The sequence below is a fragment of the Lolium perenne genome, chromosome 6, assembly GCF_019359855.2.
Source record: "Lolium perenne isolate Kyuss_39 chromosome 6, Kyuss_2.0, whole genome shotgun sequence".
NCBI lineage: Eukaryota > Viridiplantae > Streptophyta > Magnoliopsida > Poales > Poaceae > Lolium > Lolium perenne.
The window spans coordinates 234904219-234976307 of record NC_067249.2 but is presented as its reverse complement, the minus strand read 5'-3'; the positions used below and the strand labels follow the sequence as shown (position 1 = coordinate 234976307).

General features: G+C 48.2%; 1 protein-coding gene and 1 pseudogene across 1 annotated transcript; both read left to right on the top strand.

Moving 5' to 3' along the window:
* The first annotated feature begins 42893 nt into the window (after positions 1–42893).
* Positions 42894–66451, top strand: LOC127310018 (uncharacterized; annotated as a pseudogene).
* Positions 62690–63869, top strand: LOC139832918 (uncharacterized). Its single transcript, XM_071822921.1, has 4 exons — positions 62690–63142; positions 63229–63327; positions 63428–63553; positions 63632–63869. Exons 1-4 carry the CDS (start codon positions 62702–62704, stop codon positions 63803–63805), a joined length of 840 nt encoding a protein of 279 aa, XP_071679022.1. The 5' UTR covers positions 62690–62701; the 3' UTR covers positions 63806–63869.
* Positions 66452–72089: the final 5638 nt, after the last annotated feature.

The window sequence follows — 72089 nt, the reverse complement described above, 5'->3', positions numbered from 1 at the left end:
CATGAGATTATTGTATTGAAGTACATAGGAGAGAGATGAACCACATAGCTACCGGTACAGCCCTTAGCCTCGATGGAGAACTACTCCCTCCTCATGGGAGACAGCAGCGTTGATGTAGATGGCGGTGGTGTCGATGGAGGAGCCTTCCGGGGGCACTTCCCCGTCCCGGCGGCGTGCCGGAACAGAGACTCCTGTCCCCCAGATCTTGGCTTCGCGATGGCGGCGGCTCTGGATGGTTTCTCGTACCGTGGCTTTTCCGTATCTAGGTTTTAGGTCGAGGGGCTTCTTATACGCGAAGAGGCGGCGTCAGAAGGGGTCTGGGGCCACCAGACAATAGGGCGGCGCGGCCAGGGCCTGGGACGCGCCAGCCCCCCTGTGTGGGCCCCCTGTGGGTCCTCTCTGGCGACTCTCGGGTGTTCTGGAAGCTCCCGAGGATTCTAAGATGCTGGGCGTTGATTTCGTCCGATTCCGAGAATATTTCCTTACTAGGATTTCTGAAACCAAAAACAGAAAAACAAAGAATCGGCCCTTTGGCATCTCGTCAATAGGTTAGTTCCGGAAAACGCTTAATAATGACATAAAGTATGCATAAAACATGTAGATATCATCAATAATGTGGCATGGAACATAAGAAATTATCGATACGTCGGAGACGTATCAGATACTCATACCACTTTTGTGCCATATGTCTCGATGCAAAGAACGCATGAACATAGGGGGAGTCGGTTTAAATTTATTGAGCTATCCCTCCCCCCATGATGCACAAAGAAACCCAAAGCATATGCCATTCGTCAATCAAGTGACTATGAGCTTCATGTTGAGTTGTAGTCGTGAGTCCTAGGTCTCTACGCGACCTCACACTACCAAACTCTTACACGGTGGCTTCGACCACCAAACCTCCTCCTCGAGGAGTTTGTGTTCCTTTTTGTTTTCTTTTCCTTTCTCTTCGTGTTTTTGTTTTTCGGCTCTTCTTTTCTCTTTGTTTCTTCTCGGGAGATTCACCCAAGCTTGGCTTTTCTTGATTTGACTCTTGCAAGCTTGGTTGAGTAGTACCTTAACAGTTCTGTCATCTAATCCTAAGCCATCATCTATCTCTTGAGCCAACTCAGTCTTAAAGCACAAGTCTACACCAAAATCTGAGAGTCTTTGAGTTCGGAAGCCAGTACTACCGCTTCTCAGGCCGGTACTACCGCTCTGGCGCAGTTATCTGACGAAACTGAAAATTATCCCCAGACCGGTACTACCGCCCTAAGTACCGGTATGTACTGGTAAGCGGTACTACCGCTTTTACGAGCGGTACTACCGCTTGCATCTTTTGACTAGAGTTACCGGGCAGGTTGTTTTTCCAAAAACCACCACAAACCCCCTGCCCACCTCGAAGCAAAGGAGCTCCCAACCTCAAGACCTCGAGGAGACCGGCCCCGATCTCCTCCTCCAGCCGCCGCCGGCCAAATCTCCTCCGTGGAGAAGCTTCCCCACCTCCTTCTCCGCCATGTCCTCCGGTATGAACCCTAATCTCTCTCTCTAGGGTGTGTTGGACTCCCTAGATGCATAGGCTAGGGTTTGATGGAGATTTATGGTGGAGAAGCCTTCTTGGAAGCTCTACATGTGCAGGGATACTAGCTAGCAACAATGTGTGACACTAGATCGATTTTGCCATGGAACTCGATCTCGATCTGGATGTGCTGAGCTTAAGCGGTAGTACCGCTCATCCTCGAGCGGTCCTACCGGTCAAAGCGGCACTACCGGATCAGAATTGCGGTACTACCGCTCTGTCTAGAGTCACCAATGTTGCTTGTTAGTGTCCTCTTTGATCCTTAATTTCACGGCTTGTGCACTTATCCCCTATTCCCTCCCAAACCTTTGCTATTCACAGGAGCACCTAAGACCCGTGGTGGCAAGGTCAAGCCATCCTCTCGTCGTCATTGAGATGAAGACGAGCAAGAGGAGATCATACCGACAAAGACCACCAAGCGACAGAGGGAAGCTACAGCGGGGGCAAGGGCCCCTCAAAGATCAATGCTTGATATCAAAAAAGGCCAGTTCATGGAAGTGCGAGGGGCTAATCCTTATTTGCTGCCAAGAAATGCTCGTCAATGCCCCAATAACTATTTTCATCATGTCAATCAAGAGAGGATCTACAATGAGGTCTATGGGGCCAAAGAGTTCAAGTGTTGCCCCCAATACTCCATCAGCATGGACAAGCTCAACTCCGACCTTGACTACTTTGGAGAAGCACTAGAGATATGTGATGAACAAGGACTTATACCTCTGATGACCTTCTCTCATGATTTCTCCAAGGAGGTAATTTGCCAATTCTATGCCACGGTTGTCTTTCTTGAGGATGAAGGAGGCTATCGCACCTTAAAGTGGATGACAAGGGAGCATGTGATGGAGGCCTCATGGCAAGACTTTGCTAGAAGCATTGGTTACGAGGTCCCCGAAGACGACTCAAACACCTTCCGGATTCATCTCCAAGCCAAGCCAATGGCCAAGGAGAAAATGGCCGATCTCTACATTCGAGGGAGGATGTTGTGTGGAAGCACCAAAGGCCTTCTACCTATCTACGACATCATGAACCGCATCTACCGCAGCACCATCAAACCCAAGCATACCAACCATGATGAGGTGCATGGGTTCCTTGTGAATCTCCTTGTGCGCACTCATGAGTTGAGGGGCCGCGGCAAGCAGCTGGACGTCATGGATTACATTTGGTATGAGATGCGTGATTGTGCCTTCCTTCGCAAGCTTCCTCAGTACGCTCCTTACCTCATGAGGCTCCTTTGTCTGAAGTGGGATCAAGAGGGCCGTGGAGATCTTCTTCAACAATGCCGCCCCAACGTCACTATCCACAAGGAGAAGAGCCCTCTTGTTAAGGACCATGACCTTCCAAGGTTTGGCAAGGGAGCTCCCAAGGACAAGGATGAAGACGAGGCCGATAGCGAAGACTCCGACTATGTGCCCAACTCCGTCAAGACCAAGGGCCTCTTCGCCAAGCTCACCGCTCGCCTCAAGAAGTCCTTTTGCTTCAAAAGGGATCTTGAAGATAGGATGTATCAAGCTCATCACGACAACAAGAAGATCCGCCAATGCCAAAAGGCGATGATGAGGCACATGCAACTTCCGATCTCCGAGGGCTCCGAGGACAACATCACTCCTCCCGGTGAGTGGAAGTCAAAGCTCGTTTGGTCAAGCTCCGAGGAATCCATCCCCGAGCCACCTCATGGCAAGGGCCTTGCCCAAGAAGAAGATGATGATGAAGGCGAGTATGATGAAGAGGAGGACGTCGAGGATGGGGGTGATGAGAACGAGGATGATGATAACGAGGATGATGATGACGAGTGATTCCCTTGGGGCGTTAGTATGCTCCTTCTCCCTTTTTGGTGTCTCGATGCCAAAGGGGGAGAAGTTGATCTATTAGGACGGGAATTTGCATGGGGATGCCAAGGGCTTGGTGGCTTCATTTTGGTTCTCTCGGCCTTGGCATCAAACCTTCCCCTAGTTATTCGGAACTTTGTTCGTATGTGTGTTTGCTACTCTATTTGTGGATCTCCCGATCCCCCCCGTTTGTATTAAGACTTAATCGTTCATAGCTTAATGGTCTCCATTATTTATCCTTTGATTGGCCACATCATTCATATGGAGGCTCTTATTATTATGAGTTTGGGTTTTCTCAAGGCAAAGGTATGAAAAGGTTCACCCAAAATCCCCTATATGCAAATATACTTGCCTCCATAGTGTACTTGTGCTACATGATCTTGACATATATTCTTCTTAGCACTTGTGCTTGGTTTGTAGAATCTAGGGGGAGTTTCTCTCTAGGATGTGTGTATTTGTATACCAATACATATTCTAAATATGCACACATCTAGGGGGAGCTTGATCTACCTTTGCAAACCAAATACCGTATCATAATATCCTATGAATTATTGCAAATTCGTGTGTTGTCATCAAACACCAAAAAGGGGGAGATTGTAAGAGCAAGATCCATATCCCGTGTTTTGTGTGTTTGATAACAACACTCGAACAATTCTAACCGTGCACAAAGTTTGTCATTGATAGGTTTGCAAGATGCACGGTACCCTCGCCGAACACATTATGATCAGAAGACTGAAGCGTAGTTCTTAGGCTTTCTGGTTTTGTGTGTGTGTCGCGAGGTAACATGGTAGGAGAGGAAAAGAGGAAAAAGCTGTTTTAGCCATAGCGGTACTACCGGTACCAGGAGCGGTAGTACCGCTACCCCTACTGGTACCGCCCGAGATACCGCTCTGAGGATTACACGCGAAAATGTCCCACAAAACAGGTTACGGTACCTTTACGGTACCTTGAGCGGTAGTACCGCCCGCGGTACCGCTCAAGTACCGTAACGCATTACGGTCGTACCGCTGTGGTACCGCTTCAGTACCGCTTCAAGTCCAGTAAGGTTTGGACCCTGTTGCGGTACCTCGAGCGGTACCGCAAGCGGTAGTACTGCAATGTGTCCACGTGGACAAGTTCTGTGGGGATTCGAACTCAGAGCGGTAGTACCACTTCCCAGAAGAGGTAGTACCGCTTAGGCAAAAACAACATCTAATGGTTGGATTTGGAGGGACCTATATAAAGGCCCCTTCTTCTCCAGCTATTCTCTCTCTCTCTCTCCTCCATTGTTGCTGAGCTCAAAATTGAGGGGATCTCCTCATCCACCCAACCAATCTTGCCCAAACTTTGAGAGGTGGTGGAGGAGACCCCGATCTATCATTCTACCGAGAGAAAGTTCACCAATTCGTGGTACTCCTTAGTGGATCTTGGTGGTAGGGTTCCTTTGGTGGAGCATTGGAAGAGTTCCTTTGGTGGAGCATTGGAAGGGTTCCTTTGGTGGAGCATTGGAAGGGTTCCTTTGGTGGAGCATTGGAAGGGTTCCTTTGGTGGAGCATTGGAGAAGGGTTCCTATGGTGGAGCATTGGAGATGTGCAGCTATGGAAGCTAGCTTGGTGATGTACTAGCTCCATAGGGTGTTGGGAGCATCCTTGTGTGTGGAGCTCGCCCCAACCTTGTGAAGGAATCACCGCCTCGACCGGTGCCTTAGTGGAAGAGGGAGAGCACCTCCGTGGAGCTCTCTCGAGGAAGAAGGTGAGGCCTTCCTTCGTGGTGTGGCCGTCTAGTCTCTTGTGTGGGACTAGCACCTCCTCAACACAGACGTACTTCCTATTGTGGAAGGAACTGCGGTAAACAAACCTCGCCTTGCCTCCGCGCCCTCCGGTTGTCCCGCTCCTTACTCTTACTATCTTGTTGATTCCTTTACTTGTTGCACTTGTCCTAGTACCATTGTGGAAGGAACTGCGGGAAACAAACCTCGACTCGCCTCGCGCCCCCGGTTGTCTCGCTCCTTACTCTCGTTATCTTGTTGATTCCTTTATGGCAAGTTTTAGTCTTTTTCAATTGAAAAAGGTTAAAACTTGTCGTAGCGCCATTCACCCCCCTCTTGTTCGCTACGATCCATTCACATGTACATGCGCAGGTGAAGGACTGCCAGGGAATGTGGCAACCGGCAAGTGACCATGAGAATGTGTCCCAGCTGACGGACAAGACCGGGCGGGAGAGGCTCCATTATTTCGTGTGAGCAAAAGATCCAAGGCCGATTCTTCCGCAGAATCCTGCTCGGGAACTGTGCGATCTTCAGACACTGTTTTGTCGCTGCTGGAAGCAGTATTTGATTTGCAGTTTTCAACATGTTGCTCAGAATTTTGTGTAGTTTCTTGGTTGGGACTAGTGGTTGCCTCATCAGTTGTAGCCTGCGTAGAATCAACACAAGGAAATATTTGCAAATAATGATCATTAGTATGCACACCCCTATAATTAGGCACTAGCGATGGTGTATCTGAAGGAAACAAAAGTATTTCTTTGCGGAGACGACGACCAGCATTTGGATGGAGAGCAGCAAAGGGAATTTTTTTTTCATCGAACACCACATCGCGAGAAATATAGACACGACCAGTAGACACATCAGGACATTTGACGCATTTATGAAGGGGACTGTAACCAAGAAACACACACCGTTTGGAGCGAAAAGAGAGTTTGTTTTTGTTGTAGGGGCGTAGATTAGGCCAACAGGCACAACCAAACACACGAAGAGGCTCATAATTAGGTGTAACTTGAAGAAGTTTTTGTGTCGGAGTGTCAAAATTTAGAACTTTGGTGGGAAGCAAATTTATCAAAAAAGTGGCTGTGAGGAAGGCATCATCCCAAAACTTTAAAGGCATAGATGCAATGGCAAGTAAGGAAAGGCCAACTTCAATAATATGACGGTGTTTTCGTTCAGCGGATCCATTTTGTTGATGAGCATGTGGACATGAGACATGGTGAGTAATGCCCACTTTTTGAAAGAAGTCACTGAGTTTTTCATATTCACCACCCCAATCAGTTTGCATGGTAATAATTTTTCTACCAAACTTGCGTTCAACAAACTGTTGAAAATTAAGAAACACTTGATACACTTCAGAACATTTCTTAAGCAAATAGATCCAAGTAAACTTACTAAAATCATCAATGAAGCTTACATAATATGAATGTTTGCCTACAGAAAGAGGCACTGGACCCCATACATCAGAAAAGATTTGTTCCAATGGAACAGTAGACACACTAGTAGAGATGGGATAGGGTAGCTGATGACTCTTAGCCTGTTGGCATGGATCACATATATGAGCATTTATGTCTGGAGAATTTGACAAATTATTTTTCCTAAGAATTTGCTGAACAATAAAAGAAGACGGATGCCCAAGACGACGATGCCATGTGGAGGAGGTGGGCTTGACGGTGACTAGATCATGCTTGGATGATGGCGTGGACACATGAACGAGAGGGTACAAGCCACCTTTACACGGACCTCTAAACATGATGTGCTTCGTTGCCTGATCATTAATCAAGAAAAAGAAGGGGTGAATTTCAACAAAGGCATTGTTGTCTAGAGTGATTTTATGGGCAGAAAGTAAGTTCATAGAAGCACTAAGCACATGTAAGATGTCTTTAAGATGTATAGAACTATAAGGGGTATGCAAAACTGAATGACCAACATGAGAAATGTCCATACCTTGTCCACTAGCATTGAGAACTTGATCACGCCCCTGATAGGTGTCATGAACAGTGAGCTTGTTTAGCTGTCCAGTGACATGATTTGTTGCCCCTGTGTCCACATACCAATTTGTATCGACACCATAAGCACCTTTTTGTCAGCAGGAGCGTCATCATCATCATCACCATAGCGCCACCAACACTCGTTGGTAGAGAGACCTTCCTTTTTGCAAATTTGACACATGACACCCTCCTGCCATTGAGTGGCACCTCGGTCCTTCTTACCACGCCCCCCTTTAGGACGGCGACCCGGCCCACGTGGTTGCTGGTTAGGTTGCTGTGGCGGGTGGTACAGGGGTTGTTGGTGAAGAGGTGGTGGCAGGGGCGGGCGATACTGCTGCTGTGGAGGCTGGTAGGGGTGTGATGGAGGCATGTAGGGAGATTGAGACACCATAAATTGTTGTGGTTGTGGCATGTAATGCTGAGGCATGGACATATACTGATGGGAATTATAGGATGGATGCATAGGCTGCGGAGTGTAGTGGTGCATGGGGGAGTATTGGGGAGGGGCGGGAGAAGAGGTGGCCTAGCAGGAACACTATGAGTGTCAAAAGACGGACGACGAGGGGCAGCATTCACTGATGATGTGAAGGAACCATGAGCTTCCCCTGTCGACTGCAGCATATTGTCACGGTGCTCACATGCAAGAACTTGCGAGCACATGTCGTTAAGAGTCGTGGAAGGAACAGCGTTGATTGCAGCAACAAGTGAATTGAAATTCCCGTCCAGACCATTAAGAATATAGTCCTTAAGTTCTTCATCATAGACCTTCTTCCCTGCAGCAGCAAGTTCAGAGGCGAAACCCTTCATCTTGGAGATATATTGCTGGGCTGTGAGGTCGAGTTTATTCGTGTTGGTCATGGCACCTCGTAGGCTGGACACACGAGACTTGGATTGAGAACCATACAGATCATTGAGTGCCTTCCAGACATCAGCAGCATGTTCAAGCCCAAATACATGTGCAAGAACGTCTTCAGATAGAGAATTCACAAGGAATCCCACCACTTGTTGGTCCTTGGCAATCCAGACATCAAAGGCGGGATTGGGAACAGTTGTTTTCTTCTTGTGCTCATCTTCTACCTCCAAAAATTTAGGGGGCGCAGCGTCGGAACCGTCCAGAAGTCCCATCACTCGGGCACCACGAAGAGAGGGAAGCACCTGGGTCTGCCAGTACAAGAAGTTTTCTCTGGTAAGTTTCATAGCGGGCGGCGCACCGATGGTGGCCTACCCAGATTGCGCCGAGGAGGACGCCATCAAGTTCGTGATGGAGGGACAGGGAGGGCTGTGTTGTCTAAGGTTTGTTGTCTAGGATTTTGGAGAGAAGGGATCGGGGATCAAAGGGAAGATGATGATCCAGCGATCGGGTTTTTGGTCTTGGCGACCTGAAGATCGAAGTTGTGGTCGTGGAGATTGGATCAACGCCGGCGGTGGCTAGAAGGAAAGAGGAGAGCTCTTGATACCATATTAAAGTTTGGGAGATCGGTTGCATGTTATTGACAGGGAACAACCCCCTGTGTGGTATGTACAAAGAGGTACGTATACCATCGGAGTACTACTCCGTATTGTATACGTACATGTATATTACAAATCTAACACGGAAGACTGAGACGATTAAGGGTGAGCCGATGAGCACAGAAGTGAGTAGAAGCAGCCAGAACTCAGAAGTTGGAAGGAGAGCGCGAGGATGCCAAGGTAGCGAGTTGCTGTTGCTGTTATTCCGGATCTTCTGTGGTCAAACTTATACTGGTTAGGTTTGAATAAGTATGGAAGATTCGACGTAGTTGTATCTCCTTGTAATTAGAGTGTAACACTTGCCCTTCACATCTATATATATATATTTTGAACGGTCTCATCGATATTTTAAAATTGTATATGATTTTTTTGTTGTGTAACAGTATAAGGTTTGCATTCAACATTGTATATGGTTTTTTGTTGTGTAACAGTATAAGGTTTGCATCCAACAAAACGATATTTTAAGGATCTTCTAATGGCATCTAGCGGCCTAACCTATTTTAGACAACACATTTATTTATTTTCATTTGTTTGGGTATGCACATGGACAGATTTAAGGTTGCATCCTCTCCCTTGTCTATTTGGATCAGAATAACTCACCGGGCTGACGCGTCTCTTTTACCACCATTATGTGCATGCAAAATGTCGGTTGCGCAGCAGCCCGCAATCGGCGCATGGGTGGATGTGAACCTCGAGGAAGTCGACAAGCTCAACGAATTCAATGAGGATGGTGACACGCCATATGTCACCGGCAAGCAGCACCACTGGCATCGTTCCATACCAACCAACGTGAAGCGGCCGCCCGCCAGCTCACGGATGCCGAGCCCTGGTGGAAAAGAGGGCAGCCAGATGCAGTGCGCGGAACTAAAATGGCCTTCATCCATATTTTCTCATTCATGTACCACAAATGGATCCACAGTCGTGTGGAGCTTGCACTGTGGCCCATACGGTGCCAATCCCTCTGGTCACATCGAGGATGAGGACGGCGTCCAGTAGGGCGCGCGACTGTGAGTAGCCCTGGCAACAGTAGGGTTGTGCGATGTTGAGTAATTACAACCTTCAATTTTTAGATTAACCCCCTCCATAAAGATGGTTCAATTTGACCAATTTTTTTTTGAAAACTCCCTAACTACTTTATGAATCAATGACATGCGGGCCCGGGGCAAACGCGCGAGAATGCTTTCTGATACCAAGATGATAAGGGGTGGCCCGATCTTCTCTGTAAGCAACAGTGGTGTTGATGATCACGAGGTGATGGCAGCTGATGACGCGTAAAGCACATGCCCGTTGGGAACCCCAAGTGGAAGGTGTGATGCGTACAGCAGCAAGTTTCCCTCAGTAAGAAACCAAGGTTTATCGAACCAGTAGGAGTCAAGGGCCACGTGAAGGTCGTTGGTGACGGAGTGTAGTGCGGCTCAACACCAGGGATTCCGGCGCCAACGTGGAACCTGCACAACACAATCAAAATACTTTGCCCCAACGTAACAGTGAGGTTGTCAATCTCACCGGCTTGCTGTAAACAAAGGATTAAATGTATGGTGTGGAAGATGATGTTTGTTTGCGAAGAACAGTAAAGAACAATGTTTGCAGTAGATTGTATTCAAATATAAAACAATGGACCGGGGTCCACAGTTCACTAGTGGTGTCTCTCCAATAAGAAATAGCATGTTGGGTGAACAAATTGCAGTTGGGCAATTGACAAATAGAGAGGGCATAACAATGCACATACATATCATGATGAATACTATGAGATTTAATCAGGGCATTACGACAAAGTACATAGACCGCTATCCAGCATGCATCTATGCCTAAAAAGTCCACCTTCGGGTTAGCATCCGCACCCCTTCCAGTATTAAGTTGCAAACAACAGAGAATTGCATTAAGTATGGTGCGTAATGTAATCAATACAAATATCCTTAGACAAAGCATCGATGTTTTATCCCTAGTGGCAACAGCACATCCACAACCTTAGAACTTTCTGTCACTGTCCCAGATTCAATGGAGGCATGAACCCACTATCGAGCATAAATATTCCCTCTTGGAGTCACAAGTATCAACTTAGCCAGAGCCTCTACTAGCAACGGAGAGCATGCAAGAACATAAACATCACATATATGATAGATTGATAATCAACTTGACATAGTATTCCATATTCATCGGATCCCAACAAACACAACATGTAGCATTACAAATAGATGATCTTGATCATAATAGGCAGCTCACAAGATCTAACATGATAGCACAATTAGGAGAAGACAACCATCTAGCTACTGCTATGGACCCATAGTCCAAGGATGAACTACTCACATATCAATCCGGAGGCGATCATGGTGATGAAGAGTCCTCCGGGAGATGATTCCCCTCTCCGGCAGGGTGCCGGAGGTGATCTCCTGAATCCCCCGAGATGGGATTGGCGGCGGCGGTGTCTCTGGAACTATTTCCGTATCGTGGCTCTCGGTACAGGGGTTTTCGCGATGGAGGCTATAAGTAGGCGGAAGGGTAGGGTTGGAGGCGGCGCAGGGGCCCCACACCATAGGGTGGCGTGGGCCCCACCCAGGCCGCGCGGCCCTGTGGTGTCGGCGCCTCGTCGCCCCAATTCGTAACCCCTTCGGTCTTCTGGAAGCTTCGTGGAAAAATAAGACCCTGGGCGTTGATTTCGTCCAATTCCGAGAATATTTCCTTTGTAGGATTTTTGAAACCAAAAACAGCAGAAAACAGCAACTGGCTCTTCGGCATCTCGTCAATAGGTTAGTGCCGGAAAATGCATATAAATGATGTAAAGTGTGTAGAAAACATGTGAGTATCATCATAAAAGTAGCATGGAACATAAGAAATTATAGATATGTTTGAGACGTATCAGCAGCGGAGATAACTTGGATGAAGTGGATGATAACTTGTATGACGCAACGAGATCTCTCGATTGATCCCTGTCGCCAATGCAACAGCTCTCAACCCTGCAAGATATTCGCAACTCCACACACTTGCGCACGTAGCCGCTGACCACGAAGTGGTAAGTTGCAACCGTCCAATTCCCAATGGAACATCAGATCACATAAGACTTTCAGATCTACAAAATATCAAGCAATATGGTGTAGGGGATTCAATAGTTTTGCAAAGCAAACAACTAAGAACTAGGGTTTATCTTAAACGTGGTCTAAAACAGCTAGGGCGCGTCCTGGGCACTTATATAGGCGTCCGGGACGACTTCTGGTCGAAAAGATACAAGAATAACCGACCCAGAATAGATCTGGTCGAGACAGACTCGGACACGGCCGGTCTGGAATCCGGTTGACCGGGCCTGGGACCGGCCGGTCCGGTCTGGACCAGGTCTGGCGCCGGTCGGCAACTGGGCGGGGCGTCCTGGCTTACTGGACCTGCCCCGGTTGGCACAAGTTGAAAACCCGGTTTGGACCGGGCTGCGTCGGCGTGGCGACCGGTCGGACCGGCCCTGGGACCGGGGACCCAGCGGTACGTGACAAGGTATCAACTTGTCAATGCCTATGGATTGTAGGCTAGGGTTTAGTTGGAAGTAGAGGGTAAGTAGATCTCGAAGGTTTCAGCCGAAAAGTACTCGACGAATATGAAAACTAGGGTTTGCAGACAATGATTCGATTGATTCTTCGTTCCTCGACTCCCCCTTTATATAGGAGGTGGAGCCGAGGGATTCGTGCTATACAAGTTTACAGAGTCCGGGACGGTTTCTAACTCATCCCGCCAGATTACAAATAACACTTCCTATTACAACTCTATCTTTTCCTTAAATACATCTTGGGCTCTCGAATCTTCTTATTCTTCGGGTAGTGGGCCTTCAGTAAACCCCGGGTACTATATTTGACAGGCCCATTTGGGATGCCTATGTCAGTAGCCCCCGAGATTTTGCTTGAATCGTAGAGTCAGGGAAAATCTCCACTGTTTATTTTTACTCGAAAGCTTTAACTTTTTTATATTTCTTCACATAAAATTCTATATTGCACAGGGATACTGGTAGTTGGGGCTAGTTCATCTGACGGATCAGGTACTAGTTAACTGCTCTAGTGGCAATCCGCAAAAACCTACTTCAAAATCACGTCCCTGGACATGATCTCGGGATACTGGTGTAAACTTCGACAGGTGCCGCTTAAGGTCTTACCATTCTGTCGAGTCCCAGTCAAATTTATCGGGTACCTAACGCGTCCGTTAGGATTTTTCTTCGTATCTGTTGATACGGATAAAGGTAGCAGAGCGCAGTCTTTGGCGATGCCACGCCCAGCAGAACGGATCTGGGGTCTTACCTTCGCAATTTTGCGGCATTCAGAAATTGATCGCAACTTCGGCGTTCTGAGAATATATTGTCGAGTGCTTTTCCGGCTGTTGGAATGGCACATTTTATCGAGTCAAATATGACTTATATTGCTCTCCCGATGGGAGTATATGTAGAGTTAACTATAACTCGAAATATACTCTCTTGCTTTTCTATTTTTCCTTTGTTAATTTCATCGGGCACGCGAACAGCGTTCCCGATGGGAGTAGCCCCCGAGGCTACAACCAAGAACTTGTGCTTGGTTGTAGGCTCAACATTTTAGTCCACCTTGTCTCTATATTGTCATTATTTCCCAATATGATCTTTTTCTTCTTCTCTCTTTTTTATCTCTCGGGTGCGCGAACAGCGCTCCCGATGGGAGTAGCCCCCGAGGCTACAGCCAAGAACTTGTGCTTGGTTGTAGGCTCCCGCAATTTCTATATTGCCATAGTCGAAATTTTACTTTTTGTCGAAGTAGCCCCCGAGCATTTGGGGAAAAACTTGTTTTTGATCAAAGGCTCCCGAAGTATTGAATAATTCTTCCTGTCGCCAATCTTCTTTTATTTTTCTTGTCGACATGCTTCCCTTAATCAAATTTACTTCATCCTTCTCGAATAGTCGTGATCTTTCTGCCCTGTGGGTCCGTTGCTTCCACCACGTTGACACGTCGTGCAAGTGGGGGACACACGTCCTCCGCTTTTTCTGGCGCACGTACGGGAACGCCTATCTCAGTAAAAATACCTTTTTACCCTTGTATCTAGAGGATCTATTCTCACCACACGATTTCTTCATCCAAAGGCACACTGCTTCACCCAATTCTTATATAAACCTTTCTTCAACCTCCGTTCATCCCCTCGCTTGCGCCGCTCACCTGTTCCTCTTCGCAAAAACTTCTCCTGCGCCCAATCTTTCTCTGATCTTCCGCACTCACACACATTGCTCTGCCGTTGCCGTTGATGCCACCGCGCGCGCATCTGACTCGCCACAGCACTCCGGAATCCAAGATGGCCGCCGAGGATCTTGAGTGGGAGAGATCCAAAATCTCCAACCAAGACATCAACATGCTGAAGAGGCTTGGCCTCATGAAGAAGGAGGACGCCATCCGCTTTCCTAGCGAAGAAAGCTACCCCAAGCCTCCAATGGAGTATCGGGTTAGTTTTGTTGATCATCTCATCCGCGGCCTCTCGACCCCAATCCACGATTTCCTCCGCGGTCTTCTTTTTGTTTATGGGATTCAACTGCACCAATTGACCCCCAATTCCATCCTTCACATTTCTATCTTCATCACACTTTGCGAATGCTTCCTCGGAATCCCTCCCAATTGGGCTCTGTGGAAACGCATTTTCTGCCTCCGCCGCAATGGCTCCCACAACGTCACTTATAACATAGGTGGCGTTGTTATCTGTGTTCGTACTGATGTCGACTATTTCGACGTCAAATTTCCTGATTCTGTCCAAGGATGGCGCAAAAAGTGGCTCTACATTCACGAAGAAAGCGCCAACTCCGTTGAGCACAACATAGTTCCTTTCGACGGAAGTACCAGAATTCAGCGCCGCCGCTCCTGGGATGCCGAAGCTTCCGAGGAAGAGAAAAAAGCGACAGAGGCACTCATGTCTCGTATTCGCCAGCTTCAAAACACTCGAGGCAAAGAGCTGTCTGGTGTTCAAATCACTGCCTACTTCCTTAGGATTAGAGTGCAGCCTCTTCAGGCTCGCAAAAATCCCCTTTGGACGTATTGTGGTAAAAATGACGCCAACAGAATCTCCGGTGATCTTTCCCCCAAGGACTTGGAGAAGTTGATTCGAAGACTTTCTACTTTGGTAAAGACCCAATTCCTTCCTCTTGTCGCGTGGAACCGTACAGCGCCGCCAATCCACTCCCCGAGGTATTTTGTCTTGCCGAGTTTTTACCTTGTTTTGCACTTTCTCTGCGTCTCATTATATTGTCATCTCTTTTAATTTTCCTTCTGGTCACTATTTTTTACAGAACCATCCTACTATGACTTCCCTTCCTCCTCTTCCGGAGGGTGGAGAAGTCGAAGAACAGGCCATCGTTGCCGAAGATACTCAAGGTTCTTCTATTCGTGAAAGTAAAATCGCGGGTTCTCACAAATCTGCGGCTTCTCATGAAAAAGAAGTTGAGTCTGAAGCCAGTGAATCGACGCAATCCCTTCCTCCTGCTGTTTCTCCAAAGAACAAAAGGAAAAGGACTGATGTTGAAGATTCTGGCACCTCTAAGGCTGAAGAAGTTGTTCCTTCTCATCCGAAGGCAGCTTACGATCCTTATGTTGAATCCCTCGTCAGCTCGTAAGTCGTCTTTATTTCTCTCTATTTTTGTACTCGAAATATTTATCTTGTCTTGCTTTTTATGCTGCCGATTTTTTGATTAATAGTGATGACGAGGAAGAAGTTCCAACTACTGACGTGGCTCCTCGGACAAGCACGTCACGTACTGTACTTGTCTCAGACACGCTAGTTGAAGGAGAAGAAACGTCGCCTCCTCAACAAAACGTCGTCACCACTACTCCGCCATCAAGCCCCCTTGCTCCTTCACCAAAAAGGACAAGGGTTGAGAAGATTGTTGAACCTGCCCCTCAGTTGGGCAGTTCGTCGACTCTGCTCTTAGATGATGTAAGCTTGTCGACATCTATATTTTCCCTTTTTTTTTTTTTTTTGTTTTCTCGCACCTTTTCTCTTTTTCATGCCGATGTTTTTCTTGCTGTGTTCACCTTGAACAGCCTATGATCAAAGATCTTCTCCGCATCGGTTCCCAATTTATTGGGTACCGTGAATATGCTAATAGAGCCGAAGGTAACGACTTTTATACTTGCTGTTTTTCCCTTGATTTTTTACTCCTGTTGCTTGTCGCGATTTTTGATCTTTCTTTTCTCTCCTTTCCATATCTCGACAGAGAAACTTGCAGAGGCCAACGAGCGCGCCGACGCACTTGCTCGAAAACTTGAGCAATGTAAGACGGCTCGCAAGAAAGCCGAACTCGCTGCTAGCAAAGCCAAGGTCGAAGCTGATGAAGCCAAGGCGAAAGCTGCTGGTGTCGAGGAACTGCAGAAAAAACTTGAGGATACTACAGCTGCCTTAGATGAGCACAAAGCTGCGCAAGCTTCTCGTGAAGAAGGAATCCTCAAGCGCTTGAAAACTCAGAGCCGCCGTACTTTTAGTAATTTTGCTGATCTCTTCTTTTTTTTTATGAGAATCGTTGTTTCTTGTCTTTTCACTAATGCTTTGTTTCCTTGACAGCCCAAACAAACCAGGATTTTGATCTGACAAATCCTGTCGATGATCCTGTTCTTGACGCACTTTCCTATCTGGAGCTTCATGGGTCCGAGATTCGTGAGGGTGTGTCGAATGCTAGCACAGTATTGTCGGCATTGTTCCCCTACTTCTTCCCGAAGAAAGAGGAGCCTGCGACTTTCCTCAACCTTGCCAAGATGTTCAATACGCCGGAAGACCTTGGACTAAAGATGCGCCAAGAGAATATGAAGGTTGCCGTTGAAAACACTGTCGCCTTGGTTGCTGACAGTCGACAGACTATCGACTGGATGAAAGTTGGCGACACCGAGCAAATAGAACAATCAAGGTGGAAGTCGCTGATCAAGGCAGCCAAGCCTAACACGAAGAAGATCTTGGCCTATCTCGGGATTAAGCCAGCGTCGACTCCTAGCTCGTCAAGGCCGGAGGTCTAGTTGCATGCCTCTGTTTTTCTTTGTTTCTTTTGCTTTTGTCGCCAAAGTAGTCGTTTGGTGACACGTATTTTCTTAGCTCCACTGTAATGCCCTTGTAATTATTCCAAGAGATTAATGAAAAACTTCTATCTTTGCTTGTCGTTTGATTTTATCCTGTTTATATTTCAGTTGATATTTGATAACTATACTCCAACTTCCGCTCCTTCCAATGTGTCGCCTTCTTCTTCTCGCGCGAGGAGAGCTTTTGCTGATACTGCACCTGTCGACGATACCTTGTCGCAAGAACTGGATGAACTTCGACAGCAGCTTCAGTATGCGAAGAAGCAAACACTTATGATGATGGAACAATCTCGCAAGTCATCTGAAGCCGAAAAAGTTGCTCTCCAGCAGGCTCGCGAGGCCGTGGCTGCTAAGGAAATTGCTGCTTCCGAGGCTGAAAAGGCGACTACTCGAGAAAATTTCATGCTCGAATTAATGAATGAAGCCAGTGCAGATATGTCGGGTATGCCTGTTTCATCCGCTGATATCTTTCATCTTCATGCTATTGTTTCTTAAAGGTTTCCACTTCTTTGTTTTGATAGGTGCCTTTACTGATGCTGCTGCCGAGGAAGAGAGGGTAAATGCCAGGACAAGCCTCCTTGTTAATCTTTCCCTGGACCATGGTTCTTTGTTTTGGGCTACCCCAGAGAGGACCCGCCAAATTGTCAGATTTCAAGATCGCGCCTCTCAAACTCGCGATTTCCTTGACTTCTGTACCAAGACCTTGTCCATGGTTTACAACTCCATGTTTCCTCGGAACGTCCAACCAAAAACTCTTCCTGAATTGATGGAAAGGTTCAAGGATGCTCGCAGTATCCATGATTTTGTCAAAGCTCAACTAGTAGCTGGCGCCAGATTTGCTCTTATCATGCTCCAGATCTGCCACTCGAAGCTTGACCTTACCCAGGTTGTCGAGAAGGTTCACCAAAAGGTAAAACGTCGGAGAGTTGGTGTTGACATGATTAACACGAAGGTCACGCCCATAGCCGAAGAAATGATTGAGGACCTGCTTCGGATGGATGCCGACTTTTTTGCCGATGGCCATTATGCCGATTTTCTTGGTGCTGCTCCTGAGGAAAACAGAGTTACTCTTGATGACATACTGAATCAAGACTAGTTATTTTCTTCTTGTAGATATTTCTTCTTTGTAATCCATGACTATATTGTAAAGCAATCATTATATTTCTCTGTTTGTCTAGCCCCCGAGTGTTTCGGTGACTCTTTACTATATTTGTATATTTGCGAGGTTTTGAACCAAGGCATTTATATATTTAAGGCGAATATGAGCCCCCGAGCTTTTTATTGAGTACTATTTTGTATTTTTATTGACTCACGAGGTATTTGAATACCAAGGCAAGGTTTTTCTTTTGTCGATGAACTATATTGAAATTCGTCGTAGCAAAGACTTTGGTCATGTCGATAAAGAAGAAAAGTTATATTGTCACTATCTTTATTATATTGCAGCACCGCGAGCCCGCCTCATTAAAAACCTTCTCCGGCCCCACTCGGTGCCCCGAAAAAGGAAAAGAGTGCGTCTGAAAACTCGCGGGCGTTTCAGTACATTGAAGTTTTACAAGGACTATATTTCGACTCTAGGCGTAGAACCGCCTAAGTTGCGCCACGTTCCAGGGGTTTGGCTCCTCCACCCCTGTCTTCTTGTCCTTTATCCTGTATGCTCCTCCTCCGATTACTTCCGTGACGATGTAAGGGCCAAGCCACGGTGACTCGAGTTTTTCATGACTTTTTTGCGTGAGCCGAAGAACTAAGTCGCCCACCTGAAAAGATCTTGGCCGCAAACGTCGACTGTGGTAATTCTTCAAGTCCTGTTGATATTTGGTTACCCGAGATAATACTTCATCTCGAGCTTCATCAAGTGCGTCGACGTCGTCCTCTAGCGCTCTTCTCGATGTTTCTTCATCATATTCAGCGACACGTGGAGAGTTGTGCTCTATCTCGATTGGTAGTACTGCTTCTGCTCCATGAACCAGAAAAAACGGAGTTTCCTGCGTTGCTGTGTTTGGTGTTGTTCGGATGCTCCACAACACGCTTGGTAGTTCTTCTGGCCAGGTATGTCGAGCTTTTTCCAGTGGTCCTAACAAGCGCTTCTTGATGCCATTGCAGATGATACCATTGGCTTTCTCGACTTGCCCATTGGTTTGAGGATGTGCTACTGACGCAAAGTTCAGCTTGATACCCACCTCTTCGCAATAATCTTTGAATTCATGGGATGTGAAGTTATCGCCGTTGTCTGTGACGATGCTATGGGGCACTCCAAATCTGAAGACGAGGCCTTTTACGAATTTTACTGCGGATGCTCCATCTGGTGAATTTATCGGCTTCGCTTCTATCCACTTTGTAAACTTATCGACAGCTACTAGCATGTACTCTTTTCCTCCTGGCCAGGATTTGTGTAACTTACCCACCATATCAAGTCCCCATTGAGCAAAGGGCCATGACAATGGTATTGGTGCTAGCTCTGCTGCTGGAGAGTGAGGTTTTGCGGCAAATCTTTGACATGCGTCGCAAGTTCTTACTATGTCCTTAGCGTCCTCGATTGCTGTCAACCAGTAGAATCCTGCCCGAAAAACCTTGGCTGCGATAGCTCGACTACTTGCGTGGTGGCCACATATTCCTTCGTGTACATCCTTCAGAATTATTCTTCCTTCTTCGGGTGTGACGCATCTTTGCAAGACGCCTGAAATACTTCGCTTATACATTTCTCCCTTGACCACCGTAAAAGCTTTGGAGCGTCGAATTACTCGCCTTGCCTCAACTGGATCGTCGGGTATTTCTTTCCTCAGGATGTATGATATGTACGGCTGCATCCACGGTATCTGTATCACCATGACCAGGTCCTGATCTTCTTCTTCGTCCTCTTGCTTTTCCTTGGTAGCCCCCGAGGGTTTCTTCTCCTTCTTTTTTGATTTTGTCGACTTAGTGGATCTCTCTGTTATTTCTTCCCAGAATACACCTGGCGGGACTGCAAGGCATTGCGACCCGATGTTTGCAAGAACATCGGCTTCGTCGTTGCTCAATCTGCTAATATGGTTTACTTCGCATCCATCGAACAACTTCTCGAGTTCGTTGTATACCTCCTTGTATGCCATCATGCTATCATTGACTGCGTCACATTGGTTCATAACTTGCTGTGCCACCAGCTGTGAGTCACCAAAGATTTTTAGTCGAGTTGCACCGCAGGCTTTCGCCATCTTCATCCCGTGTATGAGAGCCTCATATTCTGCTTCATTGTTAGATGCGTTAGGGAACGTCATCCGAAGGATGTACTTCAACTTGTCGCCTTCAGGTGATATGAGTACTACTCCTGCGCCAGCCCCTTCTAGTCTCTTGGACCCATCAAAGTTCATGGTCCAGGTTCTCGATAAGTCGGGAGGTCCTGTATTTTGCAACTCCATCCACTCGCGATGAAGTCCGGCAGTATTTGCGATTTTATTGCTTTTCTTTTTTCATACGTGATGTCCCGAGGGAAAGTTCTATTCCCCAAAGGGAGACACGACCCGTAGCTTCTGGGTTGTTCAAGATATTTGACAAGGGAGCTTCATTGACCACTATGATCGGATGTGCCGAAAAATAGTGGCGCAATTTTCGTCTTTGTCGTGAACACTCCATATGCTATCTTTTGGTACTGCGGATACCTTTGTTTTGATGGCGATAAAACTTCGCCGACGAAGTATACTGGCCTCTGCACGCCGTGGAGTTTTCCTTCTTCTTCCCTTTCGACAACTAGCACCGTGCTCACCACTTGGGGCGTGGCTGCGATATATAGCAGGAGAGGTTCCCTTTCTTTTGGTGCCACCAGAATTGGCGGTGTTGAAATTGTGCGCTTCAAATCCTCGAAAGCTCTGTCGGCTTCTTCGTTCCACTGGAATTGCTCTCCTTGGTTTATCAAAGCGTAGAACGGCGGTGCTTTTCTCCCAGCCTAGCGACGAATCTGCTCGAGCTGCGACTCGCCCGTTAGCTGTTGTATCTCCTTCAACTTTGTTGGCTTCCTCATTGTTACGATAGCCTTGTATTTTGTCGGGATTTGCTTCAATCCCTCTTGCTGAGACTAGAAACCCCAAAAGTTCTCCTATTTGGGACGCCAAAGGAACACTTCGTCGGGTTCAGCTTGAGGCAGAACTTATCAAGGTTGTCGAAGGTTTCCTTGAGATCCTCGATCAGCGTTGCCCCCTTTTTTGATGTTATGACGACATCATCAATGTATACTTGCACGTTCTTCCCAATCGTGTCGCCAAACACTTCGCATCATCCTTTGATATGTTGCTCCCGCATTTTTTAGACCAAAGGGCATTGTTCTGTAGCAAAACACGCCGTAAGGTGTAATAAACGCGGTCTTTACTTCATCTTCTTCTTTCAATCTGATCTGGTTATAACCAGAATATGCATCCAGGAAGGAAAGACGTTCACATCCAGCCGTGGAGTCGATAATTTGATCGATCCTCGGGAGGGGAAAGTGATCCTTTGGACAATGTTTATTGAGACACGTAAAGTCGACGCACATGCGAAGGACCTTAGTGTTTTTCTTCGGCACCGGCCACAGGATTTGCTACCCATGTGGCTTCGTGAATATCTCTTTGATAAAACCAGCTTCTTGTAGTCGATTGATTTCTGACAGCATGGCTTTGCGGTTTGGTTCCGAAAAACGCCGCAAAGGTTGTTTGATTGGTCTCGCTAGTGGATCCAAGTTTAGGTGGTGCTCGGCAAGTTTCCTGGGTACTCCTGGCATGTCAGCTGGACACCATGCGAAGATTTTCCAGTGCTCACGGAGGAACTCGACGAGCGCGCTTTCCTATGCGATATCCATGTCGTTTGCGACAGATGTCGTCTTTTTTGGATCTGTCGGATGAATCTGCACCTCTTTTGAATTTTTCTCGGTACTGAAAGTTGATTCTTTGTTTGGCCTTTCAACGTCGCGATGCGTCGTAATCAGTCATGCTTTTTGACGCCAAGTACTCAGCTTGCATCCCGAAAGTTTCTCGACAACCTGGTGGAAATCATTGTCGCATTTATCGGCTAAGGCAAAGCTTCCTTTAACTGTGATTGGTCCCTTTGGTCCAGGCAACCTCCACAACAAGTATGTATAGTGTGGCACTGCCATAAATCTAGCATATGCTGGTCGTCCCAACAGAGCGTGATATTGCGACGGAAAATCCACGACTTCAAATTCGAGCCTCTCGATTCTATAATTTTCTCGGGTCCCAAACTGAACGTCGAGATTGATCTTTCCCAATGGATAACTTGGTTTCTCTGGTGTGATGCCGTGGAACCTTGTGTCTGTTGGTTTCAAGTTTGCTAAGGATATGTTCATCTTCCTCAATGTATCTGCATACATAAGGTTTAAGCTGCTACCGCCGTCTATGAACACTCGAGAGACATCAAATCCCGCGATAACTGCTAGCAGAATAAGTGCTGACTGCCCTGGTCGAGGAACTTGCTGCGGATGATCTGCTCTTGTGAAGCCGATATCTTGTCCTGACCAATTAAGGTACTCATCGTTGGTGGAGGCATTTTTTCTGCCATAAACACCTGTCGTGAGATTACTTTCTGAGCTCTATTGGACGGCCTTCCTTTCTGAATCATCGACACTGCTCCGTTGGAGTTAGGATCAACATAAGGTGGTGGTGGAGGTGCTGCCGCTATTCTGAGCTGATGCCGATTGTCGTCTGTAATCGCGGGAGGAGGCGGCAAGTGAATCTCGCTTCTGGGTTCTCGAGGATTTCTCTGTGCTGCCCGCGCATTAGCGTTCTCTGCATACCGCAACATTGCTTGAAAATTTCGACAATCTTTCTGCAAGTGCCCTGACTGTCTTTTTCCGTTCTTTGTCGAGGAAAAATGCATCTGGCACGGTCCGTTCATCATCTCTTCAGGGGACACGAAAGGTCTTGGGAACCTAGGCCCGCTATTTTGCCTGTTGCGTGAATCATCCCTGTTATCACCTCGCTGTTCACTGCTTCTCTGGTAATCATCTCTGTTGCTTCCTCCTGTATTTGTCCGAAAACCTGCCGAAATTTGTCCTGGAGCGTCGTAGTTCTGGTACGTCCGAGGAAATCTTCGCCTCGGTTGATAGTTTCGACCGCGGTCCTCCTCTGGCGACCTGTGTCGTTTGTTGTGGACAGCGTCTTCTCCATTAACGCGGATACTGTCTTTGGATTGGTCCTTCCCAAGTCTTCGACGAAATCTCCACGCCTGACTCCTGCGACAAACGCATCTATTGCTCTCTCGTCAGATATATTTTCTGCCGAGTTTTTAATGATATTCCACCTCTGGATGTACTTCCTCATTGGCTCATCTGGCTTTTGTCGACACGCTCTCAACTCCTCTAACGACGCGGGTTTTTTGCACGTGGATCTAAAGTTCTTGACGAACACATCCTCGAAACTTTCCCAGCTGTCGATGGATCCTGGAGCGAGTTTCTTTATCCAAGATCGTGCGGCTCCACTCAAATGCACCTGGATGCTTTGCATGGCTGTTGCCCTAGTTCTTCCTGTCAGCTTCACCGTCTCTAGATAGTCGACTAGCCAGTCCTCTGGATCTTGAAGGCCGTCGAACTTCTTGAAATTATCGGGTAACTTGAATCCTGATGGGACTCGAGTTTTCCGGACTCTCCTCGTAAAGCATGGCAAGCCACACATATCTTCGTCGGTCAGCTCCGGAGATTGCCGATGATCCCTTCTGCTCTGCCGCGCCCTGTCGACTCTTGCTTGTGCTGCTGTGTCTCTTGCTCCACTTGGTCCTTCAGGTGCTGCCGCTGTTGCTGCTGCGGGTCGTGGACTATTTTGTCTTGCCGCTCCTTCGGGAGGCGTTGATACAAACGCTGTCCCCATAGCTCCAACTCCTGCTACCGCCATATTGTATAGTGTTTCCCTTGGATCACCTGGAGGTGGTTTAGATGCAAGGATAAAAGCATGTGTCGCCATATACCCAGCCTCTGGTGTCTTAGGGATGATATTTCCTCTTGTATCTATCGACATAAAGGACATGTCGAGGTTTTGGACCAAGTGCTCTCTTTCTGCTTCGGGTATATGTTGCAGCCTTGATCTTGCTCTGTTCCGCGCCTCCCGGTGGCTATCACCCGTAGTTCTAGATTGTCGACTTAGATCTGCCCTTCTCCTGCTGGATGCAGAAGCTGCCTCCTTCCTCCTGTTCAATTCAGCTGTCTGTTTTTCCAATTCCCTGGCAGCTCGTGCGAGCCTATATTGATATGCTTGCAATTCTTCTGGTGTGGCTGTGGTAGCCATTGGTTCTGTGCCGTTCATGGCTCTCGCGGCTCTGTCCCACGCTGCTTGTGAAAGTTGAACTCTATCTCGCGGCTCTGGCCCGACGTATTTGTTGCCCAGGCCTTGTCGCAGATTGGAGGGATCGACGTATGGATTTCCCAGACTGTCGAAAGCCTCAGATGTTTCCTCTTGATCTTCAATGGCGTAAATCTGATGATACTTTGTACTCAGATCTACGTTGGGTTTGGTGACATCATCGTTGAGATTGATGAAGACCTTGCCCACTGTGAGAGATTTGTCGATAAAGTCGTAACTGTCGACATCGCTTGAGCCATCGCTTATATATGAGTCCGCAGATGACTCAAACGACATGTCGTTGAAGATCTTGGCGAGTTTCTCTCTTGTTCTGGTGCTGACGTAACGTGTCGCCGAGGTTTCTTCTTCTCCTGACTCGGTTGACGATGCATAGCTTGAAAAATCTGAATCGATCACCGACGATCCCGACGAAATCGGAATCTCGACACGATACGATCCTTCCTTCTCGACGCGAAAGTGAAACCTTCCGAACGTCATCTCCATGGGCTCCGCCAGATACGCATATGCATCCAAACGGGAGGGTGGGTGAGGAACAAAATCGACAAGACCAGCAGCGATCTGTTTACCTCGATCCATTGTGTTGCTTGCGGTTGACGATGTCGAAGATCTTGAGCGTGCCATCGAGATCAGCTCCTTACGCCTCTAGTTCCCACAGACGGCACCAATTGACAAGGTATCAACTTGTCAATGCCTATGGATTGTAGGCTAGGGTTTAGTTGGAAGTAGAGGGTAAGTAGATCTCGAAGGTTTCAGCCGAAAAGTACTCGACGAATATGAAAACTAGGGTTTGCAGACAATGATTCGATTGATTCTTCGTTCCTCGACTCCCCCTTTATATAGGAGGTGGAGCCGAGGGATTCGTGCTATACAAGTTTACAGAGTCCGGGACGGTTTCTAACTCATCCCGCCAGATTACAAATAACACTTCCTATTACAACTCTATCTTTTCCTTAAATACATCTTGGGCTCTCGAATCTTCTTATTCTTCGGGTAGTGGGCCTTCAGTAAACCCCGGGTACTATATTTGACAGGCCCATTTGGGATGCCTATGTCAGTACGGCCGGTCGACCGGTCCTGGCGCCGGCTAGAACTTCTCCTACTCTCGCGCATGCCTCCCGCTCCTCCCTCACGCGTCCCTGAGATATCTTCATGTCCAGCTCCATGTCCAGCTTCACGTCCAACTGCTCCTCTTCTCCTCGTGCGATGCCTGGCTCCTCTTCATAACTGATGATACATAAGTAACAAGACTTAGGCAGTATAAAGCTCTCATCAATCAGGTCGTTCAGGAACAAGTTCACATATTGCTCAAGTAGCTTCGCACGAGCTCGTGTCATTGGTCCAATCCTAACTTCATTGGACTTGAGCTTCACAGCAGGAACATCTTCCTGTAATGACGGAGGTAGTAGTGAGGTAGGGATGTCCTCATCATCTCCCCCCTTCAAAAGGCGTCGACCTCGACGCTCCAAGGTCTTCTCCGTCATATGGTATCAAATCAGCAACATTGAAAGAATTACTGACACCAAACTCATCAAGTGGAAGATCTATCGAGTATGCATTATCGTTGATCTTGGCAAGCACTTTGTAAGGACCAGCACCACGAGGAAGCAACTTGGACTTCCGCAGCTTCGGGAACCTATCCTTTCGAGAATGTACCCAGACCATATCACCAGGCTTGAACAATATCTCTTTGCGCTTCTTGTTCATCCTTGCAGCATTGCTCTTGCCTTTCTTCTCTAGCAACTCTTTAGTCTTCACATGTATCTTCTGTACAAAATCTGCCCTCTTGGATGCCTCCATATTGACTCTCTCATGTATGGGTAGAGGCAACAAATCCAGCGGAGTAATGGGTTTGAAACCATACACCACCTCAAAGGGATACAGCTCTCTGGTAGAATGTACCGCCCTATCGTAAGCAAACTCCACATGCGGAAAACACTCTTCCCACTCCTTCAGGTTCTTCTTGATCATGGATCTCAATAGTTGTGACAATGTTCTATTCACAACTTCAGTTTGACCATCAGTTTGGGGATGACAAGTGGTACTGAAAAGTAGCTTCGTCCCCAGTTTTCTCCACAGCGTCTTCCAGAAGTAGCTCATAAACTTCACGTCACGATCAGAAACAATAGTCTTCGGGACTCCATGTAGACGTACAACCTCCCTGAAAAACAGGTTAGCAATATGCGACGCATTGTCGCTTTTGTGGCAGGCAATAAAGTGTGACATCTTAGAAAATTTGTCCACTACCACAAATATAGAATCATGGCCTCTCTTAGTACGCGGCAAACCCAACACAAAATCCATACTAATATCCTCCCAAGGTGTAGTAGGTGCCGGTAAAGGAGTATACAAACCGTGAGGCTTCAGCTTGGACTTGGACTTCTTGCAAGTAATGCACCTCTTCACATACCTATCCACATCCCGCCTCATCTTTGGCCAATAAAAGTGATCAGCTAGCATGAGTAACGTCTTCTCACGCCCAAAGTGACCCATCAAACCTCCAACATGTGATTCTTGCACTAAGATCGAGCAAACGCACAGACGATTCTGGAACACATAGTTTGTTAGCTCTAAATAAGAACCCATCATGTAAGTGATATTTTTCCCATGCTTTACCAAGAGCACATAAGCGACATGGTTCAGCAAAATCATGATCAGTAGCATACAAATCACATAGTACTTCTAATCTAGGAATTTTAACATCAAGTTGAGTTAATAGCATATTATTCCTAGATAGAGCATCAACAACAATATTATATTTTTCCTTCTTATGTTTAATAATGTATGGAAAAGACTCAATGAACTCAACCCACTTAGCAAGACGCTTATGCAAAGTAGACTGAGCTTTCAGGTATTTTAAAGCTTCATGATCAGAATGTATGATAAATTCTTTTGGCCATAACTAATGTTGCCAAACCTCAAGAACTCTAATTAAAGCATACAATTCTTTATCATATATAGGATAGTTCAACTTAGCACCAGATAGTTTCTCAGAAAAATATGCAATTGGGCGACCCTCTTGCATCAACACACCACCAATTCCAATACCACTAGCATCACATTCAATCTCAAATTGCTTATTGAAATCAGGAAGTGCAAGCAACGGTGCAGAAGTTAACAATCTCTTAAGTTCATCAAAAGCATGATCTTGGGCTGCTCCCCACTCAAATAGTACACCCTTTTTAGTCAAGTCATTCAAAGGTGCAGCAATAGTACTAAAGTTGGGCACAAATCTTCTATAAAACCCAGCTAGACCATGAAAACTTCTTACTTGACTCACATTCATGGGAGTAGGCCAATTTTGAATAGCTTCAATTTTAGACACATCTACTTCTACTCCATGCTTAGAGATAACATAACCCAGAAATATGACCTTATCTTTGCAAAATGTGCACTTCTCAAGATTACCATAGAGTTTATTATCACGGAACACTTGCAAAACATGTCGAATATGTGTAGTTTGATCAGATTCATTGCGGCTGTAGATTAATATATCATCAAAGTACACAACTACAAATTTGCCAATAAATTCATGCAAAACATGGTTCATCAGTCTCATGAAAGTGCTAGGTGCATTAGTTAACCCAAAAGGCATTACTAACCACTCATATAAACCAAATTTTGTTTTAAAGGCGGTTTTCCACTCATCCCCTTCTTTCATCCTAATTTGATGATAACCACTACGCAAATCAATTTTAGAGAAAACAACAGCACCACTCAATTCATTTAACATATCCTCTAAACGGGGATAGGATGATGATATCGAATAGTAATGTTATTTATAGCTCTACAATCTACGCACATACGCCATGTACCATCTTTTTTAGGAACAACAATAACAGGAACAACACAAGGACTAAGGCTTATGCGGATATAACCTTTATCGAGTAGCGCTTGTACTTGCTTCTATATCTCATTCGTCTCGTCGGGGTTCGTTATATATGGTGCCCGATTGGGTAGCGAAGCTCCGGGAATCAAGTCGATTTGATGCTCAATACCTCGCAATGGTGGAAGTCCTGCGGGTACCTCTTCCGGAAACACGTCGCCAAATTCCTGCAAAACATTAGAAACACCAAAAGGAAGAGGGGTCATGTCGTTAGAAACCAAAATCGTACCCCTGTACAAGAGCACAAGAGGCATGGCTGAAGGATCCTCACTAAATTCTCTCATGTCTTCTTTGGTGCCTAATGAGACTAAGGAATTCACTCTCTCACTTTTCGTTATATCACTCACGATATTACAATTCTCTTGCCTATCTAAAGAAGCATCCTCCAAGTTTACTTCAACTTTCTGACGAGATTCATTGACGATTTGCTGTGGCGACATAGGCTGTAAGTTGATTTTCTTGCCCTTGAACTCCAAGTGATATGTATTGGCACGGCCATTGTGTTGCACAGAACGGTCATAGAGCCAAGGCCGACCCAATAAAAGGTGACACACCGTCATAGGAACCACATCAAAATCAATGAAATCCTTATACGGTCCAATAGCAAATTCAACACGAACCATATGGTTTACCTTCATCTCACCATTGTCGCTCAACCACTGAATATAGTATGGATGCGGGTGCGGTAGATACTTCAACTTCAGCTTGGTACACAACTCCTTGCTTGCTAAATTGCGGCAACTCCCGCCATCAATAATAACATTGCAAGCCTTGTCAGGACCAACTAAAGCTTTTGTTTGGAACAAATTGCAGCGCTGAGTAGATGCACTAGGCAACAAATTAAGAGCACGTTGCGACACAACAATGGTGTGAGCATCAGACGGATATGCATCTTCACCATCAATGTCATAGTCATCATCTTCTGGAGCATTAGGATCAACATCATCTCCAGTCTCATACTCATTGTCCTCACTGATAATCATGACTTTGAGGTTAGGACAATCTCTCTTGAAGTGACCCTTGCCACCACATGTATGACAAGCCATATCACGATTGCGCGCAGTAGACATGTTAGAGCCACTCGTACTTGCAGCTGATTCAAACTTCTTTGTGTTAGACACATTGGAGACCGGCTTGCTAGGCGGAGTAGAGTAAGGGACGGAGAGCGTCGATGGCGCTGGCGCCGTAGATGGGGGCGCGCGAGGCGTGAAGCGCCCAGCTCCCGTAGCATGACCTTTAACCTTTGCCTCTTCAGCCAATTGGGATTCAGCTTCTCTTGCATGATGTAACAATTGATTCATATTGGTGTAACTATAGTGACGAACAATGCCTTTGATATCATACTTCAATCCGTTTAGAAAACGCTGCATTGTCATCTCGAGAGACTCACAAACACGGCCATACTGCATAAGCATCTCCATCTCCATGTAGTATTCATCCACAGTCTTCACACCTTGTCGCAGTAGGGTCAACTTATCAAAGATATTGTGCAAATAATTTGTGGGCACAAAGCGAGAAGTCATCGCCTCCTTCATAGCACGCCATGTACGAATAGGTTGTTCACCATCCTCTTGTCGGTTACGAACAAAAGCATCCCACCAACGCAATGCATAGCCATCAAATTCGGAAGAAGCAAGCTTGATCTTCCTATCTTCAGTGTAGTGCGGATGTAAGTTCCATAACTTTTCAATCTTGAGCTCCCAAGTGAGGTATTCTTCAACATCAGCTCCTCCTTCAAACTTGGGTATGGAGAACTTAGGCTTACCCAAACCATCTTCCTCATCATGTCCACGACTGGGACGTCCAAGTTCAGCCGAACCACGAGGACGGTTACCACGTGGCGCACCACGAGCATTGTGTGCGTCATCTTGAAGCTCAGGATCATCGTCATCTTGTTGTTGTTGGGTCAAATTCTCAACAGCTAGTCGCAAATCTGCAGGACTGCGCTGTATATCCGTCATTTGATCTTTCATTGTAATGACGGTCTCACATGTAGTATCCAACTTCTGGGAGATCCCTTGGACCGTTCCCCTAAGCTCATCACCCTGAGCGCGGAATTCACGTCGCATCTCATTACGAAGAGCTTCAAACTCCCTCCATGCGATGATATCTGCAGCACTCTTGTTTTCCTGGTTAACAATTTTATGATCACTGACATGATTAGTAGGTTAGTGCACTAAATCAAAAATATATGGTGGTACTCTCACAACTCACTCAAAAACTGATAAGAAAAGGAGATCTTACCGTTCCAAAGTAAATTAGTGTTGCTTACCACTTGTAGTAACAACTAGTTCACGGATGTAGCGAAGCGAATATCAAGGGTATAAGAACAAATCACACGGCAAAGCAGGATATATGTGGAGCTGTAGGTAGGCTACCTATTTGCACCAATAACAAGCTCTAGCGCTGACCGTAGATAACTAACGATACTCACACAAGGCGATAAATGTGGCAATGCAACTATATGGAAGAATAGGTTGCAATGCACTGGAGAGATGCTAGCAAACCTCAACGAGACATGCACAAGATTTCTCAACTACAGGTGCAGTTAAAGAAAAACTTAAGCCTTCACTTGATTCTACGAGCACAACACTTTTCTTCTTTTTTTTCGCGGTTACTGTAGCACGGATACTGTAGCTACAATAATTTTTTTTAACGAATTTTCTCCTTGTAACACGGCCAACAGAAATTGGAAAGCACCGAAAACCTAACGAGCAGCATGTCGAGCGGGAAAACTAGTCTCTTTTGGGAAAGTTTCTAGTCACATATATCGAAAGGCTGTGTCAATGGTTGGGAACAAACACACTGTATGCTATGTGGACTCGGAGAAACAAAAACTGACACCAATGATAGCGGAAACACAAACCCTAACAACTAGATGAAAGAAAAAGATACGCAAAAACAAATACGAAAATCAACTAAAACTCGAAATTAGTGCAATCTAAGGCTATGGCAAACCCTAACCCTAACTTTTTATGGCTTTTTCTGGATAGGAAACACTCACACTCAACTATGGGGTGGATTGTGGATGGCTTACCGAGGAAACGCTGAAATCTGATACCAAGATGATAAGGGGTGGCCCGATCTTCTCAGTAAGCAACAGTGGTGTTGATGATCACGGGGTGATGGCAGCGGAGATAACTTGGATGAAGTGGATGATAACTTGTATGACGCAACGAGATCTCTCGATTGATCCCTGTCGCCAATGCAACAGCTCTCAACCCTGCAAGATATTCGTAACTCCACACACTTGCGCACGTAGCCACTGACCACAAAGCGGTAAGTTGCAACCGTCTAATTCCCAATGTAACAGCAGATCACACAAGACTTTCAGATCTACACAATATCAAGCAATATGGTGTAGGGGATTCAATAGTTTTGCAGACCAAACAACTAAGAACTAGGGTTTATTTTAAACGTGGTCTAAAACAACTAGGGGCGTCCTGGGCACTTATATAGGCGTCCGAGACGACTTCTGGTCGAAGAGATACAAGAATAACCGACTTCTGGTCGAGACAGACTCGGACACGGCCGGTCTAGAATCCGGTTGACCGGGCCTGGGACCGTCTGGACCGGGTCTGGCACCGGTCGGCAACCGGGCGGGGCGTCCTGACTAACTGGACCTGCCCCGGTTTGCACAAGTTGAAAACCCGGTTTGGACCGGGCTGCGTCGGCGTGGGGGCCGGTAGGACCGGCCCTGGGACCTGGTGACCCGGCGGTACGCCGATCGACCGGTCCTGGCGCCGGCTGGAACTTCTCCTCCTCTCGCGCATGCCTCCCGCTCCTCCCTCGCGGGATCATGAGATATCTTCATGTCCAGCTCCATGTCCAGCTTCACGTCCAGCTGCTCCTCTTCTCCTCGTGCGATGCTTGGCTCCTCTTCATACCCGATGATACATAAGTAACAAGATTTAGGCAGTAGAAAGCTCTCATCAATCAAGGTATCGTTTAGTAACAAGTTCACCTGTTGCTCAAGTAGCTTCGCACGAGCTCGTGTCATTGGTCCAATCCTAACTTCATTGGACTTGAACTTCACAGCAGGAACATCTTCATGTAATGATGGAGGTAGTAGTGAGGTAGGGATGTCCTCATCATAGCGTGTCCGTGCAGACGTATGGCAGGTCGTTGAGTTGGATTTTCCATGTCTTCATGTCCATCACAAACGTGACTACGGGAGAACTCTTTTGTGACACTTTTTTTTTGAAGATTTTATATGGTACATATTGCTAACCATTGTTTACATTGCATCAAAACGACTCATCCTGTAATTCGTCGCATTACGTTATACAAACAAAAGGCTTCAAAACAGAACGTTTTAGTTTGATTTTCCAGGTTATAGTTTGTTTCTGTCTTTCTTCAAAAAATGATTACCAATTTTTTCCACGAATTGAGATTTTGACGTGCTGTGCACGTCTTTCATAAATAATTTGTTATTGCGTCCAGAATTTGTATTGTGTATAATCTGATTTGGTATGACCCAAAACACGTTTATGCAAAAGTTCATAGCATGTATTTTTGTTATTACAATTCTACATTTCATATATGTGTGTTTAGTTGGTCTTTGAGCATTTGCTACAGTCTAATTGTATTAAAAAAACTCTATTTGCAAATTTTAATTACTCTAAAACAACATCAGTAGTTAAAATACAAGAACATGTCACATGTTAACTTTATTTAAAAGAAACTCCGATAGTGTGCCTCATCTTAAAATTTTAAGATAGGTCGTAAATTCAATTGAATATATAACATGATAGTTCAAGTATATTTTTTTTGCTGGAGCCACGTGTGATGTCTCCCTAAGTACTATGTAATTAGTCATGTAATATATAATGCTTAAAAAATTACGCTCTTTTAATTTATCCGCTAACATGCAAAGCACGTGCTACTTACTAGTAAATGAAGTGGCCGTTTGGTCCTAGCAACATTTGAATCAGATCCGAGTGCCCAATCCTTGTTGCTGTTCATCCTGAATCCCTGATTTGAAAGTCCTATGGAAGCACTTGGCAAGCTTGTAAGCTATGACATGAACTTACGGTACCATCCGTACAGTTAATTGCGAAGCCTGAATATGCTGTAGCACTCTGTTGAGATTTCTCTATGGATATATAAACTGTTGTTTATTTGTTGGTCATGTTCTGTTTGCATTGTTGACCAGTGAGCACCAGCCAAGTCAGCAAAAGACTTTGCTAGTTAGCTACAACTCTTCTCATATATCTTTGTGCTGGGTACTACTTCTTAGAACATTGGCGGAGCTTGATCACAATTTTATGATGGGCTAAACTAGGTAATAGGCATTGGCGCAGCCAGATTACTATGGATTTTTTCTTGTTGGGCAAGGCCTTCGATCTTCGGACTACAATGAAGTCAACTTCTGCACACTAACTTGTTGGTTGCAGCTACACGAGTTGCCTGGATATCTGGTAGGTAGTCCCAAGCAGTTCTGCTATCACTCTTAACTGAACACCATTGCTGCCTGCCTGTGCCTTTCCAGATGTTAGATTGATTGGAAACATCTATCCTCAGAACTTTCAGAATAGCTCTTTGTATTTCTGTTCCTTGACTACATGAGGATACTATGCAGTGCATTCTTTGACCTGATATATACGAACAAGTATCTGTATGGACAAAGCAACATTTGAATCGGACCTGAATGTCTATGGAAGCACTTAAGCTTGTTCCTTGTCACATGAAGGTACGGTACCGTCAGCACGGCTAAATGTGAAGCTGGAATGTGCTGTGGCCTGTAGCACTGTGTTGAGATTTCTCTGGGATATATGAGTATGAAGTGTTGTTTATTCACTGGTCATGTTCGCAAGTCAGCAAGTGATTAATTACGGGTTACAGCTGTGGTCACATATCTCTGGGTTGGGTACTACTGAGAACACTGGAGTAAATTTGACACACCAGATTAGCACTCCGAGTACCTGAATATTAGGACAAAGCAATTCTGCTGTGTCACTCTGAACAACATTGCTGCCTGCTTGCCTTGGCGTGTTTTTTGCAGATGATCTCGCAGCACTCTAATCTGTAGCAATATAGTTACAGGCTCGATTGGAATCATTTGTCATAAAAAAGCAGGATGCCAACGCTCTGATTCTCTGACTGATGAGAGTACGGGAATGACCGTTAGCACGTCTGAAAGCGACGCGGAGGGCGATCTCGCCGCCTCGGCCCTGGTGACCACCGGCGAGGTCAGAGACTCGGCGTCCCTGTGCAAGGGAAAGTTCTGGGCGATCTCTGATCTTCCGGATGAGGGGTCGGACGGCGAGGGGGAGGCCGAGGAGTCGGCAAACTCGAGCGTTTCTTTCAGGTATGTATGTCGATCGCCTTCACCGATGAGTGGGAGATCCTTGCAGACTTCCGTTGGGTTATTGCAGAGGGCGGCTCGGCGTGCTCGTCGCCAATGCTTGCAGCGGGAGGCGGTGCTTGTTTTCGCCTCGCCGGTGACTGATCCGGGTGACGACGAGCGTTTGAGCCAAAATGGCAGAAGCCAGAGATCATACAGGGAGTTTAGGGCATCTCCAACCGCGCGACCCAAACGGACGCGCTGGGCCGTCCGTTTTCGGCCGTTTGTGTACCGAGAGGACACGCGGACACGCGGACAGTGGTCCGCGTCCGCGTGTCCGTTTGGGTCGCACGCTGCGCCCAACGCGGCGACCCAAACAGACGCCACGTTGTTCGTCTTCCTTGCGCGGAGCTGCGCCATGGCAGGCCTCGACGGGACAACAATGGTGGACGGTGGAACGCGCGGGAAAGTTTCCGCGCGCACCAATGTTCCCGCGCGGGCGAAAATCCCTTTGGCGCGCGCTCGCGCCCAAATTTCCCGCCAGGCCGCCGGCTATAAAAGACGGCGGCGGCCAGAAACCGCATCACACCCTCTCCGCCGTCCTCTCCCCCTTCACCTTCTCCGGCGCCATGCCGCGCACCCTGCAGGCCACGTGGGCCGACAAGAGCGCATGCGCCGGCGGAACGGGAACCACGAGGCCTAGGCCGCCGACCGTGTCCGCCTGGAGGCGTGCACCGCTGTGGAACGCGCCGCCCTGCAGGAACTGGAGCTATGCGGGAAGCAGATGGTGCCGCCTCAGGAGGCGGAGCGCGAGCGGAAAGGAGGACGATGAAGTCCTCCGCCGCGCCACCCAGCTCGTAGCTGGAGTGGAATCCTCACGCATACAGGCCGTTCGCGTCGAGTGAAATCCACGGCCCCGACGGCGAGCCGGCGAAGAGTCGCCGGCGAGGCCGCCGGCCCCGTACGTATTAGGATAGAAGTAGTAGGCTAAAAAAATGTAATGGGTACTTTTTAATGAAAAATATTTGTTATGTCCATGACACGCGGGCCAGGGGCAGACAAGGGGTGGACGCGCACGGCCAGCCATCGGCGTCCGCGGCCACGCAAACTCGTCCCAGATTTGGGCCGGATTTGGGTCCTCCCGGACGCCGCGGCCATCCGTGGATGGGTCTACGCGCTGGGCCGCGTTTTTGTCCGTTTCGACCCATCCGGATGCGCGGGCATGGGATGGGTCGCCACGTTGGAGATGCCCTTACAAGACCAGTCTTAGAACCGTCCTCTTTCCCGGATGATGGGAAGGGCGGATGGACAATTGTGCACAGAAGGAGTCGTGTGCCGGCGATCACCGGACCTGGGGATGCCCAGATCCATGATCGACCATCAGTTTCAAATTTTCTGGCTTCTGGGCCGCAGATGCGTAATAGAGGTGGGCCCCTGGTTGCTGAGCCAGGCCCAAAACCCTGTTGTGATCGCATGTACAGACATTAGTCGTCGAAGGCTACGATTATCCCTAGGCCCAATCTCGTTGCTGGACGAGCGTTTTGGCATTTGTTGGGATACACCTGGCGCCGCAAAACCCTAGTTGCTCCCGACACCACGCAGATACCGTCAACAGCGATGAACCGCGGTGTCAGCGGTGCCGGTCGGGCGCCAGGAAGAGGGGGGGATGGGCGTGGGTGACAGTATCAGACAGGTGGCATCAATCGGGGCGAAGGCAGATTTGCGGGCACAAACCCTTTTGCTCGACGGCGTAATTTCGTGCAAGGGGAATCGAGTGGATCAGCGGCGTGGGAAGATCATGGTGGTGACCGTTTCCATGAAGGTAATGACGATGGTTTTGGTTATGGGAATTCTGGAGGATTCGGGAACGTTGGTTTATGAAGTTTTCATCGTGGTTCGGGGTATAGTTTGAATGCCCGGCGGAACTACAATCAGTTTCAGCATCAAGGGAACTATCAGCCACGCAACCAGACGAGTGTCGGGGGCTACAGACCTGTGCAACCTCAAAAAGAATTTGCCGCCGGGGCAGATGTGGTTCGTAGGGAGGGGGGATTGACCAGGACCTCCTCCAGCAAACTGTGGAGGCTGTGGTAGCAGCAGTAACACCAGCTTCCAAACCAGTTGTAGACGGGAATGTACCGGTTTCTGCTCCAGCAAATGTCACGACCCAGGTGAATCCTATTGTGGTGCAATCTGGTACGGTGCAAGCATGGAATGGTGTGGTAGAAGATGGTGCAATAGCGGCAAAGAAGAAGAAGACGGACAGCTGCTTCCGTTGTAAGCAACCGAGACACTATATCAATGATTGCACGGTACCTATGTGTGATATTTGCGAGTTTGTTAACCATGCTTCTACTGCGTGTCATTTGCTAAATGCTCCAAAACCCACTGTGGCAATGTATGGGTATGCTAATGAAGCTTTGATGTTCTTTGAGGTTCCATTTAGAGGTACTTATAAGCCAAAGGTGGAAAATGCCAAACTTGCTAAGGTGACCATTCAGGGAGAGGCAATGACAATCTCAGAAATTGTAGAGCAATTGAAGTGGATAGTGCCTTCAGATAATTTCCAGGGGGAAGTTACTCATTTTCATAATAATATTTATAAGGTGAGGTTCCCTAGCAAGAATGAGGTGCAAAGGATGAAGAAATTTAGGACATACCCAGTGCCTAACCGTGCAACAGACATGGAATTTGATGAATGGTCAGCAATGGAGGAGCCCACGTTCATGCTACCAGAGGTTTGGGTGAGAGTCACAGGGATTCCTTCTGATGTGAGAAATGACTATATTGCATTATGGGCTTTAGGTTCTCTGTTTGGGAAGACTATGGAGGTAGACATGGCATTCACAAGAAAGAATAAGGTGCTTAGGTTGCGGATTGGGTGTATGGATGCATCACTTATTCCAGAGACCTCTGATGTGTATATATCTAGAGGTTTTTCTCGCTTAGGTTTTGAAGTGGAAAATAAGAATTCAAATGTTGAGATAGAAATGGTTGAAGAAGTTCACAATGATGGCAATAACGATGATAGGGATGGAGGAAATGATGAAGACGGAAGGAATGGGAGCAATAGAGATGAGATCACACATATGGAGGTACAGCAAACAATGAACCCAGGAACAAACCGGGATGGAATTGGAGAAAATAGAAACAATGCAAATGTTGAAAATAATAGTTTGACGGTGAATTTTGGGACTCTTCATCCACCCCCCCTCAAAGAAGAAGTTAGCTTGCCATGTGTCTTTACTGCTGCACCTGGTGTGCTTATGAATTCAGAGGGGACAGAAAAAATTGAGCCAAAACAGAGTTCAAAATATGAATCTAAATCAGGTTCCCAGGCACAAAATGACAGAACAGGTGCTGATTTTGAGATGAATTTGCTACGGGATCCAGTGCCAATCATTGCGTGCAGACCAATCATTGTGCCCAGTGAATCGTCTTAGGTTGTTGTGCATGGCCAGTGCGAGCTGGGACATGGGGATAGGACTGCGGCAGAGCCGGCAGTGCCCGCGTCACCCAGGGAGCATGGCCCGCCGGTCGCGGACCCAGCAGAGGCTGCTCGCCTGTCGGACGGTGCCACGCGACCGACCATGGCGGGTACCGAGGCCGCATCTGCTGTGCCGCTGCTACAGCCGCAGAAGAAGAGATCGGTTGTACCACACAATGGTGTGGTCACTATGACACCTGAGGTAATTTTGGAGAAAAACGAATTTGAATCTTCTGTTTCCGCTCAAATTTTTTATGTTAATCCCGTTAATTTAACTGACCAGCTATGTGACAAGCTCTGTGATGATATAGCTGCACCTAATTCGGCTGAAATGAAAAAGGTGGATATGGTAGGCTTGGATCATAATTTTAATTGTTCGTATGATTCCGTTGGTCTTTCTAGTATTGATGCTATTGAGATTAATAAATAAAATATTCCGGCACTTGATGGAGTGGCCAATGATGTTCAAAACAAAATGCCGAAGAGATTACTTGTGCCAACCGAGGAGGAGGTCATTGCTTTTGGAGGTATTGCTCCTACTTCAGCTCGTGCGAGTGTACGTCTACAGCGTAAGGATAATGTTGATGATGAAGCTATGACCAAGGTTATGAAGTTATTTCAACATCAAGCTGATCCTGTGATGACAGGTACACATAAATCTTCCAATCTTTCTTTTATTGCTAAAGATAATTCGGAGATAATAGACTTAGCTTCTCGGTTAGGGGTTTCTTTAGGGAAAAATTGTCATGAGGCAACACAAACGGTAGACAATATTAAACGAGTTGAAGAAAACCGAAACTTCCAGTTCTTACAAAAAAATTGGAGTACGACATCGAAGGGGATAATGGTCCCTCTAATTTAGTGCTGACTAATGTGTCAGCCTTATGTGAAGATTTAGTTGATGATGATAAGGTTTTTAGTGATGCAGATGAGTTAATAGGAGATCCATTACCACCTATAAAAGAGAAAATGGCTAGGCCTAGAAAGGTGTATGATTCATCTAATATTCGTCGGAGTAATAGAAGGAGAGTTAAAAAAATATACTAAGATGCACAATATAAAAGGTATGATTTGGAATGTGGGTGGCTTTGGTGATACGGCTAAGCATCTTTTTGTGAAAGAATCTATTAGGGAACATGCTCTTGATTTCATAGCCTTACTAGAGACAGGGAGATCTAATTTTGCAATTCCTTTTTTAAACCAATTAGCTGGTCCTTTTAATTATTCCTGGTTTTGTCTTCCTCCTCAAGGGAGGCCTGGAAGCATATTAGTATGAGTGAATTATGACATTATGGATGTATTGAAAGTTACCACTGTGGACTTTTCTGTACGGATGCATATGAAATGCAAAAGAGATGGGTTTGAATGGAACTTTGTGCCGGTTTATGGGGCTGCCCAAGCCGCACAAAAACCTGATTTTTTGGCCGAATTAGTAAGGATTTGTGACAATCAAGATCTACCTATGATGGTAGGTGGAGATTTTAATATTATTAGGAAAAGAGAGGAAAAGAATAATGATAATATCAATGCTAGATGGCCTTTTATTTTTAACTCCATAATTCAATCTCTTAACTTAAGGGAAATTGCTCTCTCGGGGAGACAATATACATGGGCCAGTCGAAGAGACAATCCAACCTATGAAAAATTAGATCGAATATTATCCATGGTTGATTGGGAACAAAAATTTCCACTAATATCAGTGAGAGCTTTATCTAGGACAGGTCTGGTTCTGACCATACACCTCTCCTTATTGACTCTGGGGTTAAAGCACATAATGGGAATCAGTCGAGATTCTCTTTTGAGCTTTTCTGGTTCAGATAAGAAGATTTATATGAGATGGTAGAAAAGGAATGACACTCAATTACTTCAGGTCGGAATCCTATTGAGCGATGGCAAAATAAGATTCGACATTTGAGATGTTTCCTCGAAGGTTGGGCTAAAAGTATGAGTGCAAACTATAGAAAAGAGAAAGAAAGATTAATTGATGTCACAGATAGGTTGGATTTAAAGGCCGAAACCAGTCCCCTCTCTCAAGCCGAAAGAGAGACATTAAAAATGCAAATGGAAAAATAACTAAGTTAAGGAGGGATGAAGAGACAAAGTGGGCTCAGAGGGCTAAAGTCAAACACATCCAACAAGGGGGGAGTAATACTAAATACTTTCATTTGGTTGCAAATGGAAAAAAAAGGAAAAAGAAAATTTATCAACTTGAGCAAGAGGAAGGGACTATTATTGGGGATGAAGATCTAAAAGTTTATATTTCGGAATTCTATAAAAAACTTTTTGGAGAACCAACTCCATCCGGTGTCGATCTAATTGAGGACAATAATAAGGATATACCTAAGCTCACTTTGGAGGAAAATAATCTTCTTACTTCTCCTTTTACTGAGAAGGAGGTGCACGAAGCCATTTCTCAAATGGAGCATAACAAGGCCCCTGGTCCGGATGGATTCCCTGCTGAGTTCTATCAGAAATTTTTGGAAGTTATTAAAGAAGACCTAATGGCCCTTTTTAGTCTGGTGCATAGTGGGGAACTGTCTCTATTTAAATTGAACTATGGCATCATTACATGGCTACTTAAAAAGGAAAATGCAGTTCAGATCCAACAATAGACCTGTTTGTTTGCTTAATGTAAGTTTCAAAGTGTTTACTAAAGTTGGTACTAATCGTGTAACGGGGATCGTGTCGAAAGTGATACGACCTACACAAACAACATTTATGCCAGGTAGACATATCTTAGAAGTAGTGGTTATTTTGCATGAAACTATTCATGAGATGCATTCTAAGAAAATGGATGGAGTTTTATTTAAAATTGAGTTCGAGAAGGCTTATGATAAGGTGAAGTGGTCATTTCTACAACAAACATTGAGAATGAAAGGATTTGCGCCCGAATGGTGTCGTTTTATCAAAAAAATTGTCCAAGACGGTAGCGTCGCAGTCAAGGTCAATGATGACATCGAGCATTATTTTCAAACGAGAAAGGGGTTGAGACAGGGAGATCCTTTATCACTCATTCTTTTCAACATTGTTGTGGACATGTTGGCTATTTTGATCGAGCGAGCTAAGGTAGATGGCCAAGTGGGAGGCCTAATTCCTCATCTTGTTGAGGGGGGTCTTTCAATTTTACAATATGTTGATGATACGATCTTATTAATGGAGCATGACTTACAAAAGGCACTAAATATGAAACTCATTCTTTGTATCTTCGAACAACTATCGGATTTAAAAATAAATTTTCATAAGAGTGAATTTTTTTTGTTTCGGAAAAGCCAAGGAAGAGGAACAACAATATAAACATATTTTTGGATTTGAAGTGGGCTCTTTGCCTTTTAGATATCTAGGAGTTCCTATTCACTAAAAACTCTTAGCAATACAGATTGGTATCCGGTAGAAACTCGATTTGAAGGCAAATTGGGCTGCTGGAAGGGCAAGCTCTTATCTTATGGAGATAGACTTGTGTTGATCAATTCTGTGTTGACAAGTTTACCAATGTTTATGTTGTCTTTCCTTCAAATTCCGAAAGGGGTTTTAAAGAGACTTGATTTTTATCGATCTAGATTTTTTTGGCAAGGGGATGAAGAAAAGCGGAAGTATAGATTAACAAAATGGAATATTATATGTAGACCAAAAGATCAAGGTGGCCTTGGTATTGAGGTCCTAGAGTTAAACAATAAATGCCTTCTAAGTAAGTGGTTATTCAAATTATTGAATGAAGAAGGGGTTTGGCAGGAGTTATTACATAATAAGTATCTATCCCAAAAGACTCTCTCTCAAGTTCAAGCTAAACCATCCGATTCTCCTTTCTGGAAGGGACTAATGCAAGTGAAAGATGATTTCTTTGCACGTGCACACTTTAAGTTAGGTGATGGTTCAACTATTAGATTTTGGGAGGATGTTTGGTTGGGTGATAAAACATTGGCACAACAATATCCATCTTTATATCATATATAGCGCAGCATAGAAATGTCTTGGTTGTGGATGTGTTAGCTCATGTTCCTCTGAATATCCAATTTCGAAGGATTTTGCATGGGGATAAATGGATGGATTGGTTGCATCTGTGTCGACGTCTCATGAATTTTACCCTTCAAGATCAAACGGATAGCTTTGTTTGGAACCTAACTACCACATGCTTTTTCACTGTCAAATCTATGTATGAAGACCTAATGAATGATCATACTCCTTTATTCCGGAAATATCTATGGAAACTTAAAATTCCACTAAAGATAAAAATATTTATGTGGTTTCTTAATAATAAGGTGTTGCTAACTAAAGATAATCTTGCGAAAAGGAACTGGAAGGGTTGTACGAAGTGTTGTTTTTGTGGTGCTCATGAATCCATTGAACATTTATTTATACCTTGCCCGTTTGCGAAATTACTTTGGCGGATGGTGTTTTTTTCCTTTGACCTTCCACCTCCAACTAATATTACCAATATGTTCGGTAATTTGTTAAATGGAGTAGACAAAAAAAGCAAAGGATCGGATACGCATTGGTGTGTCCGCTCTATGCTGGTCAATATGGCGATGTCGTAACAATATTGTGTTTAACACAACTTCTTTTAACATCATGCAGGTTATTCATATGGTGGTCCACTGGGTGCAACTGTGTGCGCTACTCCTTCCTCAAGACCAGCGGGCGTTTATGGATACTGGATGCAACTATCAACTGTTATCAGTTTTTATGATGTTCTCATGTTCGATTGATGTATTGTTCATGAGTGTTACTTGAGCGGTGTATCGTATACTTTTGTGAGACCTTTCAAACTTTTAATAAAGGCCGTGTGCATCATCACGATGCAGAGGCTGGGGCGTTTTCACCCCTTTTCGAAAAAAATCTTGTCCTGCTGGTCTTTTCCTCTGTTCTTTTCAGGCAATCTGGGCCTTCCCTTGTCGAATGGCATCTGCCTGATTAATTAATATTGTTCCTTATAAATAGGTCGTACCAGTGACACTTGTAGCAGTCTCTCACTGAGATTCACCCATGGATCAACGGAATCAGACCATTTTGGTGTGGTGTTTCCGTGTCATGCTGCCGGTCTGGTCACCGGCCGGGGGCTCAAGGCCGTATTTGATACGGACTAGACAGGCGATGGATGATCATGGACTATACAGAGATACCGTATTTGATCCGAACTCGAGTAGACTATATCCGAATTCGGCTTCAGCTTCTAAGGTCGGTTTGTCTGTCTGTCCTATAAAAGTAAGTCCTGACGCTAGGTCCTCTCAGCCAGCGCAGCTGCAACACTTGGTTCGTCTTCGTCGGCAAATCAAATCGAAGCGAAGAAGAATAGAAGATAGATAGAGCTTACCTCACCAATCACGATGGCGTGCAACAAGCGGAGGAGGGTCGAAGAACCAATCGCAGCCGTGCCGGAGCTGCCGGACGAGATGATGACGGAGGTGTTCCTTTGTCTACCCATCAAAGCCATCTTCCGCTTTCGTGCCGTCTGCCGCTCATGGGCCACGGCGCTCTCCTCCGAGGAGTTCTTTGGCCTACACGAAGCGAAGATGGCCGAGGCAGAGTCGGTTTCACCGAAGCTGTTCTCCATGTCGCCGATGCCGAGATTCGACGCCGCTGGGTTGTACTCGTGCTCATCGCCGACGACATCAGGAAGCCTGCTGCTTGCTCTCGACGATGTGCGCGGCGACTTCGCGGACATGACGACCGCTCCCTGCCGCGGCCTCAACCTGCTGCACGACGCCGTGGCACCAGCCTACTACGTTTTCAATGCAGCCACGGGGGCGACCACTCGGCTGCCGCCTTTCCAGCACTCCGGCTTCGCCACTGCTGGTCTCGGGTTTGATGCCAGGACCAAGGAGTACAAGGTGGTGAGGTTATTTCAGGGAGACTACCTCGAGAATCGGAAAATCAAGTGCGAGGTGTACGTCCTTGGTGGCGATGGCTGGAGGCCGTCTCCTACCGTGGGTGTACCCTTCAGGGTTGCCATGGCCGCCTTTAGCGCAGCACGTGACATAGGAGTTAAAATGCAGCCGGTGTTTGCAGATGGATTTCTGCATTGGCTTCTTAACCCAGCTGAACTCTCCACAACGCAAAAGGCTGCTGTTAACAACACACTAGCCTAGAGATCCGATTGCTCACCAATTCACCCTACGGCCATGGATTTAGAGGTTCAAGCTATTACAGAGGCGAGAGGAACAGGAGGAAGGAAGAAGAAGACCAAGCTGTCAAGGCCGAAGCCGTCCAATTCCAAGCCAAGTCCTCGCAGTTGTTCTCTGCCTTGTATTTATATCGCTGACCAAGTCCGGTCTCATACCAACAGGCGCACTGATGCTTGGGTCCCACCGTAGTAGTAGAGGTAGGCGTTAACATTCCCCCTTCCTTCAAAGGTGGCTTGTCCTCAAGCCGCCACCACACAGCGCCACCAGGGTCCCATGGAATGCTCGAAGAAGCCTTCCCCTGATCTGTCGCAGCACCACATCCAACTGAAAGAAAGAGACGGCCTCTGAAGTCCCAAGCTACATGCAGCACCTTGTTGTAATCGGTAAGGATTATCCTGCAATGACAAATCCCAGAGGAATGCGCCCAGGCGACCAACCCTGGAATGCACACATAAGAAGCTGTAACAGAGTAACCAAGCTTCACTGTCAGGAGCTGAAACTTCTCAATATCTATTTGTTGAATGGTGTCTTGCAAAGGTTCAGAGGTATCTCGGGCAGGCTTGCCAGGAGTGCAATACAAAAACCAAGTCTGTCATTGCATAAGCACTGAATACTTGGACTCGGCGACTTCAACAAGAAAAGCATTGTCCATTGTTGAGGACTGAGACCCAGTATAGCAAGACTGAACCCAAATAGCCATCAGAAAAAGTTTGCACTGTTCTTCTAAGGACTTGTATTGAAACCTCACTTCTCTTATCAAAATCAGGATATGTTGATGTACTAGAAACCACCCAATTCATTGGTGCCACACAATCAGATTCATCCGTAGCTGAAGGTCCTCTAGAGTGCACACCTGTCACCATCTCAGAGTTGGCTGCAGAGCTCAACTTGCTGTCAATGAACAAAATATTTTGTTTTTTAGCGTCTTGGAACTGCAGTAAGAGAATTTTATTTTCAGTTGCCCTCCAAAGCATCAGCCATATGTTACAATGATCAAGAATCTCTCCAACGTATATCAGGCCAGAAGAAACTAGTTGCATCGGTTCACACTTCAAACCATCATCCTTGAGCACCATTTGGTCCATCCAACTAGTCCATAAATGAAGTTCACCAAGACAATCCATGTGACCTAGAACTGATAATTTATGTCCAGTAAAACCGGAGTGAAGCCAATCTATGAAAATTCCACAAGTGCCATGACTGCCTGGTAGTTTGGTTGTTGATATGCAAGGAAAACGAACTCCAACCAGTGAAAATTTCAAAGTATCTCTGGTTGACTGAAATAAGGGTATACAGATCAATTTCTGCCCATGGCCATATAGCATAGGCTTGCTACTGACCTGCCCACTTCCTCCAAGTTCTGAACAAGTACAAGATGTTTCCACTAGATACCATGCAATTTCCCAAGCAGAACACTTATAATCAATATGTGTGGCTTGTACAAAGTGGATCGTCTTGCAGCTAGAGTAATGCTTGTCAGATACCTCTCCAAGATATTGCAACCTGATAGGTCCTTCTCCCATTATTCTTAGAGGCATCCTTATACTGTGATTATTGCGAACTGTAGCTCGCACCACTTTAAAAGCCAGTAAGGATTTCGGAGAGAAAAACCAAGGTTGCAGCTCCACTGATGCAACCATCCAATTTGGAATTATCTCCAACACAATACTGTAGCTACACTGCTCATGTACTGAGCTCCCTTGCAAACATGTAACTTCACTAGAGTTTGTCAACCGTACATCAAGTTCATGTACGAATTTACTCACCTTGGTATCCATGCCAGATAATAGAAGTCCTGGATCCCAGGGCAATACCAGGAATGTGTTGGCTAAAGCAGACTGAAACAATAGCCAGAGCACCACTCCATTGTGCATCATCACTAGAACCAAAAATCGTGATACCATGGCAGTCACACTGTACATGTCCAGGAACTCCTGCTGTGTAGCGCTTGAAATCAGAAAATGGCAAACACTATCAAACAGGTACCAGAGCAGTTCTCCTAGCTGTCGATGGCGGTCGGAACTGTCTTTAAAATATGCATTCGATTGCTTAAGATTTGTGCCCCGAGCACTATCTCTGCTAAGAGCATAATCTCTGAACACCCCTATTTTCTCTCCTGGATCCCATGATAATGAGAAAATTGAATGAACTGTGGTACGGGCAAGACAAGAACATATACCACTACATTTTGCTTGAAGCTGATTCGCATTTGTGTCACATGTAACAATGACCTGGGTGAATTGTGATGGCAGAGATGTCACGGACGGTTCCTTGCTCTCTGGTAATGACATTTCCAGCAGCTTGAGCAGCAGATGGACGTCGTCCTTGCTCGCGATACGGACCTCGGCGAAACCAATTGCGGCCAAAGTGAGTGATATCGCAGACATGCTGGTGATGAAGCTACGATCACTCGCCACATTCCTTGCAGTACCAAATGCAAGTGGTAGTTCCACACTCGAACAAGCTAGCTGCTGCTCATCTGCATGTGTCACATCAGTGTCAGCATCCTTAGGTTCAGGAAGTGGCGTCGACATGGACACTGTATCTGAGCTGGAGTCTGCGATTTCGAGCATGGCCCGAGTGAGCACGACCTGGCACACCGCAGTCCTGATCGTTTGTGGCGTCATGATGAAATCCCTAGCCGGCGCACAGTCTCCCACATCATCAGGATGCGCCACAGGGTAAATGCAGCTGTCGTGCGTTGTGCAAGTTGTGGTCACAACACTTGTGTCGCTGCCTGGATGTAATGACGAACAGGTAGTGGGCGGCGATGTGATCTCGAGGTCGCCATCAGGCGCAGCACACGCAGAGAGGATGTAGGTTGATGCAGTAGAACTGGAGGTCGCAGTCGAGGCCGCGGTTGCTCGCTTGGGGTCGAAGTAGCAGTGCTCAGGGACAACACTGATGGTGGCTTTGGACGAAGCAGATGTTACGGTGTGGGCGACGAACACCGGCAGAGTGATGTCGCTGCCTGGGCCTTGCATCGGCACAGTGATGTCATGGCCTAGACCTTGCGTCGAACAGGTGAGGGGCGACGTGAGGCCGAAGTCGCCATCACGTACCACACATGCAGAGGAAGTGGAGGCGTGCGAGGTAGATGACGAGGTCGTACCAGCAGCGCTCGGGGAGGACACCGACGGTGACCCTGGACGAAACCGATGTGGCTGTGGAGGCATGCGCTGGCACCGACACTGAGATGGCGCGGCTTGGACATTGCGTCGAACATGTTGTGGGCGGGCGAGCGACGAGGTTGCCATCCCACGATGCACACGCAGTGAGGACGGAGGGAGGCGCGGGAGAACCCGAGGTCGCCATCAGTGGTGCTCCGGTCGATGTGGGCACGTCACGGAACGCAGCATGACGCCGTGCAATCTTCTCCGCCCAAACAGGGTCACGCCTTGCCCTCTCCTCGACGAGCTCGATGCGACGCCTTCGCCGCCTCTCCATCTGGTCCGCTGACTCATGAAGGGCGGCGCTCGATTCCGGCACGGTGGGCTGCTCGGCGGCGCGTTTCGCGTCATACGCCGCAAAGGAAGCGCGAACAGACTTCTCGACGGTCGCGGCGATGAGCTGCCGCAGGGAGGCCTTGTACTCCTCCGTCAGCATGCAATCCAGAGAAGCCATGCTTGCTCGAAAGCCACACAATCGAAGAGAACCGCGGTGGTGTTGGCGAATTTCAGAGGAATGGAGATATGAACAAGGGATGGGGAAAAAATTGGTTGGAAGGAAATCCGGGGATTATTATGGGGAGGAATCAATTGGCTCTGAATACCAAATGTTAACAACACACTAGCCTAGAGATCCGATTGCTCACCAATTCACCCTACGGCCATGGATTTAGAGGTTCAAGCTATTACAGAGGCGAGAGGAACAGGAGGAAGGAAGAAGAAGACCAAGCTGTCAAGGCCGAAGCCGTCCAATTCCAAGCCAAGTCCTCGCAGTTGTTCTCTGCCTTGTATTTTGTATATCGCTGACCAAGTCCGGTCTCATACCAACAGGCGCACTGATGCTTGGGTCCCACCGTAGTAGTAGTAGAGGTAGGCGTTAACAGCTGCTGTCTTGTCATTTTCGGTTACAGATGAGACCTTTACATGCCTCCGGTCACCACCCTTCGAGTTCGAGCTATATATATGAGGTGGGGACTCTCTCCCCCACAGTGACCATTCGGAAGAAGTTATCAAGAGTGCACTTAGTGGAGCTTGATGGCCACTTGTGTATGGTACGGGACCTTCGTCCCCATGGCGGTACAGTTCTGGAGATTTGGAAGATGAAGGCTGGTGATTGGTCGCTTGAGCACTCGATCAACTTGTTGCAGCATATTGGAAGAAGTTTGATTGAGCCACAGGTCATTAGAGTTGTTGGTTCTGTTGGCAACTGCAGTTCAAGGAAGAAAGTTATCTTAGTTACATCCAAACGCAAGGTGATTATCTATGACCCGCTGTCTCAGACGTCTCAGGAAACCAGTCTTGCAATAAAGGAGACTCGTTCCTCTTATGAAACTGAGGAATCTATTCCTAGGATCAGTTTATTCCGAGAGCGTCTTTCTGCAGTAAAGAAAACAAAAGAAGAGATATTCTTGTCATCTCCTATGGGTATGGCGGCGAAAGAGATCCTACTCCGAACCTCGGGTGATAATGCCGTGCAGTGCAAACTTGTCAGCAGGCAGTGGCATGGATTGATCGAAAGCCAAAGCTTCATGCGAGCTTATTGCTTGCATAACAACATGGACAGGAGGCCAAAGGTCATGCTCGTGGGCAAGTCAGCTGGAGGATTTGGTTTCAGCTTTGCTCCCTTGCAGAAATTGCTTCAGCAAGCCCCTAGTCAGCGTACATGGCTTGAAACAAAGGTGGTCTGCTCCAAGCCTTGCCATGGTTTGAACCTGATAAGTAATTACAAGGAGGACTATCTCTATAATCCATGTGCAGGTTACCAGCGTGTCTTTCCCAGTCGATTCCGAGCTTCGCCCGCCATTAGCAATGGCTGGACAACAGATGGCCATGCTTTCGCTGTTGGCAACAAGATTGCTGGCCTGGGGTTCAATCTTCTCAGGCAGGAGCATGTTATTGTTGAGATTTTGTATCACTCAAAGGACTTCACAGCCCGTCAGTATTCATTGACATTCTCCGTTGTTGGCTGTACCGGTGGAGCAGAAGACCATTTTGAACCGCCTCTGCCTTTAAATGACATGCCACCGGCATATCTCGAAGGAGTTCTATACTGGATGAGTGAACCAAGGTTGGGCCATTGCTACAAGAGGGCTATAGTGCAGTTCGATATTGCGACAAGGAATTTTGGAGTCATCCTCTGTCCTTCAATCATCTCTACTTGGAACAAGGCAAGTCCTTGTCAAGCATTTGTGGTAGAACTTGAAGGAACATTGTGTGCTGTTCTTGCAGATCCAGTAGCTAAAGAATTAGATATCTGGAAGCTGCTGAAGAATGGTCAATGGGATAGAGCATATAAATTGCACACTACAGGAATGCTGCGCTGCGCCGACGGCCGTGGCGTACGCCGACGGCCAAATGTCGGGGCCGTCGGCGTACTGCCCGGTCAGCCCAGCTGCTCGAAGCGCCCCTCGGCGTATCGCGCCCCTCGGCGTATGACACGCTATGCCGAGGGTGGCCCTCGGCGTATCGGCGGCCCTCGGCATAGGTTGAGGGTGCGACCCCGTCCCGTCGCCCCGCGGCCATGCCCTAACGGGACCTTGACGGCGTGAAGCCTACGCCGAGGGGGCCCGTCGGCGTAGCACATAAAATTTCTCCCGCCGAATCCTCCCGCCCCTCCCGCCAAAATGACGTCAGCTGTCTAGCCTATGCCGAGGGGCACCGTCGGCTTAGCATCCATCTTTTTTTTCCTTTTTCCCGCCCATTTCTCCCGCCCAATCTTTCCCGCCAATTTTTCCCGCCATTTTCTCCCTTGACTTTTCTCGCCGTTTCAGCCCTCGCCTCCCTATATATACCCATGTGTTCTTCTCCAACAAAACACCACCACCGGCATGGTGTGGTGTTGTTTGTCTAATGTTGTACCCCGGGGTCTTTCGGCTACACGCACATGCGGCGACGGCACTTAGGCATGTCCCGGACGTATAGGCGAGAACTCACGGTGGGGTGAACCGGAGGAAAACCTTAGATAGCATGGATCCATACTTGCCACCACATGACCTAAAACAAAGGAAAAAAAGTCCATTGCTAACCCTAACTCTAACCCTAACCCTAACCCTAGGGGTAGATTTGCGGGGTCCCCGCCCCTAGGGTTTCCCTAGATACAAACCACCGGAGCGTCCGAATCGCTGGAAACTCTGCTACGGCTCATCCGGGGCCTATTTCATTCCAAACCTATGGTTTCCATGTGCATATGTCCTAAACAAAGCAAAGAAATTAAAAAATCCATTGGTGAACCCTCGCACGAAAAAAGCGATAGGGGTAGATCTGCAAGGTCCCCGGCCTAGGGTTTCCCAAGATACAGATCACCGGAGCGTCGGACTCGCTTGAAAACTTGCATTTGTCCCTAACATATGTGTACAAGTGTGATGTAAGGTTTGTCTAACCTTGCATGTACCCCACGTTGACGATTTCCGCATACATGGGCCGACACTTGGTAAAATCCAGGATTTGTATGTGGAAACTCTGCTACGGCTCATCAGGGGCCTATTTCATTCCAAACCTATGGTTTCCATGTGCATATGTCCTAAACAAAGCAAAGAAAATAAAAAAATCCATTGGTAAACACTCGCACGGAGAAAGCTATAGGGGTAGATCTGCGGGGTCCCCGCCCTAGGGTTTCCCAAGATACAGATCACCGGAGCGTCGGAATCGCTTGAAAACTTGCATTTGTCCCTAACATATGTGTACAATTGTGATGTAAGGTTTGTCTAACCTTGCATGTACCCCGCGTTGACGATTTCCGCATACATGGGCCGACACTTGGTAAAATCCGGGATTTGTATGTGGAAACTCCTGCTACGGCTCATCAGGGCCTATTTCATTCCAAACCTATGGTTTCCATGTGCATATGTCCTAGTAACCACTGCAAAAGACGGAACCGGGATACGGCAATTATCTTGGAGAACCCTTCACGAACAGGGCTATCTCGTCCGGAGTTCTATGGCTTTTAGGGAAATGAGTAGGAACCGGCCCGTCTCACCACATAGTTTGTCGGAACGAGGCCATATTGGGCACGTGCGTGGGCCTTAGGAGGGGAAGCAAGGCCCCGGTCGCGGATTTCCAATCCGAACCACGGGCGACGGTTTTTCCATTTTCGGGGTGCGGAAGGGCTTTTTTTGTGAAGCGGCTACATGGTGCGCATTTCGGTATCGCGCGGGACCTCCGCGCGGCGGTAGGATACCTCCTACGCACCACCTATCACATGCCATATGCGCGCGGAAGCCATGCAGGGAATCCCACCCGCTTCTGCGGTGCCCGCCGAATCCATTGAAACTGTCCGGATTTGAACTGGGCGACACTTTCCTTCGCTCAATAAATGGAGGGAAAAATGTTTTTAGGTCTAGGACGCGTCATTTTATGTGCTAAATGTTTTCCGTTTCGCGCGTTGGCGGACGGGTGCACGCGCGCGCCGTGCGGCCATACCGCATGTCCCGGCGGCCCCGTTTTGCGCTGTTGGCAAAGCAAACGGAGCCACAATATCGAGCGGAGCCGCGTGGCGTCATTTTATGTGTCCTAGTAACCACTGCAAAAGACGGAACTGGGATACGGCAATTATCTTGGAGAACCCTTCACGAAGCAGGGCTATCTCGTCCGAGTTCTATGGCTTTTAGGGGAAATGAGTAGGAAACGGCCCGTTTCACCACATAGTTTGTCGGAACGAGGCCATATTTGGCACGTGCGTGGGCCTTAGGATGGGAAGCAAGGCCCGGTCGCGGATTTCCAATCCGAACCACGGGCGACGGTTTTTCCATTTTCGGGGTGCCGGAAGGGCTTTTTTTGTGAAGCAGCTACATGGTGCGCATTTCAGTATCGCGCGGGACCTCCGCGCGGCGGTAGGATACCTCCTACGCACCACCTATCACATGCCATATGCGCGCGGAAGCCATCTGGGAATCCCACCCGCTTCTGCGGTGCCGCCGAATCCGCCGGAAAGCTGTCCGGATTTGAGCTGGGCGACACTTTCCTTCGCTCAATAAATGGAGGGAAAAATGTTTTTAGGTCTAGGACGCGTCATTTTATGTGCTAAATGTTTTCCGTTTCGCGCGTTGGCGGACGGGTGCAGCGCAGCGCCGGTGCACGGCCATACCGCATGTCCCGGCGGCCCCGTTTTGCGCGATTGGCAAAGCAAACGGAGCCAAAATCGAGCGGAGCCGCGTTGCGTCATTTTATGTGTCCTAGTAACCCCTTTGCAAAAAGGCAGACTGGGATACGGCAATTATCTTGGAGAACCCTTCACGAACAGGGCTATCTCGTCCAGGAGTTCTATGGCTTTTAGGGGAAATGAGTAGGAAACGGCCCGTTTCACCACATAGTTTGTCGGAACGAGGCCATATTTGGCACGTGCGTGGGCCTTAGGATGGGAAGCAAGGCCCCGGTCGCGGATTTCCAATCCGAACCACGGGCGACGGTTTTTCCATTTTCGGGGTGCCGGAAGGGCTTTTTTTTGTGAAGCAGCTACATGGTGCGCATTTCAGTATCGCGCGGGACCTCCGCGCGGCGGTAGGATACCTCCTACGCACCACCTATCACATGCCATATGCGCGCGGAAGCCATCTGGGAATCCCACCCGCTTCCTGCGGTGCCTCGCCGAATCCGCCGGAAACCGTCCGGATTTGAACTGGGGCGACACTTTCCTTCGCTCAATAAATGGAGGGAAAAATGTTTTTAGGTCTAGGACGCGTCATTTTATGTGCTAAATGTTTTCCGTTTCGCGCGTTGGCGGACGGGTGCACGCGCGCGCCCGGTACGGCCATACCGCATGTCCCGCGGCCCCGTTTTGCGCGATTGGCAAAGCAAACGGAGCCAAAAAATCGAGCGGAGCCGCGTGGCGTCATTTTATGTGTCCTAGTAACCACTGCAAAAGACGGAACTGGGATACGGCAATTATCTTGGAGAACCCTTCACGAACAGGGCTATCTCGTCCGGAGTTCTATGGCTTTTAGGGGAAATGAGTAGGAAACGGCCCGTTTCACCACATAGTTTGTCGGAACGAGGCCATATTTGGCACGTGCGTGGGCCTTAGGATGGGAAGCAAGGCCCCGGTCGCGGATTTCCAATCCGAACCACGGGCGACGGTTTTTCCATTTTCGGGAGAGCGGAAGGGCTTTTTTGTGAAGCGGCTACATGGTGCGCATTTCAAGATCGCGCGGGACCTCCGCGCGGCGGTAGGATACCTCCTACGCACCACCTATCACATGCCATATGCGCGCGGAAGCCATCTGGGAATCCCACTCCGCTTCTGCGGTGCCCCGCCGAATCCATTGAAAGCTGTCCGGATTTGAACTGAGGCGACACTTTCCTTCGCTCAATAAATGGAGGGAAAAATGTTTTTAGGTCTAGGACGCGTCATTTTATGTGCTAAATGTTTTCCGTTTCGCGCGTTGGCGGACGGGTGCACGCGCGCGCCGTGCGGCCATACCGCATGTCCCGGCGGCCGTTTTGCGCAGTTGGCAAAGCAAACGGAGCCAAAAAATCGAGCGGAGCCGCGTGGCGTCATTTTATGTGTCCTAGTAACCACCGCAAAAGACGGAACTGGGATACGGCAATTATCTTGGAGAACCCTTCACGAATGGGGCTATCTCGTCAGGAGTTCTATGGCTTTTAGGGGAAATGAGGAGGAACCGGCCCGATTCACCCCATAGGTTGTCGGAACGAGGCCTTATTTGGCATGTGCGTGGGCCTTAGGATGGGAAGCAAGGCCCGGGTCGCGGATTTCCAATCCGAACCACGGGCGACGGTTTTTCCATTTTCGGGGTGCCGGAAGGGCTTTTTTTTGTGAAGCAGCTACATGGTGCGCATTTCAGTATCGCGCGGGACCTCCGCGCGGCGGTAGGATACCTCCTACGCACCACCTATCACATGCCATATGCGCGCGGAAGCCATCTGGGAATCCCACCCGCTTCTGCGGTGCCCCGCCGAATCCCGGAAACCGTCCGGATTTGAACTGGGGCGACACTTTCCTTCGCTCAATAAATGGAGGGAAAAATGTTTTTAGGTCTAGGACGCGTCATTTTATGTGCTAAATGTTTTCCGTTTCGCGCGTTGGCGGACGGGTGCACGCGCGCGCCTGGTACGGCCATACCGCATGTCCCGGCGGCCCCGTTTTGCGCAGTTGGCAAAGCAAACGGAGCCAAAAATCGAGCGGAGCCGCGTGGCGTCATTTTATGTGTCCTAGTAACCACGGCTTAAGACGGAACTGGGATACGGCAATTATCTTGGAGAACCCTTCACGAACAGGGCTATCTCGTCCGGAGTTCTATGGCTTTTAGGGGAAATGAGTAGGAAACGGCCCGTTTCACCACATAGTTTGTCGGAACGAGGCCATATTTGGCACGTGCGTGGGCCTTAGGATGGGAAGCAAGGCCCCGGTCGCGGATTTCCAATCCGAACCACGGGCGACGGTTTTTCCATTTTCGGGGTGCCGGAAGGGCTTTTTTTGTGAAGGGGCTACATGGTGCGCATTTCAGTATCGCGCGGGACCTCCGCGCGGCGGTAGGATACCTCCTACGCACCACCTATCACATGCCATATGCGCGCGGAAGCCATCTGGGAATCCCACCCGCTTCCTGCGGTGCCCCGCCGAATCCATTGGAAACTGTCCGGATTTGAACTGGGGCGACACTTTCCTTCGCTCAATAAATGGAGGGAAAAATGTTTTTAGGTCTAGGACGCGTCATTTTATGTGCTAAATGTTTTCCGTTTCGCGCGTTGGCGGACGGGTGCACGCGCGCGCCCGGTACGGCCATACCGCATGTCCCGGCGGCCCCGTTTTGCGCAGTTGGCAAAGCAAACGGAGCCAAAAAATCGAGCGGAGCCGCGTGGCGTCATTTTATGTGTCCTAGTAACCACTGCAAAAGACGGAACTGGGATACGGCAATTATCTTGGAGAACCCTTCACGAACAGGGCTATCTCGTCCGGAGTTCTATGGCTTTTAGGGGAAATGAGTAGGAAACGGCCCGTTTCACCACATAGTTTGTCGGAACGAGGCCATATTTGGCACATGCGTGGGCCTTAGGATGGGAAGCAAGGCCCCGGTCGCGGATTTCCAATCCGAACCACGGGCGACGGTTTTTCCATTTTCGGGGTGCCGGAAGGGCTTTTTTTTGTGAAGCAGCTACATGGTGCGCATTTCAGTATCGCGCGGGACCTCCGCGCGGCGGTAGGATACCTCCTACGCACCACCTATCACATGCCATATGCGCGCGGAAGCCATCTGGGAATCCCACCCGCTTCCTGCGGTGCCCCGCCGAATCCGCTGGAAACTGTCCGGATTTGAACTGGGGCGACACTTTCCTTCGCTCAATAAATGGAGGGAAAAATGTTTTTAGGTCTAGGACGCGTCATTTTATGTGCTAAATGTTTTCCGTTTCGCGCGTTGGCGGACGGGTGCACGCGCGCGCCCGGTACGGCCATACCGCATGTCCCGGCGGCCCCGCTTTGCACAGTTGGCAAAGTAAATGGAGAAAAAAATTAATTTTATGAGGTTAGGGTTTCATGTACCAGAGGGAATCTTCAGGTAAGATGATATAATTAATTTTACTACTTGTTCCTATGGAGGCACCGCCGATGGAGGTCGGGGTAGACCGCCCGATCGAAGGGGCAAAAGGGAAACTGCCCTGCTGTTTCTCCCTTAGCTAACCTCTCTTAATAATTCTCCCACTAGTATATTAATTATGGTTAGAAGAAACAAGGAAAGAAAAAACAAAAAAAAAAATAGTATGCCGAGGGTGGCCCTCGGCGTATTAGATGGCCCTCGGCGTAGCCAGGGAAACCCTAGAGTAAACCAGGGTCCACCTGGTCGGCCCAGGCGACACACATAAGCCGAGGGTGGCCCTCGGCGTATGAGTTGGCCCTCGGCGTATGAGGTGCCCGAGATTTTCACCTGGTCGGCACGGCGTTTTCCTCATCCCGCTCGCCCTTTTCCTCATCCCGCTCGCGTTTTTCCTCCTGCCCGCCGCCGCCGCCACCTGCCCGCCGCCGCCACCTGCCCGCCGCCGCCGCCACCAACTGCCGCTTGCGCCGCCTCCTCCCATCGCCGCCCTCCTCCCATCGCGCCGCCCTCCTCTCGTCGCGCTGCCCCTGGCCCCCGGCCCTCCGATCGCCGCCGCGAGGCCGCGGGGGGCAGAGGGGAACAGCGGCCGAGGATCCCGTCGGAGAGGGGCAGCGCTCGTGCTCCCAGCCTCCCAGGTATACCCGCCGCTTCCGTCCCCGTATCTCTCCAGCTATTGGCATATGCATGATGTATCTAGGAGAAGCAACAAAACTGAAATAGACTTAGTGTTGATTGGAAGAAGGAAGAACAAACAAGCACAGATTGTAGCGTACTAGATGTGTTTTGCTGTGACAACATAAAATATGCCTGTAGTGGTTCTGGATCATACTAGATGAGGAAGTAATGATCCAGCAAACTGCGTCCCATTTAATGTTTATCTTGTGTCAAGAATAAAATAGTCAATTGGAAGAACGACCTGATCGAACGGATGCGCAGCTGTCTATTCTCTTTACAAGAGGACGCATGTGCTGTCTATTCTCTTTACAAGTGCAATTACCAAATGTATTATGGATAGAGAAAAATATTACAAGTGCAACTACCAAATTGCTCGCTGCCAAGCCCTCGGCGTAGGCGCACAACGCCACCCTGCATGAATTGCTCGCTGCGAGTTTACCTAGGGGTTTTGTTTGTGAATTTGTCATCTTTTAGTTCTGCAGATTCTATGTTTCTATTACACTAACGCTGACCCTGAATGCGGATTTATAATAGGCCATGCCATGACCGCCTCGTCTTGAGCACCTCGGCGTGACGATCCCGGATCTTGACGCGCTTCTCGACGGTCGCCGACATCGACAGTCGGTTGTTCGACTACTTCCTCTACAGCCGAGGGTGAGCAAAATTTCCAACTTCTTCTCCGCATTTTATTTATGTCACTAGATTCATTTTTCAAGTCAAGTTGCGTAACCTAGGTGTCACTTCCCGTCCTCAAGTGTTACGCGGATAAATATGCATTAGTGGTCGGCATATTTTCAACCGTAACGCTTGCGGCATTTACGGGACAGTCGGCGGATCCGTAGTTGGGTACGTTCTCCATGCTCTGCTCCGGTCCGAGTCAGGATTTCGGCAGCGCCTCACCGTTGTTCTCCGGATGCACATCCTCTTGTCTTTTTGGCGAGACGTGTATCAGGAGAGCAGCGGGGAGGTGCTGCCGAAATTTTGAATCGGACCGGGGTAGAGCATGGAGAACGTACTCAATCTACGGATCCGGCGGCTGCTAGGAGCCCACCTAGTAGAGATGTAGGTTGATGCATTCGTTTTGCCTGTTAAAAAAATTAAAATATGATGCATTTTCCTATTTGATATAAATGCTATGCTTGTCGTTTGGCTTCCAATAGAGCAGAGGATGGCTGATAATGGATGGATGTACACCGGCCGTGTTAGTGCGACTAATAAAACAGATGAGTGGATACGGAAGACTTGGTATTTAGTGAAGGAGTTGGCGCGTGGTACAAAACAGAAGGTTCAGCCACTTTGCCCGTGCAATCGTTGCTTGAAGCATCACCGTCGTGGAAAGGATGACATGTTTAAACACCTTCTGCAATATGGGTATATGCCTCGTTACGTCACGCAGATCGACTTTGATGAGCACGAACGTGACAGAGGTGAGGTGATGCGGCAGCGGCTCAATGGCAATGAGTACGATGGGGTTAGAGACTTTCTAGATGATCTTGTCGATGCCCACATGCCGAGTCGCCACCTTCACGGGAGGAACCGCGAACCGGAGGAACCTCCAGAACCGGAGGAACCAGAGCCAGCCGCGAAGGCCTTCTATGATATGATAGCCGCTGCTAAGACGCCTCTGTACGATGGCGCCGAGATTTCTCAGCTCGATGCCATCTCCCAATGTCTAGCCGACAAGACCCGGTACAACACCACCCGTGACGGCTTCGAAGCAAGTCTGAAAACAACTGGTAACATGTTGCCCAAAGGGCATTGTATGCCTAAAAGCACGCACGAGACGAGGCAACTCATGTCGGCGCTCAACATGGATTATCAAAGGATAGACTGTTGTGAAAATGGCTGTGTTCTCTTACGGAAACAGTTTGCGGAGGACAAGTATTGTCCCATTTGTAAGGCCTCTAGGTATGAAGAGGTAACGGGAAAGGATGGTCAGGTGAGGCAGTCAAAGATCGCAAAGTCGATTCTTCGGTATCTCCCATTCATAAAAAGAATCCAGCGGCTTTACTTGACTGAGGAGACCGCCAAACAGATGACGTGGCACAAGATGGGGACTCGAATAAAGGACAATCAGGGGCGGACGAAGATGGGACATCCATCTGATGGCAATGCATGGAAGAACTTTGATAGAAAATACCCCCATATGGCAGCAGATGCTCGGGATGTCGAATTGCGATAGCTACGGATGGCTTCAATCCATATGGTATGTCGAATTCCAATTACAGTTGTTGGCCCGTGTTTGTAATTCCGCTCAATCTCCCTCCCGGAGTCCTAATGACGAGGAAGACCATGTTTACGTCGCTGATCATTCCAGGGCCCCATTACCCGGGGAAGAACTTGAGTGTCTACATGCAGCCGATTGTGGAAGATTTGAACCACTCTTGGCACCACGGGACGTTGACGTACGACCGAGCATCGAAGACAAACTTCTGCATGAAAGTTTGGTTGCAGTATACCATGCATGACATGCCCGGGTACGCCCTAACATGCGGATGGTGTACAGCTGGTAAATGGCCATGCCCAGTGTGCGGGCATCAACTTGAGTTCCTTTGGCTAAATAAGGGTCGCAAGTATGTTGCGTTTGACACGAATCGGCGGTACCTCAAACGGAGGCATCCGTTCAGAGAAGACAAAAAGAACTTCAAGAAAGGCAAAGTTGTGCATGAAGTAACGAGAGGTGCCAAAGTTCGATGGTATAGCTGTTGATGCCGAGCTACGTGCTCTCGTGCAGGCGGCATCGGAAGCTGGCCATCAATTTGAGGGATATGGTGTAACGCACAAGCTGGACTCACGAGGCAGCCTTAACGAAGCTCGAGTATTACAAGGACCTCGAACTTCCCCATAACATCGATGTGATGCACACCGTAAAGAATGTCGCGGAGTCCTTATTTCACACGTGCCTAAACATTCCCGGGAAGTCAAAGGATAATGTCAAGGCTAGAGTCGATGTTGAGAAGCTCTGTGATAGGAAGAAATTACACATGCAACGTCCTACTGGCCGTCGAAAGAATTGGTTCAAGCCGCACGCCGACTTCTGCCTTGATTCCATCCAAAAGAAGGAGGCATTCAAGTGGCTAAAATACGTTGTGATGTTCCCTGATGGTTATTGTTCGAATATGAGCAAGGGAGTCAATCTTTCGACGGGAAAAGTCACCGGGCTCAAGAGTCACGACTATCATATATGGATTGAGCGGCTGATGCCGGTGATGCTTCGAGGGTATCTCCCGAGAAAATATGGCGAGTGCTCGCGGAGTTGAGCCATTTCTTCCGCACGCTCTGTGCTAGCGGATATGTCCTAAGGTTATTGAGAAGCTGCAAGTTCAAGTGCCGGAGTTGCTATGCAATTTGGAGATGATCTTTCCGCCAGGCTTCTTTACTCCGATGGCACATCTCATTGTGCACCTCGCAAACGAGGCACTCTTGGGTGGCCCAGTGCAGTTTCGGTGGCAGTTTTGTATTGAGAGAGAGTTCAAGTATATTCGGAAGATAACTGGAAACAAAGCCAAGATTGAAGCATGCATAGCTGAGGCAACGTGCCTTCGGGAGATGGCAGATGCCGCAACAACGTACTATCCTGATGAAGTTCCCACTCTGCATAACCCGGTCTCTCGTTACAATGTCGACGTGCCCATGAATGACCCCAAGCTTCAACTATTCCAATGTCCCGGTGGCAAGGCTGGTAAAGGACAAAAATATAGATTGGAGAGGGAAGAGAAGGATTGCATAATGCTCTATGTGCTTATGAACATGAAGGAAGTGGTGGGGGGACGACGACGATGGCGGTCACGATTTCATTAGGTAACATGGTGTAATGCTTATTGTATCTAGTTTCGATCACCTACACTCAACTCGGTCTAATGCTTATTGTATCCTTTCAGCGAATTCACGGATGAACAGTGGTGGCTTCCGCGCGATCCCACGGGCGCGGAGTTGGAGACTCTACTGAAAGAGGGTGCTCAGTAAAAATAAACTTTGTGTCTTGGTTCATGAAAAAAGTAATGTCTAAGCTGTCCCTCTTATTCCAATATGTGACTTGTCACTGTTATTCCACGTAACTAATGCACACAACAAATTTGAACCGTGCTTGTAGGGAGCTGATGCAAACGTTGAGATGACAGATGAGTTGAGATGTGTTTCCCAAGGTTGTAACCGTGACGTCATGAAGTATGAGAAGTATGACGTGAATGGGTTTCGATTCCATACAGAGACACACCAGAAGGGCCGGGCGAATCCAAAAACGATAAATACTGGTGTCTTCACTAAAGGATCCGATACCTTTGATTACTACGGGAGGTTAGAGAATGTATACGAGCTGACCTTCAACCGTACAAACAAACAACTCAATCTCGTTGTGTTCAAGTGTCATTGGTTCGACCCAAGAGGTGGACAGAGAATTACCAAGTCCATTGGGTTAGTTGAAGTTAAGCCTTCCACCACCTATACCGGAGCCGATGTCTATATTGTTGCTCACCAAGCCAAGCAAGTTTATTATTTGCCGTACCCATGCCAGAAAGCGGCCCTCAACGGCTGGGAAGTCGTGTTCCGGTATCGCCACATGGTAACCTACCGATTCCCTCCGAGGACGATTACAACAACATTGACCACTGTAACATACGAGGGAATTTTCTATCAAGAGGAAGAGGACTTCGGGCACTTTGAGTTAGAATGTGTTCTTGAAGAGGACCTCGGGAACGATGCGAAACTCGTGGTGAGTCAGTGGTGGATCTAAAGGACATAGATATGCTCGAGAAGTTACAAGTGGAAGATGATAGCGATGATGAGCCTCCACCCGTCTATCAAAATCCAACTTACTACTCAAAAGATAGTGATAGTGATAGTGGCAAGGAGAAACAAAATGAGATTGACGATGAGATTGATGACGGCTGGTGAGGGTCTTTTATGAGTTTATATTTCAACATGCTTCTTATTTGTTTAGTATCTTTATGCTTAGTATTTATATTTTTTTCAACATGCTTCTTTATTGTTTAGTATCTTTATGCTTAGTATTTATATATTCTTGAACATGCTTCTTAATTGTTTAGTGTCTTTATGCTTAGTATTTATATTTTTTTCAACATGCTTCTTTATTGTTTAGTATCTTTATGCTTAGTATTTATATATTCTTGAACATGCTTCTTAATTGTTTAGTGTCTTTATGCTTACTATTTATATATTTTTCAACATGCTTCTTAATTGTTTTCTCTTTCTCAATGCAGGTGATTGAACAATATGAGCGGCGGCAAGGAGGACTCGTCGAGCTTGCTTAAGAAGATGCAACAACGCAAGAACAATGTTAGAAGGAGTGAGAGGGAACCGCGTCGCAATCCGCGTTACGAGGACTTTGCGGTAGGAGGAGGAGGACGAGGACGAGGACGAGGACGGGGACGAGGTGGTGGAGCTGGAGGTGGCTTGGGAGGAGGTGGAGGTGGAGGTGGAGGTGGAGGTGGAGGTGGCTGGGGAGGACCGGACTTTGAGCCACCACCCTCGGCTTCAGGCGACGTTGCTTCCGGGTTCTTTTTGGAGGGGACGTCTAGAGAGGGAGGCGGAGACGGAGTCTAGAGCCGAGGAGGACTCTAGCCGCGGGTTTGAGACTCGGAGGAGGATGGGCGGCCGAAGGCCGAAGATTCGTGGGGAAGCGAGAGTCCCCGACGAGAGGAAGGAGCCTAAGACCCATGAGGCGAAGACCCTTATTATTCCTGCCGGCACCGAGTAAGTGTACTAATTTGGCAATTTCGATTTTCAAGTACTAATGTTTGATTTTCATGTGCTAATGTTTGATTTTCATGTGCGGCAATTGGATATTTCCTCCGGGGGTCAAGGGGCGCCTGCCTAGCAGCATGATTGGAGCTTTGCTTAGGAAGTTCTGGCCGGGCAAGTACTATCCCCTCGGCACTGTCCCAGCTGGCGAGATGAAGCTAGCCACTACTTGGACGGACTACGAGAGTGCCCCTGGCGTAGGCTTCCCGACGGCTGCTGAGGCCGTGATGAGAAAGTTTTGGGTAAGACATATTTTCTCGAGCTTCGTTCATATTTGATGACCCCAATGTTCTAACTCATGAATCTCACAATTGTTTTTTGCATGATTGAAGTGTTTTTATCGTGTGGCGCCCGAGGTTGAGGAGGCGGCCGCGAACAGGACTTTGCGGGCGACTTGTGAGAGGTTGACACCGCAGGTGTGGTACAACCAAAGGATCACGTCCGCGGGTCACTTACGGGCGAGAGAGAGGCGAGAGGGTCCATAAGCCGGACATTGTCGGTAAGAATGCTAAGGCCGAGTACGAGATGACGGTGGAGGACTACATGTCGGTGAGTAAAATGTCAATGAGATTCTACATTGCTACTAAGTTGCGATTGCATTAGATTGAGTTGAGTATTGCATTTTCAGGTTATCCCCGATTGGGCCGAGCCGCATGCCGAGGCATGGGAGGAGATGGTTAGGACGAGGTGGCTCAAGATGGACGAGGACTTTGCAGCCGTGGCGAGGCGGAACGCGGAGAACCGAGGCGACGGTGGCACACACTGTGGAGGAAACCTCAGCTACGAGCGCTACAAGGGGAAGACGGTATGTATACATTTTATTTTCCTTCAGGTTCAAAGTTGGTACTCACAACATTTCCTTTCGCGATGCAGAGGGCCGCGTTAGGACCCGAGGAGGAGATGTCTGACCTCGAGATATACAACAAGATGCGGCTTAAGAAGCCCGATCTCTCGCAGCCTCAGCCCTCGCTCCCTGAGTACTTCGGCACCTACGCCGAGGACGTCGAGAACTACTGCGAGATGGTGAGGCATCGTCACCCGGAGGTGGATGACCCCATGAGCGCGGAGGTCGACGAGGAGTCGTTGGTCCTGTCGTCCGGAGGGTTGCCGCATGGCCGTCTCGCCATGCTGAACAAGGCCGTCAAGCATACCCTCACCACGACCTTCACGCGTCTCAAGGCGGGACTCACCAAGGACAGCCCCCCTCTCCCGCCTCGTCGCCGGGCTCGGCAACAACCCGCATACGACGTAAGTTTCCCTCATTTCCATCCTCTTCCCGACTTTCGTTCATACATTGCTAAGTGCTAACGAGACATGAATTTGTGAAATTGTAGCCTGACTTCGAGGCGGCCTACGTGGTCGCTCATCAAGAATATCAGGTGGCCTTCAACCAGCACCAGCAGCACTTCATGGAGTACATGGCATATATACATGTAAGTTCCAACCTTTGTTTTCGCAAATGATGACAAGTCCCACTTTCCCCTAGTTTGATGCTTCATTTCTTCAAAGACTGACATGTAAACTATCTTGCAGGCGTCGATGGTGGCCAATCAAACTGGACAGACAGTGGATTTAGGGCCGATGCCTCCCTTTCCGGGGCCGGCGCCAAACATGCCATCGAAGGAAAATTTCGCTGCGGAGTACTATGGGAGAACAACGGTAAGTTCTTCGCCAAACCGAATACTACGGCTTTCCTTTGCCTCGCAAATTGCTAACATATCGGGAACATGTGTGTAGGGAACGGGATGTTCCGGAAACCAGGGTGGTGGGAGGGAGATCACACCGGTTCATCATGGTGGTCCTTCTCCCGGTGCTACACCCGGTACTTCTCCCGGTCCTTCTCCCGGTGGTTCTTCCGCAGCTTCTACCGGAAGGAATCGGCCGGTGTTTAGCGGCGACGAGCTCCTCTAGTAGTCCCATGTATCTTATGCACACTATGGCACCATGCATGTATGCACACTATGGCACTATGTATGCATCCTATGTCACTATGACACTATGACACTATGTATGCACTTGATGTTATATGTATTTGCACTTCATGCCTATGAATTTCATGTGAATTATATGTGCTTGTGTATCCTGCCAAATCTGGAAAACGCGCGAAACAGCAAAAAACGAAAAAAATGTACCAAATGGTACCCTCTACGCCGACGGGGAGGCCCTCGGGGTAGCTCCCAGGATCACCCAGGGCGCGCCACGCGTCCAGTAATGGACCAAATGGTCGAGCCTACGCCGACGGGGAGGCCCTCGGGGTAGCGGCCGTCGCCCGGGGACGCCAGAGGCCGCGCCACGCGTCCAAGTACGCCGACGGGGAGGCGCTCGGCGTACCGGCGCCAGGATCGCCCAGGCTGCGCCACGTGTGGAGGTACGCCGACGGTGAGGCCCTCGGCGTATCGGGAGGTAGGAGCGACCAGGCGGCGCCACGCGTCCATCTACGCCGACGGGGAGGCCCTCGGCGTATCGACCGCCAAGGTCGACCAGGGCTCGCCACGCGTCACCGTACGCCGACGGTGCGGCGCTCGGCGTAGCCGTAACGGCCGTCACCTTGACGGTGCCGGTTAGCGACCTGCGCCGACGGCCACTACGCCGAGGGGTGGAGCCAGCCGTCGGGCCACTTCGTCTACGCCGACGGGCGGAGCTACGCCGAGGGCCAAGTGGCATGCGCCGAGGCCCACCTTCCCCGAGGAGCTACGCCGAGGGGCCCCGTCGGCGTAGTGTACGCCGAGGGCGAGGCGGTGATACGCCGAGGGCTGGAGGCCGTCGGCATCTTGGCAGATTCCTGTAGTGGCATCTGAAAGGTTGGTCTGGCTATTCCTTGATGGAAAACGTAGTGGTGCCGCTCGCTGTTGATCCGAAGGATGGGAGGATCTTGCTCAGCACAGGAAGGAAACTTGGTCTTTATGATCTAGTGAACCGATCCGTTGAAAACTTGTATTCTGTTGATGAGGTTTCTACAGGCTACGGTGTTGTGCAATGGAATAATTTGGTGAACAGTCAGATTTTGTCCTTGGTCCCTATGTTATATGAGGAGAGTCTGGCAAGTTATCCCCGTTTGTGCAAAGGAAGGTGGTTCTATTGAGTGTGTTTTGTCAATGTTATAGCGTGTCTGATCTTTATTATATTTACATTTTCTGTTTATTTTTTGCACCTTGTTACATTTGCATATTTTTCGGTGTAATTCTCTTACGAGAAATGGACAGCAGACTAATGTTTACGTGGAAATCTAACTTTTTTTTTAGATCAAGGAGCAGCAGCCCCAGCCTCTGCATCAATTGATGCACACGGCCTTTTATTAAAACTGTTAAGTATCAAGTATCATATATTAAGTATGAAGTATGAGAGACATAAAGAAAAATAAAAACAAACGGGTCCAACTTGGTTGCCACATAAATCAACCAATCGAACAACAGACATCTAAATAGGCTAGCCATACTCTATCCTATTATTATGTCGCCACCTAGTAGCCCGGTAGTAGAAATCCTGCGTGACCGCCAGTAGTCTGTTGCAGCCTGTATCTATATCCTTGCGCTGATCTTCCGGTAGCAGGAAAGCCCATAACTGTATCCAATGCACAGCTCGAAGAATTACCTGCAAAAAGTTAGTACCCTTTTGATTATTAAAAATCATATCATTTCTAGTATTCCATATTGTCCAGCATATATCAGATATATCAATTCGAATTTTGTTTTTATCTTTCTTCGGAACTCCATACAGCCAGTTCCCAAACATATTAGTAATACTCGTATGTGGCAGAATATTATAAACAAAGTAAATCATCCGCCAAATAACTGAAAGTCTTACCACTCTATAATAAGTGTATATACTGAGTAATAGTTGGCCCGTGTGCACTTCTGTGCAGAGGGTGAGCAAGTATCCTCTTCGCCACCAAAAATGGATTTACATTAATTCATAGGTCCAGAAAAGAATACATTAATTCTTAGGTCTGAGATGGAGAGAGTAATACTGAAGCAAACATCATTTCTCTCTGCTTTAAAATGTGGATTTACCTAACCGAGAGCTGGAGCTCACCTTCACTGCGGAGGAGCTTGAGGAGGTCCTTCTCAGCATGAAGCCTGACTCTGCCCCTGGCCCGGATGGCCTACCTGTCCTCTTCTTCAAGAGATTTTGGGAGATTCTCCGCGCCCCCATTCTGAAGATCCTGAACGACTTTGCCCTAGGGAGGGTAGACATCGCACGTCTCAACTTTGGGATTATCTCCCTGATCCCGAAAGTTAAGGGGGCTGATCAGATCAAACAGTTCAGACCTATCGCCCTCATCAACGTTATTTTTAAGTTTGTCTCCAAGGCCTACGCGATCAGACTTGCTCCCCTTGCCCATAGGACGATAGACCGTAGTCAGTCGGCTTTTATCCAGGGGCGATGCCTACACGAAGGAGCTCTGGCTCTTCATGAGATAGTCCACGAGCTCCACTCTAAGAAGCAAGAGGGATTGCTTCTTAAGCTCGACTTCGAGAAAGCCTTTGACCGGGTTAACTGGGACTTTCTCCAAGAGGTCCTGCTCCGAAAGGGTTTTTCGGGTATGATGGTTCATAGACTCATGCAACTGGTCAAGGGCGGCCAAACCGCGATTAACGTCAACGGGGAGATTGGACCGTTCTTCCGAAACGCCAGGGGTGTGCGCCAGGGGGACCCCCTCTCTCCCATCCTCTTCGACTTCCTTGTAGACGGCTTTGCGGCAATGCTATCTAGGGCATCTGCAGCGGGACACATTCGAGGAGTTGTTGACCACCTCATTCCAGGGGGAGTGACTCACCTGCAATACGCGGACGACACCTTGGTGCTAATAGAGCCCTCTCCGCTGGGTATTGCTAACCTCAAGACTCTTCTTCTCTGCTTTGAGAACATGTCGGGCCTTAAGATCAATTTTGACAAGAGCGAGGTTCTGCTGACAGGGGTCACGGAAGGAGCACGGATTGGGATAGCCCAACTCCTCAACTGCAAGCTAGGTAGCTTCCCCATTCGCTACTTAGGATTGCCAATAAGCGACCGTCCGCTTAGGGTAGCGGACTGGGGCTTCCTCCCGGATAAAGTGGGACACAGGGTGGACCCCTGGCAAGCCCTCTACCTTGCCTCGGCCGGCAGACTAGAGCTGACCAACTCCTGTCTGACTAGCCTCCCCTTGTTTGCCATGAGCATGCACTTACTACACGATGGCACTCACAAGGCGATGGACAAACACCGTGCTCGCTTCTTCTGGGAAGGAGTCGGTAACCGTCGAAAGTACCATATGGTAGATTGGACTACAGTTTGTAAGCCCAAAGCGTTCGGTGGTCTGGGGATCCTGAACACCAAACTCATGAACATCTCCTTGATGCTCAAATGGATTTGGAAACTCTACCAGGATGCGGAAGGTCTTTGGGCGGACCTAATCCGGGCCAAATACTTGGGAGGGCGAGACCTGTTCTCGAGGGAGGTCCCTACCAATGGCTCCCAGTTCTGGAACTCCATTCAGAAGATCAAATGGTACTTCAAACTTGGAGCCAAACATGAGGTGCGCAATGGTAAGCGTACCTACTTCTGGCTGGATTGGTGGACGGGTTCGGGCCCTCTCCACTCCCGTTTCCCACGTTTGTTCAGCTGTTGTATGTCTCCCTTCGCCACCGTCAGGGACGCGCGAGTCCTAGACGGTGTGCCTGGGGAATGGCGGATTGGGTTCCACCGCCAACTTGGGATGGCAGAGAGGGTGGAATGGGATGACCTTTGCAGGGAGGTCCACGCCCTTTTCCACTCCAGTCAGGAGGACATTGTCTCCTGGTCCTTGGAGCCCTCAGGACGCTTCACGGCCAACTCGACCTACCTCCACCTGTCGCGGGGGGCGACGACTACCTGCTTCAAGGAAGTCTGGCGTACCTGTGTGCCACCCAGGATCAGAGTCTTCCTTTGGCAGCTGATCCGCAACAGACTTCCTTCCTCAGCTCAGGTGGCCAAGCGGCGCGGACCTTCGGATGGTCTCTGCTCGCTATGGCACGAACCTGAGGATTGCAACCACATATTCTTTCTATGTCCTATGGCTAGATTTATGTGGGCCGGAGTCAGGGAGCTACTCCGGTATGACTGGAACCCTGCAGGGGCAGGGGAGTTCATCGCGTTAGCCAATGGTCTTTCGGGCCCCTTGCGTAGGCTAGTTTGGTTCACTTTTGCGGCCCAATGCTGGACCCTCTGGAACATTAGAAACAAACTAACTATCGAAGGAAAACTGATTGGCAACCCCGCTGATGCTTTCTATCATATGCTTCTTCACATGCAGCACTGGAGGGTTCTGGTCAGACCGACGGACCGGGCACTGGTGGACACGGCGGCGGACGACGTCCGGAGGCTATACACGCGGACTAGAGGCGACAGGATTTCATGATGACGATTGAATCCGTCCCAGCGCTTTGTGTGTTCCGTAGCTATCTGCCTTTGTTCTTATGATCCAGGGGGGTCTGCTATCTACTGTTATCTTCTTAAGTTGGTGTTGTGTGGAACTCGATGATGTAAGACTCTTGTATCTGTGGTTGCCATGTTGGCTTTATTTATAAAGCTGGGCTTAGGCCTTCTCTTTAAAAAAACTTTATGCAGGAATGAATAGCGTGTTGACTACATTATTGTAAATGTTGATATGCAATGTACTTTGGGGATGAGGTAGTAGCAATCTTTGAACCAGATCTGAATGTCTAGTGATATGACAGTCCTATGGAAGCTCGTGACAACCTTGATCCTTCTCGCATAAACTTAAAAAAAAAACGTATGGTACCCTGTAATAGTTAAGTCTGAATATGCTGTAGCATTCTAGTGAGATTTGTCCAGGATATCTTGTTAGGAGACCATGATCGCTGGCCCATTAGCCCAGCTGCCGGCGGTTAGGGTTCTGACTTGTATATTAAGTAAACTTGTAACACCAGATGTAATCTCTATATATATATGATGATCAGGCACGAGGAAGATCATTGAGTCTCCTGTGACCAAATTGTTTCATGGTATCAGAGCGGGTCATCCTGACCTAGCCGCCGACCTCCCCCCCTCGATCTAGCCGCCGACCTCCCCTCCAAAACCCTAAAACCCCCCTCTCTCTCAACCCTCCACCATGACACCCGACGAGATTGCAGCCAAGGAGCGCGAGCTCGAGGCCCGTGCCAGAGAACTTGATGAACGCGAAGCCTCTCTTACTCAGTAGCTCACCGCTGCCGCCACCACCACCGGCAGCGCACCACCCAACCCCAACCTCAACACCATCATCGCCAACCCAAACCCACCTCCTGCCGCCGCCAACCCCAACCCCAACCTCCCAAACCCCAACACCTATGCCACGTCCATCAAACTGCACGTACCCATCACCCTCAGCCTCGACGACGGCAACTACACCAGCTGGCGGGAGCTCTTCCTCGTCGCTCTCGGCCGCTACGGCCTCACCGCCCATGTGCTTGGCGAGTCCACTCCCTCCGACATCGGCCCGAACTCCTACTGGGGCCGCGACGACTACACTATCCTCTCTTGGCTCTACGGTTCCGTCTCCGTCGACCTCCTCAACATCGTCATGACGCCAGGCGCCACGGCCCGCCTCATCTGGGACGCCATCGAGAACCTCTTCCGCGACAACAAGAAGCACCGCGCCATTCAGCTGGAGGCCGACTTCCGCAACACGCCGCAAGGGGATCTCTCCATCAGCGACTACTGCGCCAAGCTGAAGGCCCTCGCTGATTCTCTTGGCGACGTCGGCCAGCCCATCTCCGACGAGACCCTCGTCCTCACCCTCCTTCGCGGTCTTAACGAGAGCTATTCGCATCTCCGCTCTTTTCTTCCGTTTCAGGTGCCCTTCCCCACGTTTCTGCAAACGCGGTCCGCCCTCATCCTTGAGGAATCGCAGAAGAAGGTGGACGTCAAGAATGCCGCGGGCACGGCGCTCTGGGCCTGCGGGCAGAGCGTACAGCCACCACCTGGCGGCCCCCGTCCTCCACCTCCACCACCATCGTCGCCCGGGGGCGCCGGGGTCGCAGGTCGTGGCAACGGCCAGCTCTTCGCCAACACCTACTACCGCGGAGGCCGCGGTCGCGGGAGCGGCCGTGGTGGCCATGGCCTCAGCACTCGAGCGAGAGACGGTGGGTTGCCTACTCGGATGCCGATTGGGTAGGTTGCCCGGATACACCACGGTCTACTTCTGGGTATTGTGTGTACTTGGGTGATAACTTGGTGTCTTGGCCATCTCGTCGGTAACCCACCGTCTCTCGCTCGAGTGCTGAGGCGGAATATCGTGGGGTGGCTGCTGTGGTTGCTGAGATGTGCTGGCTTCATAATCTTCTGCAGGACCTACGGCGCCCCGTCCACACCGCCACTGTTGTCTACTGTGACAATGTCAGCGCCGTCTATCTGTCGGCCAATCCTGTGCAGCATCGTAGGACGAAGCATATCGAGCTTGACATTCATTTCGTCCGCGAGAAAGTTGCACTTGGAGCTGTTCGTGTTCTTCATGTCCCCTCCAGCTCTCAGTATGCTGACATATTCACCAAGGGGTTGCCTACAACACTGTTCCAAGAGTTTCGGTCCAGTCTTCACGTCGTTTCTGTTTCAATTTGGTTATTGACTGACACGGCAGGTTTGTTTACTGAATTCCTTAGTTTTGGCCGGGTGCTTGAATTAACATGTTAAGCGAATTCTGAACGCATGTGTGATAGCCTGCATCGCACATACGTGCATGCCGACATAAGATGCGTGCAAAATCTGGACGTTTCGATGTCCATCTGAATCATCTCATGGTCCATCTGGGTGTGGAGGCCATGCCACCCTGCCTGTAAACTCAAACCATTCGCCTGTTCCTTTTGCCTTCCTGGATTTCCCTGTGAACATTTTAAGTTGCAAGTACGTCATGTGGGGAGATACATGAACATGAAGCCCGGCCTGATGAATGGGAAAAGATTTACATGGTACACCCACACACAACGTCGATTGCCCATGTCATTGTATAATTTCTGAGCCATTGATCATAAACAGGACACAACCACCCGAACACCAACCTGAGTCCTCATGAATAGAGAGACCAGTTTAAATTTATTTCCCTTCACTAAGTTTATTTCAATCTCTTCCTCGTATATTCTTGCGGTAAATACTGCAGACGTAAGTCAAACCTGAACATAGTTTTTCTTACGGAACAGTAGGGATTTTATTCAACCGGTACCATCAAAGGTACATAATCAGGATGTTCAGTGAAACAAACATCGCACCCAAAAGGCTGCATAATCGAGTTCCTAGCAACTAGATGGGCATCAGCACTAGTATCCCTACTTCGGAACTTAAACTTTACTTCTACAAATTTCTTCGACATCTTGTCAACCTAAAAAAAATGGCTTTATTACTATACAGGCTCTCTGTCTTCATCATCTTAATTACCTCCTCCAAACAATCAGTCGACACCTCCAATCTCAATCTCGATAAGCCAATGTCTTTTGCAAGAGCCAAAGATTCAGCATTCGCCATCGCCTCCAAGGTAGTTGGATCAGATAAGCCCATAATAGTCCTAGCCGAGGCACCAAGAAACTTGCCGGTTGGATCTCTACAAATAGCACCGATAGCACCATGATCTTGCTCAGACTAGTCACAATGGGAAATATCATACACTAGTAGCATGCACATGATACTAGTTTATGATACTACCCGGTACCCCACAATGCATTGTATCATAAGAGTATTGTATCATTGTATCATCATATTTAATGTTTTGTAGAATCTCAATGCAAATTTGTGTACATGATGTATTTGCCATTAAATTTTCTAGTTTTACCCCGAGGAGTCCATTTAGATTTGGTAGTCTTCCGTAGCACTCCTGATTTCTTCAGAATAGGTGTAGTTTCACCAATATCACTGAGAAAACCGCCACCAAAATCATGGGCACTGATAGGACTCTGAAACTCCCCCTCATGGATGCCTTTCCGCCACGCAGTACAAATCGCTCACATTGTGGGGATATTTTATAATTTATATACCACACTTTTTCACTAACATGTGGTGGTTATGTGGCAAATAATAGAGGTGTAAATAAAAGTGTGGTATATTATAAAATGCCCCCACATTGTGACGATTAAGGTAATAAAGTTTCTGTGTTGAGAGGCACTAGAATGCGGATCTGAGATTCGACATCTAGAGTCACCAGAACTCGCAGAAACCTCACCTCTGGAAGGGATCTGGAGGGGAAACTTGC

Bases quoted from the DNA above. Each gene is read 5' to 3' on its own strand.
- LOC139832918 (XM_071822921.1), top strand. From the start codon at position 62,702: ATGTATACATTTTATTTTCCTTCAGGTTCAAAGTTGGTACTCACAACA. The intron at 63,143-63,228 runs GTAAGTTTCCCT...GTGAAATTGTAG, and splicing joins GGCAACAACCCGCATACGAC to CCTGACTTCGAGGCGGCCTA. The intron at 63,554-63,631 runs GTAAGTTCTTCG...ACATGTGTGTAG, and splicing joins AGTACTATGGGAGAACAACG to GGAACGGGATGTTCCGGAAA.